This window comes from Trichosurus vulpecula, chromosome 3 (genome assembly GCF_011100635.1).
Source record: "Trichosurus vulpecula isolate mTriVul1 chromosome 3, mTriVul1.pri, whole genome shotgun sequence".
Lineage (NCBI taxonomy): Eukaryota > Metazoa > Chordata > Mammalia > Diprotodontia > Phalangeridae > Trichosurus > Trichosurus vulpecula.
Window position 1 is genome coordinate 328,764,847 of NC_050575.1, and position 72,089 is coordinate 328,836,935.

Genomic DNA, 72,089 nt, shown 5'->3' on the forward strand with positions numbered 1-72,089 from the left:
ACTGCCACATCCCTCCCCAATTAGGTCTGGGCAACGCATATGCCCGGATGGGAGCTTTGTTCTACTACCTTCCTTTGGGTGGGCAGAAGAAGGAAATTCACCCTTGGCTTCCCTGAGGACTGGGGATCTGGCACAGCTCTTTGTTATTGATATACTTTGGGACTAGTGGGTCTGATAGCCTTGGAGAGCTGCCTCTGTAGGGATAAATACGCATTGTACAGGGGCTTTCTGGTATACTCCATATGCATCTCTTTGACACCAGAACAATTGGCTGAAAGGAGGAGAGCTCAGTAAGGCTGATTATTTACAATCCCCCTCCCCCCATACAAACACATACCCCCAGACCACACATACAAAAGAAACACCTCCATGACAGTCTGTCCATATTCAACTGTTTTCACTTTACTTTGTTGAATTCAGTCAAAACTGGTTTGTGTGTATAGACACAACCTCTGAGTAAGAGAGAAGTGGTTTTTATTGCTTCTGGGAAGGGCAAGGTTTTCATTTCCTGTATTTAAAGCCTTCATTGATTCTGGATTTCCACACAGAAATAAACCTTGCTTAGGTCTACACAAATCTTTTGTGGATCCTACCATATACTCTTCCATGACTGTGTCTACAAGGGCCTACTTAATTGGTCAGTCTAGTAAAAAAAAAATTGCTCACTTAAATGAGTATCTTTACGTTTGCTACTGAATTGACCAGTTTCACTGAAGTTGCCTAACCGAGAGATTATTCTGTAGACACTGCTTTTTTCCTGACATGAATTATCTAAGTTTACTTTCTTCATGGATCACAGGATTTACAGGTGATAAAGACCTACGAGGTCATCAGATTCAATGACCTCCTTTTATATGTGAGGAAACTGAGGCCCAGAGAGGCTAAATAATCTACTCAAATTCACCAAGTTAGGAAGAAGCTAAACTGGGATTTTAAATCAAATCCTCGGACTAAATTCATTTCTTGTTCCATTACACTGCGCTGTCTTCTTCTTAAGCTGTCTCTCAGCACCTCCGTTTTTTCTCACCTTTTTTGGGGGGGCAAGTGCAGGCTAGGGGGGTGTTCTCTCGGTCTCTGCTTTTGTCTCCTCTTAGCTCTGACCATGTCTATGTGGCTCCAAAGTTACCAACCAATTCAGTAAAAAGAAGTAAATCTAGTTATTAAACTCCATGCAGACCAAGAAAATTGAATGAGTGAGTGAACTCTTCACCTCATTAATAATTTTTCTTGACATTTTGTGGACATAGTTACATGTTAGGCCTTGTCACAGTGTTCCTCAATTTTCTGTAAAGTGAACTTTTGTCACAAGATTCTTGACAAATCCTGAGAAGAAACAAAGCTCAGAGAGGGTAGATTGAAGACGCCATAGTGATGTTTTGGGATTTGGAAATATTTGAAAAGCATTTCACTCTTGGTCCTGGTAATAGATTGTAAGCTCTTTGATGGCAGAGGCTGAGTTTTTGGTTTTTTGTTCGTTTTTGTTTTTGTAGCAATTAGTCTTACCCATAGAAGCCTCTTAATAAAATCTTGGGAACGTATGATTTAAAGGCACAGAAGCAGTGTCTCAGCTTCTTGGCATGCTCTGCCAAGTAGGTGCTCTGCACATAGTAGGTGTTCCATGAATTTCTTTTTAAGGGATGGATGAAAGGAAGAATTGCTTCTTTCGGTTTCTCAGTAGAGCTCATTTGGAGCTTTTCTATTTTATGGTCTAGGTTTACTTTCTTCTGGATGCAGAATCTGTCTCTACTTCCTACCCTACATTTTCTTTGGATACAGAATGCCGCCCTACACCTGCCGCTGTCTTTTCCTGAGCCGTTCGGGTTTACCCGGGGCTTCCCCAGAGGCAGCCGGCTTTCAGCTGTGAGTAACCCAGAGCATTCGACCAAGTTGTTCGTGCAGAGTAATCATGGGGAATTCTTCAAAGCAACCTCAGGTTTGTAAAATTTGCAGTGCAAAATCATAATAATACTAGAAATAGCAGGAACGACAACAATAAACAAGATCTGCCCTGTATGCCTCCACCCAATTATTAGCTAATAATGCATAATTATGATTCATTTCCACCCTTTAAACCCAGATTCGGAATCGCAATAACCATTTATTTTATGTTTTCGCTGCATTTCCCTGCACGTACTTTGTGTCAATTACGCGTTTTCAGGCACATCTGATTGTGTTCTAGTGTGGTTTCGATGCTTTGGTAATTGTACATTAAAAAAAAATAACAACACGTGTTTAGTATAAAAATTAATTACTTCAAACATTCCCACTAATTTTGTCAGACAAAAAAAAATGGCATTCCACAAATTTTCAGCATCAAGCGGGTGGCCAGACTACTTAAAGGCTTTATTAGCTGTGGCTGGGATCCGTGAGGGAACTCAGTTAAAGCAGTTTTCTCAGAGCTGCAGACAGTATAGCACACGGCGGACATTGCCAGAGCTCTCTTCTGTTCCCTGTGTTTCCTTAGATTTGTCTCTGGCCTCCGTCTAATCAACCCCTTTTCAATAACAATAAGAATACAAAAAAACATCATTTTGAAATGTTGGTGGCCATCCAAATTGTAACAGCATCTGCCAGGGTTGTTAGAGTCAGGACTGCAATATCCCTTTTTTTATGATCAGTGCTATTGCTGGGAGGTTTCTACCTGGTGATTAAAAGAAAAAAAAAATAGCTCAGGTTTAAAAATCCCTCTAGAATGGACATGTGGGGGTTGCAGGGAGAGGCAAGAAGGGAAAAAGAGGAAAAGATAAAATGATATGTCTAATTTTCCATCTTAAATATATTCTTGGTACAATAAGAATTTCTGCTGCCCAAGATTAAACATCTCCTGCTCCTGTAACTGAAAATAGTATTCACAGTGGGGGAAAAAAGAGGAAAGGAAAGGGGGGAAAGTCTCAATTTGTTGGCTTTATTACTGAGATTTTCTTTTTTTGTTGCTGTTATTTTAAAATTTTTTATCACTCCTCCCTCCCCTTGACCCAAATGTAACTACCAACTAGCAGAAGGTGACTTTTTCCCAGAAAGGTGTTTCCTGCACAGAAAAACAGATTGTGATTATAGGTTAATGGTAATGAAACAGGGAAAGGCAGACCACCCCCCCCTTTTTTTAAAGGAAAATTTGGTATTAACAAATCAAGGCGTGGTAACATTTAGAATCACACTAGGAATTGCACTCTGGAGAACATGGCCAAGGCAGCTTTGGAGCCAGCCTGCCATACTCAAGTGATAAATTTGTTTACATCCTTTAAAAGTTCTAACTCTGTACAGACGAGCTGACGTCCTCCTTTTCACATTCATGTTCGATACACAAACATAAAGAGACTGAGCCATTAGGAAGCTTTCATTTTGGCCAGGGAAGGATGAAATGATAGTGAGAGTGGCTTTCATAGCGGAAAATAATTGTATACTTTTCTTATTATTATTTTTGGCAAGGCGCGAGCATTTCAGCTTTCCGGTGTATTACATCATTACATTGTATAATGCATCATAATGATAGAGTGAATAGAGATGAAGAAATGCCGGCGTCTGGTGCATGCATTTTCAGCTGGAGAGGCTGATGTTTAGCTGAGTCTTCCGAGATGAAACAAAGCTGCATTCCCACTTGGCATCCACATTAATTGTGGACATGCCAACCGGCCGGTTTCACTGGTGTATAAATTAGTAGAGAATTATTCCACTCATCTCTGGGACTAGAAGGATATCCATGGAATGCTCCCTGAGCTGGCTTACTTATTTGTTCCCATGGTGTGTTTTTCACCCGGTCCTTGAAAAATCCCTGGATTGGTCAGACAGGAGAAAATCCTCAGCTCCTTACCCTCACAGAGGAGTGATGTTGAGTTAGAGGAAGGATGGAGATAAACAGATAAATACATAGATTGATAAATATAGATACACAGATATAGGTACATACACATGTATATATAAACAGGGTAGATGTATTTATATATACATGTATGTAGATACACATATGCATATATGTATATCTACACACATATATGTCCATGTGTGTATATATTCAAGTGGGTGAATATATTAGTTATTGTTCAGAAGCCAATCACAAGTCAATACTTCAGATATAATGAATTTGTTCATTTCTCTATTGTACAGTGCTCAAGGTTCAACGTGGTGTTCTAAGGATAGTTAGCTATTGTAACTTCCATGGTTATTTCTGATAATGTTTGTGCAGACTGAGAGGCAATGATGTTTTAGGTGCTGAAATTAATACTGTGTCAACATGATCTAAAAATAACCAAGGGAAATGCAAAAACTTGGTCAATCTACTTATCTGTCATCATAGAAACATTAAAAAAGATACTTCATGGAATTAGACAAAAAAAACCAAAAAACAAAATGCAATCCATCAATCAACAAGTATCTGTGAAACACTTAGCAAGAGCCAGACCCAGTACTAGGTGCTGGGAACATACACATAAGAATAAAATAATGCCTGCATGGGTGGGGGGGGTGGGGAGCAGACAGGGGAAAGGGAATAAGCATTTATATATTGTTCAACAAATATTTAATCCTCACAACAACCCTGTGAGGTAGGTGCTATAATTATCCATTTTACATTTGAGGAAACTGAGGCAAACAGAAATTAAGTGACCTGCCCAGGGTCATACAGCTGGTACATTTTTGAGGTTGGATTTGAACTCAGGTCCAATGCTCTATCCAAGGCAGTTAGGTGGGGTAGTGGATAGAGCTGTCAGATATGGAATCAGGAAGACCTGAGTTCAAATCTGGCCTCAGACACTAGTTGTGTGACTCTGGGCAAGTCACTTCATCCTGTTTGCCTCAGTTTCAACATCTGTAAAATGAGCTGGGGAAGGAAATGGCAAACCACTTTAGCATCTTTGCTAAGAAAACCCCAAGAGGAGTCATGGAGAGTCAGACAGGACTGAAAAAAGGATTTAAGGTGCAGTGCTCTATCCACCACACCACCTACCTGCTTAGAGTCTGGGTGTGCAGATCCTTCCTGAGGGCTTGGGTTTTCTGAGTTCTAAGAGAACTGCAGTCTTTCAGATCCAGAGGAACCTTAGAGATCATCTAGACCTGCTCCCTTGTTTTACAGATGAGAAAATGAGTGTGAGATGGGTTAAGGGCTTTTAAGTTGTTCATGCAGTGAGTAGAGTTCCAACTGGAACCCAGGTCTGAGGGCAGGGCTCTTTCCCCTGGGGCATCGTACTAGGAAGGTAGGATAACAGAAGCCTTTGGCTCGGGGCCTTCAGCCTCCCTTCCTTCTCAGACTAACTTTACACCAATCAACGAGCCAGTTGTGACTAAGTCTTTACTCCTAGTGAGTGGAATTCCATGGAGGATCTCTTCTGGTAGTCATTCTTGTTGGGACAGTCAGTTCAAGTATGAATAAATGGTAAAAAAAAAAACAAACCATCATAACTATACTGCCTAATGCGTATACAAATAGGTCTGAAGGAAAAGGGGGAAAAACACAGTCAAACCAGTTACTTGGAATAGGAAAGAAAAAAAAAAAACCTAGTGTATTGATATATTCCCCTCCCCCCACTTTCAACAGTTCTTTGAGCGTCATGGAGATGAATAGTTCATTATAAGTTTTTTGGCCAATCTGATATTAAAATACTTTGGATTTCTCACTGACACCCAAGGCTGTATATATACAAGAAATACTGGATAAAAAATGGATAGGTAGGCAGGTGGATGGAGAGAGAGAGAGAGAAAGAGAGAGAGAGAGAGAAGGAGAACGATGGATAGACTTGAAGACTGTGATCCTGTGATTTCACCACTGAAGGAAATTCCTACTCCTGAAATTCTCTTCACAGAGGCAGATTGATAACTTTTATAGGGCAGCTAGATGGTATAGCGCATAGAGCACTAGGCCAGGAGTCAGGAAGATCTGAGTTCAAATCTGGCCTCAAACACTTACTAGCTGTGTGACCCTGAGCAGTTTATTTAACCATTAAGTGAATTGCCCAGGGTCACACAGCTAGTGAATGTTTGAGCCTTAACTCCCATTTGCCTTAGTTCCTCATCTGCAAAATTGGGACATATTGGAGAAGGAAATGGCAAACCCAGTATCTTTGCCAAGAAAACTGCAACCCAGGTCATGAAGAATCAGACTCCATCGAACATTAAAGGACAACAGGAGACTTCTAGTCTTGTAGAATTGCCCAGAGGCCCAGAGAGATCAAGTGCCTTGCCCAGGTCACACAGCTAATAAGACAAGGTAGGATTCGAATTCAGATCAAATCCCAATGGTGTAGTGTATAGAGTTCTTGACTTGGAGTCAGGAAGACCTACGTTCCAAACCTGTTATGTTATCTTGGGCTAATCACTTAATTTCTTTTAAATTCAATTTCCTCATCTGTACATTTGGGGATGATAATAACATTGTCTGATAAAGTCGCAAATATCAAATGAATTCAGAACAATCAATCAATCAACAGTTATTAGGCACCTACTCTGTACCAGGTGCAGTACTAAGAGCTGAGGATACCAAAAGAGGCAAAAGACAACCTCTGCCCTCAAGGAGCTTACTATCTAACGCCAGAGACAACATACACACACACACACACACACACACACACATATATATACACACATGTATACACACAAAAATATATACATATATGTATATGCATACATATATCTATATCTCTCTATATAAACTGGACACACAGTAAATAATTAACAGACATTGGAGAAAGCTTCCTATAAAAGGTGAGATTTTAGTTGGGACTTAAAGGAAACCAGGGAAGTCATCAGAGAAACTCTGGGTTCGGTTCCAAGCCTCTGCAATAAAGTAGAGTAATAAAGCAAGTCACATGGATTTTTTGGTTTCCTGTTGCGTATAAATGTTATGTTTGCACTATACTGTAGTCTATTAAGTGTGTAATAGTATTATGTATAAAAAATGTACATACCTTAATTAAAAATATTTTATTGTTAAAAGAAATGCTAACCATCATCTGGGCCTTCAGCAAGTTGTAATCTTTTTGCTGGTGGACAGTCTTGCCTGGATGGTGATGGCTGCTGGACTGATTAGGGTGGGGGTTGCTGAAGGTTGAGGTGACTGTGGCAATTTCTTAAAATAAGACAAGAATGAGGTTTGCCCTCTCTATTGGTTCTTCCTTCTGCCTGAATACTTAGAGGATATTGTAGGGTTATTAATTGGCTTAATTTTAATATTGTGTCTGAGGGAGTAGGGAGGCCTGAGGAGAGGGAGAGAAATAGGGAAACAGCTAGTCAGTGGAACAGTCATGACACATACAAAATTTGTCAGTTAAGTTTGCTGTCTTCTATGGGTTCAGTTTGTGGCTCCCCAAAACAATTACAAAAGTAACATCAAAGATCACTAATCACAGATCACCATAACAGATATAATAATAATGAAAAAAAGTCTGAAATCTTGCGAGAATTACCGAAATGTGACACAGAGACAAGATGTGAAAAATGGCACTCGTAGACTTGCCATAAAACTTCAATTTGTTAAGACAAAGAAACAAAACCCCACGATATCTGTGAAGCACAATAAAACAAAATGCAAAAATATGAGGGATGCCCGTAGTCAGAGCAGAGATGGTTGAGCACACCAAGCATGGGGGACAGCCAGAGAAAATGCCCAGAGGGCAGAGCATTTTGTTAATGGAACAATGGGAAGACCAGTGTCACTGGACTGAAGAGTGTATGGAGGGAAATGAGTTGTAAGAAGACTGGAAAGGTAGGAGGGGGCTAGGCTATCAAGGGATTTGAATGCTGAACAGAGCATTTTATATTTTCTCCGGGAGGCAATAGGGAGCCACTGGAATTTATTGAGTAGGAGGTGGGGGTGACATGATCAATCCTGCCATTTATGAAAATCACCTTCATGGCAGAATGGAGTAGGGGGAGACTTGGGGCAGGAAGACCCATCAGCTGGTTATTGTGATAATCCAGGGGTGAGGTGATGAGTTCCTGCTCTAGAATGCTAGCAGTGTCAGAGGAGAGAAGAGGGTGTATTTGAGAGATGTTGCAGCAGGCCTTGGTAGGATAGTGTTGCCCTCCATAGTAACGGGGAAGGTAGGAGTAAACCTTAAAAGGCTGTACAAATGCAACTATTATCATCATTGTATGTAGTCTTGTATGCTGGGTTCAAATCTCATAAAAAACTGTGACCATGGGCAAGTCACATATGTTCTTCCTGGTCATAATTTGTTTTTTTGGTGGAAGTCTCTACCTAGGGGTGGGGAACCTGTGGCCTTGAGGTCACATATGGCCCTCTAGGTCCTCAAGTGCAGCCCTTTGAGTGAATCCAAACTATGAAGGCCTCAAGGCTGCAGGTTCCCCAGCCTTGCTTACACTTACAAAATTATAGGACCTCTCCATAACATTGTCTGTCTCTCTGTCTGTTTCTTTCTGCCTCTCTCAATGTCTTTTTTTTTTGGTCCTCTTTGCCTCAATCTGTCTCTATCTCTGTCATAATTTAAAATAATCTGGAAAGCTATTTCTAGCTCCATTCAGACAGATTCATTTACGATTATTGACTCTACCCTGTGTTTTCAATTTTTAAAATTTTTAAAATTTCAATAAAAATTGCAATAAATTTAAAATTTTAAAACTTTTGTTATTCCCTTACCTTGAATGCTTTCTTCACTGTCCCCATTTTGTACTCATCTGAATCTTTCCATTCTTCTACTTCAGATCCTGGCCTGTATTCTACCTCTTCTTGGAAAACTTCCCTGGCAACAGTGACCCACAGGATGTATTGATCTCTCCTTTGATTTGCCCTCACATTTATTGTCCATGCCACATTTTTTTAAATAAAATGCCTTGTTTCTAGATACATTTTTGTGTCTATATAATCTATCTCCTTAACTAGATTGCAAGCTCTGAGGACAGGGACTGCCTTGCATTTATTTGTATCCCCATCAGTCACATACGCAATGTTTTGCACAGCAGAAGGACTCAGTCCATACCTGTTGATTGATGCAATTAACTGTTGATGACCTTCCTGAGGATTGTTCTTGGCTTGGAACGTGCAGGGCCATGTTTTAATCCCTGCCATTGTCCAGTTATTGCAAATACTTTGAGGCTAAGGAAAAGATAGTTAGGAAGGTAAACTTACTGAAGCAAAAAAAAAATCATTGAATGCAGTCTAAAAACCAAGTGGAAATGATTTTGAGATTATCCAGTATGTTGGATTATCTGATCTATCACCCCTTCCATCACTTTAAGCAGTTGGGGATCGCCAGCAACTCATATGGAAGCAGATTGTATTTGGATGTATCTCCTTGAAAGGAGCTAAGACATGTTGTAACAGGCTGTTCTCGTGTGTGTGTGTGTGTGTGTGTGTGTGTGTGTGAGAGAGAGAGAGAGTCTGCATATATACTGGAGGGGCCCAGTGGGTCCTAAGATGGCCAGTCTTTGGCCTCCTGGGCTACATATGAAAGCTTCCTAACTAACCCTGACTGCTTTGATAAACACCTTCCTTGAGAAAGGAAGGCAAATGCTGCATCTAATACAGAGAGAGCTTTAAGAAAAGCACAGAAGCCAGGAACCAGAGGATTCTGTCACACTCTGGATGTTAGGAGGCCATGCCCTCCAGCACGGGCTTCCTCCTGCCGATTGCACATTTGCTCATCATTATTCTTGCTTTTCCCTGGCATTTGTAGCCTGCACTGAGTGTTGGTATAATCTCCCCAGCGAGTGAGTGCTTGCTTGTACACATCTCTGATTTGGTGGGGGTTATGACTTCAGCACTCCCTGGCGCACAGGAGATGAAGGTGGTACATACAATGAGAGTGCTGTTGGTAGAAACTAAGGATAGATATAGCATGGTTCAAGATTTGATGGTTGGTAGTTTAGGTGGTTCAGTGGAATGAGGGCTGGACCTGGAGGTGGGAAGATTTGAGTTCAAATCCTACGGCAGACACTCACAAGGTGTCTTTGGGCAGGTCGTGGACGTTCTTAGCCTTACTTTCCTCTGCTATAAAATGAGAACAATAAAAGGATGTCACAGGTTTATGAGACTTAAAGGATACATACATGTAGATAACTAGATAGATATGCACATATGTGTGAATCTCTGTGTGTGTATATATATATATATGTATAATTTGTAAATCTTAAAGCAATGTAAGTATTTAAAAAAAAACACAACTCAGTGTTTGTGAGACATCACATGAGGCTCTTCCTCACCCCTTATAGCCAAGAAGTTGCAAAGTCTTGCCCCACTCACTCCCTTGTTTTTTGCTCTACATCATCTCTTACATCTCTACTTCATTAACCACCTGCCTGGTTCAAATGCTCAACACTTCTTTCTTGGATTTATGCAACAGTCTCCTGAGTGGAACTCTAGCTTCTAATTTCTTCCTTTTTCTCTCCACTTTTCACACAGGTGTCAAATTAATATATCTAAAGATCAGGTCTAACCATGTCGCTCCTCTGCTCTAGAAGCCTGAGTGGTTCCCTAGTGTCTCTAAGATAAAATACAAACTCTTCAGCTTGGCATTTAAAGCCCTTCACAGTTTGGCTCCAGGCTATCTTTCCAGGCTTATTTCTCCTTATTCCCTATCTGCACCCTAAATGCCAGCCAAATATTGTAACTTGATGTTTCCTTTAATTCAGCATTCCGTCACTCCTGTCTCTGGGATTTTGCAAATCCCAGAACTTGGCATAGTGCCTGGCACATAGTAGGCATTTAATAAATGTTTATTGACTGGCTGACTAAATCTGGATGCATAGAAAGAAAAAGTATGTATTGGATACTGTGTGAAAGGCTGGCAAGACAGAGATGGGGTGGGTGGGTGGGGGAGGGGAGGGCAGTCTCTGAGGCTCAAGGCGGTGGGGGAGGGAGGTACCAGACCAGGAGCAAGTCAGGGAAGTCTAGAGAGGGCAGAGGTGGGAGAGAAGTGAGCATGGATCGCCTGGACTCTTCATGATTGAGTAGTGAAATGTTGGAAATAGTGACTCAGGAAACAGTGGTTCTGGGCAAGAACTCACCAATCAGAGAAGGGGCTGCAGGGGTAAAGGCGTCCCCAATGCCTGGAATACTCTCTCTCCTGGCCCCTGCTTCCTAAATCACTTTCTTCAGCTCATGAACATGTTACTCCCTCTTCCTGTCCTTCCCTTTTTCCCCCCACTCCCTCTCTCTCTCTCTCTCTCTCTCTCTCTCTCTCTCTCTTTCCTTTCTCTCTCCCCTCCTCCTTGCCCCCCTCTGCCTCTCTTTTCTTCTCTCCCTCCCTCCCCCCTCTCAAAATCTATATCTATATTCTTCTCCCTCTTTCTCATATGTGTGTGTATGTGTGTATATAAGTAAATACTAATATCTAGATTATATATAATACAGACACATATAATATAGACACACATATACAGATACGCTATATAATATTCTTATTTATTTACATATAGTATACCCTCACCCCCAATTAGAATGTAACCTTCTTGAGGGCAGGGATTTTTTGTTTTGTTGTGTTTAGGTTTGTTTGTTTTGGTTTGTTTCTTGTCTTTGCATTACAGAGGCAAGCGTGGTGCTTTACCCGTAGTGGGCACTTAATACTGGTTGCATTGGAGTGCAAGCTTGGAAAATGTGAGTTGTCTCCTGGAGTAACCTTAGCTACACTCAGGGCTTCAGTCCCTCTTGATTGGTGGTGAGGAGGATGAATAAATCGTCATGTTCACTGCTGTCCTCTACAGTGGACAAGCTACAGGTGTGGTTAAGTGGGACTTTTTTTGCACCCTTCTCAGAGGCTGACTGCTAAAGGAATTCATCAGGGATAAGCTCCCGCACCTACTCATGGCCGGCCTCGTGATCCTGGTGGTTTGTCAAACTGGCTCCCCCTGCAGGGCCCAGCCAGGCAGTCCTGGCAAGGATACTCTTGAATGAGCGCAAGCCAACCCCCATCATTTGGCAGGTGTCTTGCCTTATTAGGAAGACTGCTTATTGGTTTGGCTGGAAATACTAGGAACATTGGGGAAGCCTGAAGTCCAGGGGGGGAAATCAGTTAATAAAAGGAAACACCTGACTCAAAGCATGTTATTTAACCAAATTGGGAAATTAGCTAATATTACAGTGCAAATTATGCTTTCCTTATGCAAAAACAGAAGAACAGACTTAACTAAGAAAGCCCTCCCCCCAGTCCCATTCAAAGCTTGCACAGACTCTTGTATTTAAAACAAAAAAGTAATCTAATATTAGAAGTGTCAAATGTAGACTAGTATTTCATTAATACAGCTTCTCTTTCTCCTATTAAACTATGTTTATCTTTTACATTGGATCAGCTGAAAATTGACTCAGACTCTAAGAACCTAGATAAATAGTATTTTTGCCTTAGTCCTCCTGAGTATTTGGATTCTTGACATCTCTTTGACCAGGGTGGAAAAGAACCCAACCCATCAAACAAATAATTGGTTCTTCTTATCTCTCTTAGTTCATTAAGTTTCTTGCGACATAGAAATTACAGGTTCAAACTTCTATGATTCTTGACCATACGTGCATTTTCTGTCTAGACAAACATATGCGCTATGATGCCAATATATGCTAATGTACCGTTCTAAAGCAGATTAGGTTGCAACCATTGACTCTGCAAAAGGATTCTTCATTCTACAAAGGTGGTTGCTTCAGGAGTCCTTTTAAATTGGCAAGTCACTCAAGATTTCTGTGACTCAGTTTCTTCCTATTATGAAGTTATTGTAGAAAATCTCTAACATACTTTCCAGCTCCAAGATTCAATGAAAAAACAAGCTCTCCTGGTATATTTCACATATGCTAAGATTTATGGAAAAAATTAACTTGCATTCTGTTTATCCACGGTTGCTTGGTCCCACCACCACTGTACAAATGTAAGTCCTCTTGAATGCCAGTCACTGCCATTACACCTATTGTCTCCAAGGGAGTACTCTAAATGGTGAAATAGTATATACCATCTGAAACCTCCAAATGGCACCTTTTTCTGTCTCATACCATATTTGCTTTCAGAAAGAGACAATTATTAGTTCAGGAGGAGATTAGACTGCTGTTGGTGGTAGCAATTCTATTTCCCCTCCTTGATTCTCCAGTCCCCTTACCCCCAACCAGAGGCACCTGAGGATGCCCAGAGTTATCATCATACATTTTCATGCTAGCCCATTCCCATTTCCCCTGGGGAGAATCTGGCCAAGTATATATTCATTGCTATTTTCCCCATTATTTATTACCTAGACAGAATAGCATGATTAATTATTGATCATAGACCAGTAACTGATTAAAGTGCAGTTCTGATCAGCAGTCAAAAGTCATTTGTTTTCAGACATTCATAGTTCCCTCATAGCAAGTGGCAGAACAATATTCTCCCTTTTCAGTGTATAAAATATATGACACCTGTAGACTGGCTTTAGTTATAAACCAGCTCTGGAACCTTCATCTATACTTTGTCTTAATAAATGTGAAATAATGATTTGCCAAAAGAGAGCAACTGTTTGGAAGATTTACATGTGGTGAAGTACTATATGAAATATAATAAGAGAATTCTAATTAGAATTATTTCACATGGATTAAGTACTTCACCAAATAGAAATTCACAGTGATAATATCTGTGCCATCTGGGAATCATATCTATTTGTCTTTTCCTTCTTTCTTTCTTTCTTCCTTCCTTTCTTTCTTTGTTTCTTTCTTTCTTTCTTTCTTTCTTTCTTTTTCTTTTTTCTTTCTCTCTTTTTTCTTTCTTCCCTCCTTCCCTCCCTCCTTCCTTCCTTCCTTCCTTCCTTCCTTCCTTCCTTCCTTCCTTCCTTCCTTCCTTCCTTCCTTCCTTCCTTCTTTCCATCCTCCTTTCCTCCCTTCATTTCTTCTGTTAAAAATTTGATAAAGAATTTTCCGTGCAATCTGCCTTTATGGCCCCATGATTCTCTTCCCATCCTTGTGTTTCTCTTCTCCTTACCCCAATTTTATACAAAGAAAATCAAAATGATAGGTACCAAGATTTAGTTTGCTGCCTTTTTAATTTTAACTCAACCAATATGTATTAAGTATCTACTATGTGCAACCTGTTGGGCTGGGTGTTTGGGAAATAAAGACAAAAATGAAACGTTTCCTGCCCTCAGGTGTTGACATTCTACTAGAATGATGTCATATGTGCCCAAGTGAGTAAACATCAAGTTCATATGAAATAGCATAATATAATTCCAAGAGCACTAATAATAGAGGATGCGAGGAATCAGGAAAGCCTACATGAAGTGTAATGTGGATGTGCTACTATCAGTAAACGTAGCTATTTTAGGAAGCGAGGGTGAGGAGGAAGTGCATTCCTGATGTGGGGGGGGGCATCTGCACAAGGTCCTAGAGATAGGAGACAGAGCACATCCCAAGCAGGGAAGAGTTAGGAGATCACTTTAGGCAGTAAGAAGAGAAGTAACACAAAATAAGTTTGGAAAAGTTTGCTATGATTTTTAAGTTAGAAATATAAAGCAAATGCATAAAGCAGATGATGTTTCACTATAACACCTCTTTGCTGTCGTTGTTCTAATTGTTAGAGGAAAGATGTTGGACGTGTAATCAGGAGACCAGGCTGTGAATCCTTCATCATCCACCATTTATTTGCTGTGTGCCCTTAGTCTTCCCTCATTCAATTTGATCTGAGGATAAGGATGATAATATTTATACTATCTATCTCATAGGGCTCTTTGGAGGAAAACCAATTTCCCCATATACTAATTTCTTTCTACATATACAATGTTATCTATAAGAACACTATAAAGTGTCCTATAAATGTGATATATCATCACCATCATCCCCATCATCGTCATCAGCATCAGCAACACCATCATCACTTCAATATTCCAAAGATCCACTGTTCCTTCTCTTTCATTGGTGTAAATAGCTCCCACCACCAAAGCACGCAGTAACTTCTCTACACTCAGATAGAAAGGCCTCATGTTGTTGTTGGCATTAAACCTGCTGGGTAGGGTGACCCTCAGAAGACATACACGAAGACCATCACTGGTCACTTGAAGCCTTCTCAACCTGGCGGTCACCTGGCAGACCTTTTTCTCCTGCGTTATGACCTTCCAGATCCTAGGGCCCCATCCAAGTCACGATGATGTATGTGTATAGGACTTTAGTGGACCATTGCTACTATGTGTTTGTACCTTTAAAGATTACAAACCACTTCTACATGCGTTCTTTGAGAACATGTGGGCAAGTTTAGCTGTTCAGCAATGAACAGAATTTAAGACGCAGGATATTAAAGCCAATGGTCCAAGAGCAATCATTCAAAATACAAGTAGGATAAGCAGAGAGACTATTACCACAAAAGTAGTACCACTAAAATGCAAAGGACCAGGGGTTCAGCAGAGAGACGGCTTGGTGTTTAACATATGATCTGGAACACGCCCCAGGGTCCTGTTAAGGCCCTTACCGAGTTATTCAAATCTGGTACACATATGGCTCTTGGTTAGCTGTGCCCTGGAGAGTGAAGTCCTGAGGTCTGTGTTGGGATCAAGAAATACTGTGTGGCTCTTTTCTGGGATCAGCACAGGGAGAAGCAAATAAAAGCGGAGAGAGTGAGAGGCACCATATGGCACATTACTGCTTAAAACCTCTCAAAGAGGGCCATGGAAAGTGGCCAGTTCAAAGTAAGATAATAGAGATTCCATGCCCTGTTGATCTTTTATACCACCACAAGGCAGTTTGAGTCCTCAAATGGCAAGATCTCCTCCCTCCCCTCCTCTAATCCCTTTTCCCCAATATTCATACATTAACTAGAAGTGTCTTGCTTCCTGGAATTCTTAAAGAAAACTACGACTCTCTGAGCAGTGATTTTCAAACACCAGCTTTATCTCTAACCCCCCACTTCATGTCCCAGGGAGACTTCTTGAGCAGATATGTTTTTCTTCCCTTCTGATATCAATGTGATTCCCAATAAGACTACTCTTCAGTATTGGACCTCCCTGTCCATCACTGAAGGTTGGCTCAAAGCCATCTTTGGTATATCAGTATTTTCTAGTAATGGGGCAGTTCCTGGGTGACTTTGAACTTGAAGAAAACAAACTCCTTTATCTCAACAAGCTGATTTATAGTCTCTGTGTTTCAGTCAACAAGCCTTACTGGGTTTAGGTGAGTTTGACTGAGAAATCAATAGATTATACAGTTTGAAGCCACTGTATTTTATTTTTGATTCAATGGATAACATCTATTAGAGGGATAGACTGTTCATTTTACCTTTAATATTAATTTGTCTCATTTTATTAGATTTTATTTAATTAATTACATAATACATTACTATATAAAATAATTATTATAATTGTATTTATTACATAAATTAATCATTTAATTTTAACTGGTTTATCTATGTTAATATCTAAACCAATATTAATATCAAATCTCTTAGTTTTAATGATTCTGTGTGATCTACAGTCTGATATAGCAGTATCTCTTGATTTATATAATGTCTTCTCTACTCACCCTGTCACCAACCTAGCTTGCCTCTTTTGTTGAATGCTATAATAGTCTCCTGACTGGTCTGGCTGTCTCCAGTCTCATCCCTCCCCAACCCATCCTTCACATAGCTGCCTGAGTAAGCTTTCTAATGTACATGCATGGCCATGTCTCTCTTTTGGTTGAAAACACTCAATAGCTCCCCATTGCCTAGGGGATATAATGTCAACACCTTACACTAGCATTTTTAGGCCCTTCTGAGTCTGCTGTCATTCTCCCTGTCCTGTTTCATATTGTTTCTTATTGTTGTACTTCACATTGTCTACATTTCTAACAAACTTTACTACGTGGGTTTTCCCAATTTCATTCTGCATTCTCATTCACCTCTGTGCATTTATTCAGGTCATCTTCCATGCCTGGATTCTTTCCCCATTTCTGCTTTTTGAAATTGATTTCCTCTTTCAAGATCCAGGTAATGTGCTACCTCCTCTGCAAAGCTCTCTTTGGCTTCCTAACCAGAAGCAATCTTTGCCTCTTCAGTTTTCTCAGAGCACTTCTTGATTTCTCCTTTGACCTTCTTACTTTATACTCTGGGTCATGTTTATTTGTACTTATGCCTTACCTCTTTTATTAGGATATTAACTCCTTGAGGTCAGAGATTTGTATCATTTTTAAATCTTTGGATCCCCAGAGCCTAGCACAGTGCCTTGTACAAAGCAAGTATGTAATAGATGTTTACTGAATTGAATTGACCAGAAATGACTAGAATTCTAGTTCAGTAGTCAAGAGATAATTAGGAAATAATCCAGACATCTACTAGTACCAAAAAAAACAAATTAATAATTGAATATGAGCTAAATTCTCCGAGAAACCTGAGTAAGCATTTAATCATAGTGTGCACGAAATAGTATATTCTAATAAAAAAAGAGATACATAGTGCTTGCTATGGATGTTAGCCACTGGAGGCTTATGAATTTTGACTTATGGAGGGTACCCAATGTCTCTAAAACCTCTAACAAGAGGCCATATGTGAGTAAAGGAAAGTTTTTCAGAGCACAATTTCTGATGGGATTATCAGTAGAGTTAGAACCCCAATTTTTGGATGTAAATGGTCCTTGGCCAATGGGAAAATCATTATTCATTCTTTTGTTTTTAAATTGTCTCAGTAGGGAAAGTTGTGTGGGATTATTTCTTGTCCCTGCAATGGAAACTTTAAGACTAATGAAGTAAGGGAAAATATGAGGAAGGAGCTTTATAAGCAGTCTCCTTCTCTTGATAGGGAAAACTTCTCCTGACACAATCCCCTTCTTTTTCTTCAGGAATAATACTTTTTAGAGAATAATCATCATATTACTGAAAAATAGAAAATAAAACCTCTTCTTTTTAAAAAACCCAATGACTTTCACAATTCTCAAATGGAAATAAGGGATTATTAATCTCCCCTCCCTCCGTAACCTTTTCTAGATATGAGTAGCCTTGAATGGGGTCCAAGCAGGGGCTGAAATAGAACAGATCCAAAATGAAAATACTGAAAAAGGAATGGGTTGGTTGGGAACTTACCTCTCAAATGCCAACCCATACAGATTCAATCTTACGCAGAACCTTTGTATTCTCCTCTTTTGGAAACTGCCCAAGCACTAGGTGAAGCAACCATTTTAAGCAACAGGTTCTATCCCACCTTAGGATCCTTTAGGTCAAGAAAAAAAGCCGGTTAGGAACAACAAGTAAAGAAAAAAAGTGGCTAATCACAAAAATCTAATATAAATAGTACAAATTTCCCATCAAATCAGAAGATAAAATAAGCACCATGTTACATTCAAGTTGAAGAAATATAACATGAAAGATATGGAAATCATTTAAACAAGGGGCAAAAAAGGATAGGGCAGCAAGCCTTAAAAGGAAAAAAAATGAAACTATGGGTCAAGCTATCTTACTTTTACTATACTCATCCCGTGTTTTCCAATAGCTCCCATTTACTATGAGAAGCAGTGGAATACAGTGGACAATATATTAGGCAAAGTCAGAAAAGGCTTGGATTAAAATCTTACGATTGACACTTAATAGTTGTCTGACCCCAGGCAATGATCTGAGTATTAGTTTCTTTATCTGAAAAATGGGGAGAATAATATTTATATTCCCCTCATGGAGTTGTGATAAGGAAATCACTTTGTAAACTTCAGCATGCTTATTAGGACACTTTAGCAATGTGAGTTGTTACAGTTTGTAAAACCTCTTCTTGACAACACTTCTCTGTGGTATGTAGGATAAGCATCATTAGTATGGTCCAGTAGGAGGAATGCTGGATTTGCAACTAGAGAATCTAGGTTCAAATCCTGGCCTTGCTGCTTATTTCCTGTGTGAAGCTTGGTAGGTGCTTAATGAATGCTTGTTGACTGAATTTTTTTTTAAATCACCCATTTCTCTGGGTTTCTGTTTTGTCATGTATATAATAAGGGGTATGGATGAGATAACCTCATAGTTCTCTTCGAGCTCAAAATCTGCTGTCCTATGGCTCTTCCTTCCCCACTCCTGCCATTTTACAAGTGAAGAAATTGTGTATTAGGCACACTGAATGATTTTCCTATGGACATCACCACCAGGACAAGTGTTTGTCTTCTAAGCCTACTTATCACACTTTCTTTTCTATTATGTCATGCTTCTCATGCTTTATCCAACCCAAGAGATTCTTCCCTTAATTTCTTGGGAAGGGAGTAGACAATTGAGCCAAATGGATTTGAGGTACAGCAATTTTTCCACTTTAAAAATTATGCATCTAATTCTAGAGTCTAATCTCTTTTGGCTCTCCAATTGAGAAACTGGAACCCCAACCACAAATGACAGTTTGTTTAAAGCTAACGAATCCAAATAAATCACTGATCAGGGTTGCCTTGGGTTAGGAAAAAGGGAGAAAGGGAGAGGGAGAGGAAGAAGGAGAACATGGGAGTATTCTGGGTAAGTCATTTAGATTACATGTCCCATGTGACTGTCTAAGAGGGAGTGGGGAGGGGCGAAAGGAGAGGTAGGGGGAAGAGAAAGGGAGGATGGGAAAAGAAAAGGAGAAAGAGGGAAGAGAAAAGGAGATGGAGGGATAAAAGGGGAGGGGGAAAGAAAGGGAAAGAAGGAGATTTCCTGATTTAACTTTATATCTTAAATATCTTTCTCTTGTCTCCCCTTGTCCCCAAATATACCCAATTAATGAAACTAGTATTATCATTATATCAATAAAACCAGAAGAATATAAGTTCCTTGAAGGTGAGTATTGTTTCAGTTCTGTCTTTTTATTCATTAAGCCTATCGCCGTGCCTCATATACCATAGCTACTTAATAAATATTTATGGAACTGCACATTGCTGAATGGCAGTTATCTGACATTTTACAAGAGGAAGGTCATTATCCATCTAAAATTTTCCTTGTCTCAGAAGTTGATGTAAAATAAAATATGCTCCACATTTAACTTCTTAATTGAAGGTAGAAGAGAGTTCTTAAAAGTACATGCTCCTCAAATGGAGAATGGCTAAACAAATTGTGGAACATGAATGTAATGGAATATTACTGTGATGTGAGAAATGATCTATCTGATGAATATAGAGAAGCATGGAAAGATTTACATGAACTGATGCAGAGTGAAGTGAACAGAGCCAAGAAAATGTACATGACTACAACAATGTAAATGGAAACGGCAACCACAGGAACACAAATTAAAAGTGAATTTTGAAAAATTATAAAGTACAAATTGGGCTTGAGAGAAGAGATATGAGAAGATACTCCCACCCCCATGCTTTGCAGAGGTAAAAGGTCTACAAGTGTTGAACGTTGCACAATATCCTCAGAATTTTTCCAGTTTATTGATCATTTATGATGCTTTTTACATATTTTTTGTCTTTAAAATACTATTTGTTATAAGGAATGACTTTCTGGGAAGGGTAGGGGAAAGGATACTAGGAGAAGCTATGATGATATAAGACATTAATAAAAGCTTGTTTTTTTAAAAGTGAGTATTTAACTAAACAACTCATAATATCTAAGTGAATCTATGCACATATAGCAGATTCTGTGACTAAATAAACATACTGAAAGTGCCTGCTACATGTAAGATGCTACAGATACAAGATTCTGCTGTCAAGGACTATATAGTCTAATATAATATAATATATAGTGTAACATACTCTAAACTCACTAGTTCAAAATCTAACCTCACACACTAAGCAAAAGAAATCTAGTCTTCCATGGGATAATCCTTAAAGTATTTAAAGATATCAATTTTCAAATGTGACTTTATTTTTGATCTAATACTAAAGTTAAATTTCCCCATTTAAGAGCAATGAGAAGATGCTAGAGGAGGAGGCCACTGTTCAGATCTAGGTCATTTTTTTTCTTCCTGGAACATCATTTAAATTCAACAACCTAACAAGAATTTACTAAGCATCTACTATGTGCACTATATTAAGCACCAGGGATACAAAGAGATTATTGAAACAGTCTCTGCCTCCAAGGAGCATACATTCTACTGCAGAGACACAATTCATGCTCAGAGAAGTGAGTATAAGATAATTTAAAGAGGGAAATCACTGACAATTGAGAGAATCAGGAAAGGTGAAGTAGCTAGCACCTGACCTTAGACTTGAAAGAGCTAGACATCCTAACATAGCTGAGGAAGGTGGACATTTAAGGCATATATCAGTCAATCCAAGAGGTAGGAGATGGAAAGTCAAGTTCAGTGAACAACTGGCTAGAATATAGATTTGTCAACAGGAATAACATGACACATCTGGAAACCAGATAATTAAGGAATTTAAATAATAGGCTGAGGTATTGAGAGTTTACCCTAGAGGCAATAGGGAGCCACTTAAGTTACTTTCCTGGAGTGGTTTATACAGGGGAAGATAACCACAGCATGTTCCTTTGTAGGGATAGAATGAGAACAGAGAGAGATCAGATTCTCCTGATTGAGGATTCATGGTGCAATGGGGAGGGGACTGGATTTGGAACTGGGGGATTTGGGCTCAAAATCCCACCTTTGTCACTTAATACTTGTGTGATGCTTGAACGAGTCTCTCAGGGCCATGTTTTTCTCCTCTATAAAATGGAGGTGGGAAGCGCACTCCAAGGTCTCTTCTACATCTAAATCGAGTTTCTATGACTATGCAGGCCAACCCCACCTTCTTGAAAATTCAATCAATCAATAAGCACCTACTATGTGTCAGGCACTGTGCTAAGCTTTGAGGATACAAAAAGAGGCAAAAGACAATCCCTGCCCTCAAGGACCTTACAATCTAATGGGGGAAAAACATGCAAACAAATATATATACAAAGCAAGCCATATGCAGAATAAATAGGAAATAACTAAAAGAGGGAAAGTAATGGCATTAAAAGGAACCGAGAAAGGCTTCCTGTAGAAGGCAGGATTTTAGTTGGAATTTAAAGGAAGTAGGGGAGGTCATTATGTGTAGCAGAGGAGGGAGAATATTCCAGGCATGGGGGACCACCAGAAAAGATGTGTGGCGTTGTTCATGAAACAACCAGGAAGCCAGTGTCACTGGATTGAAGAGTATGTGTTGAGGAATAAGGTGTAAGAAGACTGGAAAACTAAGAGGGGGCTAGGTTATAAAGGACTTTGAACACTAAACAATACATTTGTATTTTATATATCCAAACAAAGAATGGAAAATCATTCGAAGGCTAGTCCTTGATGAATAATAATTTTTACCTTTCTGTTTCATTATAAGGAATCAACTTTAAGCATAGGAATGAAGAAGTGAAAAAAAAATTAAGCACTGACTATGTGTCGGGCACTGTACTACTGTCTCAGTCTACAAATACAAGCAAGAAAGAAGGTCTGGGCCTTCAAGGAGCTTACTTTTTAATAGAAGACAGCATATGAAGGGGAATTAGATTTGGAAATGAAAGCAGGGGCTGAAATGGCCTAGAAGTGGCAGGAAGGCAGAAGCTCACCTATTAGAACCTTAGGGTTAGGGTCAGAGTTCTAGTGGGAAGAGGAAGAGGGCCAGAGTATTGGAAGCATGATTTGAAAATGGCTAAGGGCATTCTGTGGTTGCCTGTTTCCAAGCAAGATAAAGCAAAAGCCAACTTTTCAGAGCCCAGGGTCCCAGGGATACAGTCTAAATTCTAGTGGGATGAGAAAGAGGGCCAGAGTACAGGAGATGGCTGGGAAGTGAGTGAGTATGGCTATAAACCTTTTTGTATTATCAAAAGGAACCACTTCCCTCCCCCCCCCATAACAGATTTTTTCCCTGTTATTTATACATACCCAGGAGCCACTAGATTCCTGCAATTCCTTATAAAGTCCAAATATTTCAGCAAAACTTTCAAGTGCTACTTTTTTCCCCGCTAATTACTATTCACCTTCCTATCTCTTAGCTGTATCTATCTGCTTTACCTTCTTTCTGGCTATGTCCACTTATACAAAACAATCTTAAAAGAATTAATTGTATCTAGTCAAAACATTTTTTATGTGAAAAAGAACCAGTTATTTTCAAAATAACCAATTATTTGCTAAATGCAGCTGTTTTTACCTCCCTTTCGTCTTGTGTGGGGAAACTAGATAGTAGCTATAACTAATTTCTCAATTTCTCCCTCCTCTCCTCCCTCCCTCCCCCTCCTCTCTCTGTTGTCCTTCCTCTTTCCATCGGTCTATCTCTTCCTGTTTTTTTTTTTTTAATTTGAAAAACTAATAGGTAAATTTAAAAAGAAAAAAAATATACCAGGCCACCATCCCTACCCTATACCACCCCCATACCATCCCTATGTAACCAAATGAGAAACTGTCTATAAAAAGTCATGACTGAATCTGCTATTTAAGTATAAAGGCAGTCCAGGTCATCCATGTAAGTTTTAAAAGGGTATCCAAAGCCATTTATGAAACCATTAGCATCATGAAAGCGGCAGGAAAATTTACTATGTGGATTTTGAAATATCTTTTGTAAATTCTAAAATCCACAAAGCTTGTTTGTTTACCTACTTTCATAATGCAAATGTTGCATTCTGGAAAATAAATGTGTCCAGTGTGCAATTCTGAAATGAGGAGAAAGTGCCTTGAAAACACAAGATTTCTGCGAGTGAATAGAATTTTAAAATTCATGCCCAAATGAAATAATTAGTCAAAATGTATATTCTTGGTTCAGTGAGAGATCTATGTGTATATACATTTGTGTGTATACATTGAGGTGTATGTATATGTATACATGTATATGTGTGTATGTGTATAAGTATATATTCTACGAACATTCAACCCAATTCCTAACATATGCTAATCTTCATAACATATGTAATATTAAAAGAAAATTTGGTAATACTTTAAATGTCCTATCATTGTGAATTCATTTCATATTCATTGTAATAGCATTGATCAAAATGAATTCATTTGGTATTCATGTAGATGTCACATGTACTTCCATAGGTGTTTCATTGTAAATTAGCATTTCTCAGAGGACACTTAAAATAAGTGTTACTGAAAGTTCTCATTACACATATTGCTGAGATTAGTACATTAAGGATCATGTACTTACATAGTACTAATGCACTTCTGCCACTTAAAATGCTGCCTTACCCATTTCTGATATCTTGCAAATATCTAAGGCAATTTTGAGAATTACTGACATCCTCAAGGAAGTGGTACTGTTATGATTAAGTGGGTTGCCTATATTTTGCTCTGTTATTTTTTTTAAACTAGAACTCTGTTAGATTGAAGAAAAATTTAAATGATTTTGGAAGAAGACAATGCCAACATTTAAATGACCTCTGTGCCCTCAAGAACACAAAGAAATGAGACCTTGTCAGTGAGTGAAATAAGTAAATAAATATAAATCAGTGGCAGGAATTTGTGGAGCTAGACTAAGATTTGAAATGCTGATATTTAACTCTTGCTAGTTATAAGCTTACTGATGCCTAAATACACTAGTTTTTAGCTTAGTTTATTTCATCAAAAAAAAGTGTCTTCCATCTTTGCTATTTGTTTCCTGCTTCTGACTTGTCCACTAACTTTGTGTAAAATTGTTTTTATTTGTAAAGCTGTAATGTATGCAGAAAATAATGATTTTTTAACCAATAAGTTGCTTTCTAGAACTATATGAAGTAATAATAAAATTTGTTTAGAAGGAGATCAAGGAAAACAGTGAGAACAAATAAAGAAAGGAAAGGTATGGCAAACCATTTTAGAAAACTGTATAAAAAAAGTCATTTTTACTGGTTAGAAAATAAAAAAGTAGTTCATTGGAACAGACTAGACAAATTAGGCCCAGAAGCAAACAAACAGGAAAACTGGAGAGCAACTTGGTTAAAGATAAGCTTAGGCAGGCATCTTGTGCCATGTACAAAAATGTATTCCAAATCATTTAATAATATAAATATTATCATAAAAATAAAAAATTAAAGGTTGTATCTTTCATAATCATGGTTGGAGGAAAATTCATTACCTTATAAGGAATACAGAAGACTACAAAAAGCCAATATAGGTAATTATAATATAATATTAAAACTTTGCATAAATAAAGTCAATGCAGCTTGTATAAAAAGGCAGAGTATAGATTGAGGGAAAATATCTTTGTTTCATGAATCTTTGGGAAATTGACACAAATATATTACTAAAAATAGAAATTAGTCAGCACATGTTAAAAATTTCCAAAAAGATGAATTAGAGATCATCAATAGCTATATTAAAATATTCTAAATTAATAATAAAAGAAATATAAATCAGAGATATCACTTCATACCCATAAAATTAACAAAGATAGTAAAAGATGGAATTACTCAGTGTTAGAGGATTGTGACAAATAGAAACACTAATACCCTTTTGATGAAACTGAATTGATTGAATGATTCTTGAAAACAATTTGTGAGGCAAGTTATTAAACTGTTTCATGCCCTTTGAACCAGTAATCCCACCTTTGGGAATATGAGTTCGGTGTCTCATTGGATAAAGTAATGGGCCAGAATCAGGAAGATCTGAGTTCAAATCCAGCTTTAGACATTTACAAGTTGTGTGACCCTGGGCAAGTCATTTAACTTCTACTTACCAAAATTTCTTCAACTGTAAAATGAGGATAATAACAGCACCTACCTCACAGAATTGTTGTGAGGATTAAATGAGATACTATTTGTAAAATACTTGGCACAGTGCCTGGTGCTTAATGAGTGATACATAAATGCTTGTTCCCTTTCCTTCTAACAATAATAATGATAATGACTAAGAATAACAAGCTTTCACATAACGCATTGGCCCTCTGTTGTCCATTTGTCCATTTTACAGGAAATTGAGCCTGAGAGAGTTTAAATAACTCACTTAGGATCACAAATTAGTGGTCAGACTGGGATTTGAACCCAGTCCTAGAGGCCTCCAACTCAAGATCCAGTCTTCTTTCTCCTATATCATGCTATAGTTGATAATACGGTTTTACATAGTTTTGCCAAACTGGCTTCTGTTTATTGTTGTCACTGCTATGAGGGAGGATCCTATGGCAGAGGATTATTCAAAAGTGATATAAAAAACAAAATATATCAACAAACTTTTTTTTTAAGTTGAGTTTGCAAAGAAGATACATGCAAATGGTAGCAACTAAAAGAATGAAGCGTGAATAATGTAAGATGAGCATGGGTGAGATAAGCTTAGAAAGTCTGGATGAGCGGTGAGCAAAGACAAATAAGATTGATGCAGCATCCCAGGAACACGTGGAGATGTCTCTAGCCCGACACTAATTAGAAAAGAAGTGTGGCATTTCCTAATGCAAATGTGTCATTCTAACTGGACTTGCATTTGCTGATGAGTCAAATGCTCTCCAAAGCAAGACATATATCCAGAAAATGTTCTCAGATGTTCTAATTATAGGTACTTCCCAAACCTTTTTTCCCCTGGGGGAGAGCTGGCTGTGCTCCTCTGTTAGGAATCCCTTGCAAATCAAGGAGAGAAAGGTTTGGTAAAGAAGAAAGTATTCCACAAGGGATGGCATCCGGTTTCAAGATATATCAGGTGAGAATTTGAGATCTACTTTGGATTTAGTAGATCTCAGTCTACTGTTCAGGGACCCTTGCCTCACTTGCATCCATTTTTAGAAAAATAATACTAGCTACATTTAATGATGAGATTTTCTCTTGGAGAATTATTGCATAAAAGGTGTAGGGTCACAAATCCAAAAGGTCTTGGTGTTGGTAGGCTTTCCTACAGAATAAGAACAAGAACTAGCACTTATATAGTGCTTTAAAGTTTGCAAATTGCTTTACATATGGACCTGAGTCCAAAAGTCCAAGGATATGGGACTCTACTCACTGGTGGAGATCAATGGCCTGTGCCTCTGTGAGAGGTAGGGTAGAGTTGATAAGAGTAAGAGATAGGGGAGCTCCATTCTTTTCAGACTAACTTCTAGTTTTTCAATCTGCCTTTAGGCTCTGAAATCATTTTAGGTCTTTCTGGCTTCTTGAGGGGGAAGAGAAGAGAAGAGAAGAGAAGAGAAGAGAAGAGAAGAGAGAGAGAGAGAGAGAGAGAGAGAGAGAGAGAGAGAGAGAGAGAGAGAGAGAGGGAGAGGAGGGAGAGACAGAGACAGAGACAGAGAGACAGAGACAGAGAGAGACAGAGAAAGACAGAGAGAGAGACATAGCGAGAATAGAGAAGACAGATGATGCTAACGCCATTTCAAGCTGCCAAAAGGAGAATCAGACCAAGCATGAGAAGAGCTAGTAGTTTCTGTCACATTGCTATCCCTAGCTTGCTAGACTAGAGACTTCCAGGAATTTCCCCTGGGGTGAGATCTGAGACTTTCTCTTGATTGAGCTCAGTTGAACTTGGTTGAGTTCCTTCACTTTGTATTGTCTAGTATATATTTTCCTATGCATCAATTTTCTGATTTCTGTATTGCTAGCAACTTGGATAAACTGGTTTCTTTTCTTTTTGCTGTGTTAGTTGTGAAACTGGTTTTTGGTGGGAATCGAGTCAAGCTTTGGATATAGAATTTGAGCTCCTCCTTTCCTCATTAATGAAAAGTAATCAAAAGATTAACCTGAACCTAAAGACTACATCCCCTACTCTAACATGATTGAATTCTAGCCTGGTGCCTCTGCCTCTTGAGGATAGCAGAGTAGTCAAGCTACTGGCACCAACCTCCTTCTTCCCCTCCTGGCAGGGGAAGAGTTGGGGGGAGGAGAGGCTATAGATATCTATTCTGGCCTCCCTTCATGCCATGCAATGACACCATTTTATGCTTCGTGTGGGAGGTGACTTCATTACATATTATGTCATTTATCTCCCCATTTTGCAGAGGAGGAAACTGACGCTTAGATAGGTCAAGTGATTTTCCCAAAACAAGACCAGCCATCGTCTTGTGCCACAGAAGTGCTTTTCCTCTTTAAATGGAAGCTCCTTAAGGGAACTCACTTTCATTTTTAGCTTTATATCTCTAAACTTAATCTATTTTTATCAGCCTCTCTTTGCAGAGAGTGTCTTTTTCCTGTCTGTTTTTACACCTGTTACTACACTGGAACTCCATCCCTGAGATGGACCTTCTTTCCTCTATCCTCATCATCAGGAGGTGACACCTAATTTGGAGCTGACACAATCAGAGCCAAGTTTCCTGCAGGCCACCAGACTCACACCTGCAGAATTTGCCGGCACATCCGTTTTGAAAACACACAAAATGGGTAATTGGGCACACAAATGCCTATTTGCATTGCAATTTGGCAATTGTATACACAATGATGGATTTTTTCATGTGCAAATGTGGGGTCTGCATGTGCAAAATGGATATGTCTTCAAGTGGGGAGGACTATGCCTTTTAGAAACCTGCTCAAAATTTGATAAATGCTGCAAAATAGGTAATGTACGCAAATGTAGTTCTGTTGTTCATCTTGCTCAGGTAAGGGCTATGTGATAACACGTATGTAGTTTCAGTTTATGGAAGATTCTTCTTGGCTCTTCAGAGAGAAACCAGATTTCTTCTGGTGTGTAAGTAGAGTCAAAGAAAAGGCAGATCCAACTAAGGCATAACCTTAGCTATTGATGAGAGAAACAAATGTCGAACGCTTCATTATTTATCACATCTAACAAGTGTGATGCTCTCATTATGTTTAAGTAAACAGCATCATAAAATTGATTCCATGTTACCTAGTTTCTGTTTCACATACTAGGTGCTTAATAAATGTTTATTGATGACTGACCATATAGCTCGGCATTTTGGTGTAATATTGCAAGCATTCTGACAAGATTAGCACGGCCCCTAGATAGCACACAGATTGTCAAGATGTTCCATATCTCCTGATGCTTTTTTTTGTCTCTTCTTTTATCTGTATTTCCCCTCCCCCCCATTCAACAAACATCTCAACACCTCCTCCATTAGACTGTGAGCTCTCAAAGAGCAGAGACTGTCTTTTACCTTTTTTTGCATTCCTGGAGGTTAGCACAGTACCTGGCACATAGTAGGTGCTTCATAAAGGTTTATTGACTGATACCTTCTGCGTGGAGGGCATTGTACTAGTTTCTGGAGAGACAAAGATAAAAATAAGATAATCATTTTTTTCAAAGAGATTTTCTTCTGTCACTTATATTTGTGCCACATGTACACAAATAAGCATAGCGGCGAATGAATTCTATTTTCAGCACATTGAGTTTGTGATCCCTTCAGGTCATCCAAGAAAGGCATCCAGCAGGTAGTCTCCTGTTCAGGAGAGAGATTAGTGTTGGCTCCATAGATTTGAGAGTCAACTGTGTAGAGCTGAGACTTGAACGCATGGGAGATAATGAAATCTTTGAGAAAGTGTTATGAAGAAAGGGAAAGAGGACAGTGCTTTGGGGACACTCTAAGAGGAGTCTCCCCACCACCTCTGTACATATCCTGTTCACTGCTGCCTTTATGCCTTTGCTCATAATTCTCCTCCAAAATAATGTCTGTCTTTCTTCTTATCCAGATCTCACCCATACTTCTGATCACCCTCCAAAGTCTCACCCAAATCCTTCTTGGCTACTTCTAGTCTGCAACACATTTCCTCTTCTCTAAACTAGTACAGCGATGGAAGACTGGAGCACACAATCGAGCATGTGTCTGCACACTGCCTTGTGCTGGTCTCTACTTGCTTCATATACATCTTATTTCCCACGAGGCTGTAAGCTCAAGAAAAGGTTACAACTTCCACATCAAACACAATGCTAGGCACACAGTTACTCTTCAACAACACCAAGGACGATAAAAAAATAAAACTTGTCAACTTGGTTTGGCATCTCAGAGAGCTGAAACTCATCAGCAGAAAGTTTAAGAGCTGAAAGTGTTGCCAATGACATTGAGCTCCATTAGATGTTATATATTTACAATGCTACAAGAGCACCGGGTTATTATTATTGTTTTTTATTTAAACTCCAGTTCCTCCCCTTTCCTCCTCCTCCTTCCGTATAACAAGGCCCTAATGGGCTTCATGTCCAAGTGCTTATTTTTATTAAAGACAAGTGTAATCTTTTGTAGTCCAAATGTCCCTATCATAAATGCTAACGGAGAAAAATATTAGGACTCATTTATTTATGAACCTGTTAATAATGAGGTTCAGTTACGAAAAAGGCTTCCTCAGCAAAAGCCTGCTGAACAAACAATGCTCGCTAGGGAAAAAAAAAGAGCTAGTTAGCCTTCCTGACTTAGATAAAGCTATGGAGAAATGACAAGTGCCAGTAATTAGCGAAGCCTCTTCAACAAGATAACCCTATACATCTTTGTCTATTTCAATCACCAAAGACTCCGATTCAGTGTAAAATTAAACCTTGGATGCCATCAATTTCTGTTAACCTCTTTATATTGTTCTGTGTTCATGCCCATGTGATAGATAGGCTTTGTCATTATATTAAATGGTGACATCTCTGCAGACACGTGACCCCCAAACTGTTTGCTCCTTAGCAAAGTATTCTTAATCAGCTCCTGGTGACTTTCACAATCAGGCTTGGGGGGTTTGTAGGGCAGATTTCAGAGCAGGTCCCCATGGCGGACTTCTCGGGGAGCAGTAGCTCAGCCATTTTGCTGGGTTAAGAAGCCTTGGCATTTTGTCTGGGCCCCTGGCTAGTTGGAATTCAACGTCCAAATCTAGACTCGGTGTCTAATGTCTATTCTTTTCATCCCAGGGTTTGGCAGATGGTGTCTGAGTGTTTGGAGCCATTTATTATATTCCCAGGGACATTGAGATGTTTGTGAATTCCTTAGAGGTTTGTCTTTCCTTGACTATTTCCTAGTGCCTCTCCCAAACCTTCATCTTGCTTTAAAGGACCCTGATCACTCACGTCTTGGGCTGTTATTCTTAATCGGGGCTCTTTTTAAATTTTACTGCTAAATGTCCTTTGCTGAAGATAGGCTTTTATTAATTTATTCATTCATTATTGCAGGGAGCAATAATAAAGGATATTATCCAAATTGAGAAATAATTGGAAATAATAAGAAATCACTGTTCATCTGTCAGTACAAAGTTTCTCTTGAGTAAATGCTGTGTGTGAAGCCAGGGTGCTTGAGCCAACAAGCACATCTGAGCAAATAAACAATGGCTCTGGAAAACCCTCACTTTGAACTCTGACTTTGGTTGGTCCTTTGCTCCTGTTTCAAAGAAAGCCTATAAGCAAGTATCATCATGGAGTCCAAGAGAACTTCACCTACAGAACCAATGTCCAGGGAAAGGTCTGTTAGAGAGATGTTTCAAATGCGCTCCTTTCCTTTTTGCTCATTCCATAATCAGTTACCTGGATATTCCTACTTTCGTTTTCTTTCTGTGTTAGCAATCTCTCTAGCTTCTCCCCACTCACCTCCCTCAAGCATTGACTTGCCCCACCCAAGTTAAGTCTTCACCCCTAAACTCATTCTTTTTTTTTCATTTTGGGGGATGAAGAGATGCAGTACTTAGTTATTGCATTGGGGAGGAATTCTCCTTTACAAAATTCACCTTCTGTAAATTCCTTCTCACTTTAAGCCTATGGTAATAGGTCTCTGGGAAATTTTTACAGTCTACAATGTAAATATGTATTTACACAATATTTTAAGATGCACATTATCTAGTCAATAGAGCATAACAGCTCACCATTACTGCCTATTGAATAAAATGTATTTAAACAATGTTTAAAAGCACAGGTTACTTATGTGATGAATTGTGACAGCATCTGAGACAGGTGCTGTTTATCATGGGGACAGCTATATTTGGACTACTTTTAGGGTTTTTGATGTGTTTGCTTTTCATGGAATGAGGTTCAGCCCCATGACATATGTCATAAAAGACCAGGGGAAAAAGAAGTCACCATTAGCTACGAGACTTCAGTTCTTCTGAGTTTGAGTGAGTTGTTAGAAGAAGACCTTTCAGATCCTAAAAGATGATAGAGATCCAAAAATGAATGAAAATGGGTATGGTCTATGAGCTTTAATTATTCATTTTGATTTTCAAAATTGGAGGAGCAAAATCCTTTGGAAAATATTTGACAAAATGCATTCCTTGTCTTTGGCTATCAAAAAGCTATGTTAGCCAGTCTCATTCCAGTTATGGGCTCTTTATTTAAGGAGCACCTACAAGACTTATAACCAAAATCCTGTCTCACTAAAATATGAAGCATCAAAAAAGAAAGGAATATAATATGGAGAGTCCCTCCAAAAGAAATATAGACAGTAAATCTAAGCTAAAGCAGTTTTCAAAAAAAATCTCATAAATTGGGAATCTAATAGTGCCAGGCTGCTAGCCATTGGTACACATTCCAGAATTAGCTAAAAGTTTTCTTTGGGTCAATCCTGACCCTTCTCCATGTTCTGTTCCTTTCCTCTGTTGGCTGTTGAAAAGAAGCTGTCAGAGGACCTGCTAGGCTTCTAAGACCTCATTCGCATTTCTCAATTATCTTCCTCCCCTCTCTGATATAGTCATTTTACTGTCTTACCCACCACATCAGAGCCAAAGGCTCAACTTTCTTCCCCAGAAATTTTCCAACTTTTCAGGTGTGTTCTGAAGTGCCCCTTTATGTTTAAAAATAGCTTATTTGGTTTAATTTTCATTATTTTTAGGTGTTAAATTTTAGATCAGCCCACTATGTCTTAAGCCACAGTATTAGAATGCTGCTTGACTCACTTCCAAATTGAAGACCTTTTAAAAAAAATTGAAGCAGTCCAATAATTTTAAATCACTCTACACTGTGCATTGCAATTTAAAATTATTGGAGTGCTTCAAATTTTTATAAGCCCTTGAATTTGGAAGTGATCAAGGTTCTAGGCATACTCAGTGTAGAGCAATTTAAAATTATAAGAGCTGTCAAATTTTTATATAAGCACTTCAGTTAGAAAAGGGATTTGGGTTCTGGGCATGTGCAGAGAAGAGCTATTTAAATTATTAAAAGTACTTCAATTTTTTCCCCAAGCACCTGATTTTGGAAGGGTTTTGGTTTGTGCAGTGTAAAGTGACAACTTCCTTTGAGAGCTTCTTTATAAAGAGACTTTCAATCTTATAAACAGGGCCAGTAATGTGGGCAGATGAAGTAAACAGCTGGTTACTCATTTAATTTGGAGGGTACCAGAAAGGGCCTATGCTTTTCCCTCTCCTCATCACTCCCCCTAAAATAAAAAAAATCCCCTTCTCAACTGCCTGATAATCTAAGATTTGAGGCCTTTCTTTTGGGTTAAGACATTATTTCTGGAAGGCCAGGTTAAAATGCTAATCTCTTACCTAGGAGGTTTAACACATTAAACCATTAACACATTAGCATGGATTAATTTTTCAGCAGAAAGTAGTCTCTAGAGGGAGCAAGGCACAGGGTATGTACATTTTGGTGGGAAAAGTAGGCAGGTAGAGAGAGGGAGGGATAGGATGCTGGGTGATCATCCTTGGGTGGGGGGAGGAGGACATAGGGCACAGATGAACTTCAAAATGTAGCAGTGCAGCCCTCCCCAGATTTTCACAGAGAGTGGTTCTGCACCTCTGCATTACTAAGGGTGTGGTGTTATAAGAAGTTCATTCAGGAGTGCTGAAGATCAACTATTCCCAATTTTGCCAAAGACAGGCCCTGCATACAAACTAAAATAATCACTTAAAACAGGTGGATTTTCTGATACTTCTTTTGTTTATTTGACTTGTGCCATGTCCAGAGTATGAGCTTTCTCTTCTCTTGAAAGTAAAATATTATTCAGTTAAAAACATGTTCTGGGGCAAATTGATCCTAGGGCAAAATCAATAGATTCAGCTTTTAAAACTCTTACTTTCAGGAGTTTAAAAGAAAAAGGAAAGGAGATTTTATTTCATTTCATTTCATTTAAAATAAAAAAGAAGCATTTTTCTCCCCAAAGTTTCTTTCCTCCATAAAAGTTTCTGTCCTGCTATGATGTGGGGAGGTAACCCTGAACTTTTGAAGGGCTATGCCAATGCATTGTAATCTCAGAAGAGGCCAACCAAGCTGGGAAGGACTCAAGGAGGGACCCAGGATCAGACTGTTTATGTCTGTCATCTCTGATCTATAGCCCAGTGGACAGAAAAGTTCATCTTTGCTGAAAACTGGCCACCAGGTGTGGACTTGTTTTGGTCATAACAACTCATGAAGTTGACTAATGGAGGAATGGAGGAAGCTGTGGTCTGTGTCAGTCAGTACTCACACAGATGAAATCTCAGATCCTTGAAGTAAGAAAAGGGAAAAAAAAATGTTTACATTTCTAAAACAGAAATGAAAGGTTGGATGGAAGATGTGAAGCAGACACTTTGAAAGTATTATCTATATTAATTTCTTGGTCTAGCCAAGTCATGGGTACATTTTGAAACATTTCCTTTGGAAGCCGTGTAAAAACTATATCCCGATCTTGGAGTGACTGTGTCATTTTACAGAGGGGCCTTCTCCTAAAGTGGAGGATTGTACTGCGTTTGGAAACCAGAGAACTCAAAGTGAACCACTTTGAACTTCAGAGGGATTGTGGCTTCCTTTTAACAGTTGTGTTGCTGACTCTGAAAAATTCCGATGATCCCAACAGTTCACCAAGGTGATGGTGTGAAGCTTCCCTGTGGACTTAGCATGTTTGCTATTTTCTCTCCTAGATGAACAAAAGCCTTAGTCTCCTTAGAAAACAGTAAAAAGACTATGGAGATGTCAGGAAGTCTTGAAACCCTTGAAGTCTTGAGGTGGATCAAGAGAAGTGGTACTTTTGAACTGAGAGGCATTTTGGACCATTAGGGTCAGGGATTAAAGCTACCTCCAAAGTTCCACCTCAACACCCGTCTAGACATTGACCATTCTACTTCAAGAGATGTGTCATTCTCATCTCCTGTACAGTGAAAACCCTCTTGCCCAAACTAGTCTAGGTATATAGAAGTGAGTTGTTTTTATTTTTAAAAATTGAAATGACAAGTTGGTTCATACCCCTGTCACTGTATGAAACAACAAACATATTTCTGATCTTCTGGGGACTGGTTCATATTTGGCACATGTCTTAAAGATAGAATACACATCCAGCATGGTGGCGATATTGATTTGTTTCGTCTTCACTGAAGGACAGTCATTTACTTGGTGTCAGTAATAGCAAAAAAGACCTAATTCCTTTATTCTATATTTAGTTCAACAGATGCTTATTGAACACCTACTACATGGCATTAATTTATATTTATATAGCACTTTTCATACATTTGATCCTCACAATAGCCCTGAGGTAGGTGCCAGGGGCATGATCATTTCCATTTTATGGGTGAAGAAACTGAAGCTTAGAAAGGTTAAGCAAATGACTTTTCCTTGCTTACCAACCTAGCAAGGTTCTGAGGCTGAATTTGAAACCAGGTCTGCCCTGTCTCTAAGTGTTTTTCCCATTACACTATACTGCCTCATACAAAACATGACTTTTGTGTAGAGTAAAAATAATGAGATGTTGTGCTTGCCTAATTAATCAAACTTTCTGGCTTTTTTTGTCAACTTGGTCTAGAAATTGTGAATTATTCATTCATTTGTAGTCACAGAATTTTAAACCTGGAAAAGAATTTAGAGGTGATTCATTTAGTTCAAAACCCTCACTTGACAGAAGAGGAAACTGAGATTTACAAAAAAAAAATAATGGATTATACAAGGTTATGCTGTGAGTGAACTAGTTTGAACTAAAACCGAGATAACTCAATTTCTAGTTTAGCACTCTTTTCATTATGCCAGACATCATTCCTCTGTTGCTAAGATTATGTTAAAGAATACATGCTAATTCTGTATTTTTTGATTGATATATATCTATAAATGCATATATAGACATATACATATTCGCATATATGATACATATACATGTATGCGATATGATATGTATATGCATGTATATACACATGTATATATATGAACATACGCACATACATGCTTACCTATGCAATATGAATGAACAATGAGTTGCAAAAGGACATTACAGCAACTGCTGATTCAGGGTTGTTCTGTCATTCAGAATGTGCCATTCACTAGTTTTCACTTAGGGCATAAGGAGGCCATTTACAGTTCTCACACCTTCCTTAAAATGAAAGTTTTGAATAAAAGCCAGTCATAGAATTAAGTCAGGGCAAAGTAATGTCAGGGGGTGAAATTCAAAAGACAATACGTAATAATTGGTTTTAAAACAGGAGCCAGATGAATCATAAGGTCAACAATGAAAGGAAAAAGCTTTTCAAGAAGACTTTGGGGCCAATGCTGCAAAACTAAGCAACCACGATGTCTGGGGAATCTCTAATGTGGGACCTTCTCTCAATGAACAGCTGACCATTTTTCAAGATGTTTGAAGAAAGGGGCTGTACATTAAAGCCTAAGAGAAAATGACCTATCCTTGATTGATTCATTCCAACTCCTTTTGGTCGTTGAAGAGAATAACTATGTGGCTCAAGTCATATCATAGACATTTTAGATATACTAAACCTAGACTAGTTGTCCAAACCTCTACATTTAGAGATCAGAAAAGTGAGACAGAAGTGAAGTAATTCACTCTAAGTCATATATTTGGCTTGTCTCAGAGGTATAATCAGAACCTAGTTTTCCTGACTCATAGTTCAAACTGCTGCAAGAGAGGGGAAAAATAAAGCTAGAGTTCCTTTGTTCAGGTTAGATGGCCTATGTTTGTCTTAGCTTCCCTGACCTCTATTTGGAACATCACTATGGCCCAGAGTAGGCAGGAGTCTTTTGGTGATAAACTTTCTCTCTCAAAAGGGAAAGGAAACTTTCTCTTTCGGGGTGAGGGATCCCATCTTATGAGTTGCCAGGTTCCTGATCTTTCTATTATTCCCTGCTGCCTCTTTATACAGAGAGATACCCCACCACTATGCTATGTATGTAATGAACTCTGTCTACAGAGTCTGCAGACCCTTAGTGAGTGAATTAAGGAAATGAGGAAGATAGGAAGAAAAATGAGAGATATAAAGAAATAGAAATCATGGTCCCTGAACTCAAAGAACCCACATTTTAGTTAGAAGATAGGACTAAACACATGAAGCAGGGAGCATTTGAGACCATGAATGATTAAGTGGCAAAGGAAGAAGATTGGAGAAATAAAATATTAATAAATTTGGTGAAATTATCCCCCCCCATGTGGTAGTATATTGTTCCATGCACACCTGTCTTCTGAGCTGGGTCAGGACTTATTTCTTTTAGAAATGTTTGAGTACACAGTGCCTTAGACAGGATTTTTCCAAAATGATTCCTTCATTCCCTGCTGGTAGTGGTGGTGTCTCTGTTCATGGATTTCAGTCTATATGTCCATGTAAATATAATCTCCCCAAGTCATGAACAACTATTTTTGGAGCCTGCCCCCATTTCCTGCTTGGAAAGATGATTTGAGAAAAAAAATAACATCAAAACTAAAACAAGATCATACAGACTTTCATAAAGCGGATGGTACCACCTGTTTCATTAACCTTTTGTGTCTCATCTCCTCCTTGTATAGTTTACCTCATCAACTCCCTGTGATGCTCCAGTATATAGAGGTCTCCAGCATCCCACTCCATTATTCTTGCCCCCTGCCCCCGCCTTACCCAGCCCTACCACCACCCTCTCCACACTGAGTCTCAATGCATTGGTACCTTCTTTACTTTCCAAGTTGCCATTCCTTCTCCTGACTTATCAGGTTTCTTGTGCACTGTCTTCCCCTGCTCCTCATAAAAGTATGCAGGTACCTCTCTAGTCTCACTACCGAATGCCTAGTGTAATTCCTTTAATACTTTAACTCTCTTTCCTCCGATTTATTCATCATAGAACTGCCAGACCTATTTCTCTTTGCATCCATTTGATGATTCACTCCTTGGCTCAATAATCTTCAGAGACTGTCTATTGCCTAATACATAAAATGCAGATGCCTTTGCCTAGAGTTCAAGTGTCTCCACAATCTAATGTTTCCCACCACTCTAGCTTTTCATCTTATACTACTCCCATCCACATAATCTATATGACAACTAAAAACTCTCTGGCCTCCAAATGTATGAATTCCCCAGCCTCCACATCTTTACTCTCTCCCTGTGGTGAAAATGTTTTCCTCTCTCCTCATTCTTGAATTCCTCCCCATTAGTTTAAAACTACAACTCAGATATCATCTCTTTGATGAAGCTTTTCCAGATTCCTTCAGTTTGCAATAACTTTTGTCTCAGACCCTACAAAGAACTTCATTTTATATTTCTATATTTAGCATATATTAGTCTGTCCTGGAATCTTCTTTGCGTGATACTCCTTACAAAATTGAGAACTCTGTGAGGCAGGGGCAATGTCCTGTCTAGCTTTGTATTTTCCCCAGCACCTAGCATAGTGGAAGTCATAGGAGTAGATGAAATCACCAAGAGGAAAGCAGAGAGAGAGAGAGAGAGAGGAGAAAGGTAGAAAAGGACTAGACCTTAGATAGCTCCCTCTTTATAAGTTCAAGAGAACAAGGAGACAGTAGAGGCAGAAAAGTAGTTAGAGAGATGGGGGAGAAGGAGGGCACGATCCCTAAGTCAAGGGAGAAGAGAATATCCAGCAGAAGGAGATCAGTACTATCAAATGTTGGAGAGAATGCAAAGAGGAGGAAGAACGGGGTGTGGGTAGGAGTGAGTGTGGTGGTAAAAAAAACCATTAGATTTGATCATTCAGAGGTGATTGGTGACCTTTAAGAGACTTATTTCAGTAGACTGTCAGAAAGGGAGCCAGATCGCAAGGGTTTGAGGAAAGCAGGTGGTAAGAAAGTGGGGACATTAGCTTTAGCCAATTTCTATTCCTCCCTTCCATGTCTCTAGGAGTTTGGTAGTGAAATGGATGAGATAATAAAGTAGGGAGCTGAATGAGGAAGGCATATTTATAGTGAACATCGGCTGCCCATGTTCATTTGTCTGGTCTACTTCCCTCTGTCTTTTTGTTTGGAGTCATGATACTAATCGTGGAATCAACATGAGGTAGCAATATGATCGGAGAGAGGAAGAAATCAGAGATAACACCAATGTTTCATGGGCAAGGAGTTGGCTGGCCAAAGCTATCCTTTGGCATTCTCAGAATGCTGTTTCTCCATCCCTCAGTTTTCCATAGGAGCCCTTGACTAGAATTGCTCTCTTAAAGTTGCTCACCTTATCATATTATGAAAAAATCTCTCTTGCCCCTAAAAGACACTCTAAAATCAAGAAGCCTTTATTTGCTGTCTGGACCCCAAACCAGGAGTCCAGATACCAGATACCGAGCCTGTTTGTCTTTTACCTCACTTAGAGATCTTCTTGCTCTGGTCCTTTTGGAAACTGCCTCAGCTCTCTGGAATTTCTGTTTTATCTAGTTCACTCAGTATAAGCTAAACTTTTTCTCTGGTTCAGCCCTTAATGAAAAAAATGTCTCTTCCATCTTTATCAGATCAGCTCTTGACTTGTAGGAGGGTCAATATGAGAGGCCTCCTAAATCTATCAATAATTCAGGGGTACTTTACCTTTTTATATGTCACAGATACCTTGGGAAGCTTTTGAACTTCTCAGGATAATGCTTTAAATGTATAAAATAAAATGCATAGGATTGCAAAGGAATCCAATTATGAACAGAAAACAATAAAAAAAAAGTCCATGGACCCTAGGTAAAGAATCCCTGCTACATCCCGAATCCCTGCCTGTCTGCCTGCCCTCAGTTATCTTTCTTTCTGGTTCTGAATCCATGTTCCCAGATGGGTCATCTGCGAGCTCCTTACCATTTGCTAAGCTAAACTGACAGATTCAACTCAGGGCCAATGGAAAACAGGCAGTTTTCTCTTGCCCTCAGCTTGCAACCCATTCACATCCTTACCTCAAGAAGTCTCTGGCTTTTTGGGGCAACATCTGGCAGTTTGTGGGTGTGGGGAAAGGTGAAGTGGGTGAGACAATGTGTCAGTCCAGGAAAACATTTCAGTCATGATTTATAAACAAAATCCATAAGAATAGGAAATACCAACATCGTCTCATGTTTCTCCTCTGGCTCCCACCCCCAGTTAATTGTCATTTTCACCCTGCCTCCCAGATGCTCCGGCACATAAACACATATACAATGTCCTATGGAAGGGATGTCTGACTTGCTTTTAAAAATCCTATTCCTAGCATGGCACACACAATGCGAGCAAGCCTCCACCAGCCCCCACCTCTGTTGACATGTTTCAGAGACACACCTACAGCCACCAGGCTGCTCTTTTTTTTTTTTTAGAAACTTCTCATCTCGCTGATTTCACTTAAGACTCTGCTTTCTCCAAACCTTGCCTTCAGTAGATTCATGCTAATGTTGACAGTTCTCCCCCCTCCCCCCTTTGTTACATTGTGGAAGCCAAATACAGTATGAGGTGAGCTTGTCTGAGGAGATGAAAGATGGCAAGAAATGGGTGTTCAGGGACTAGTTTCTTGGTGACATCGACTGTGCATTCTTTCCTCTCGGTATCTCTCTGTGTCTCTCTTTCTCTCGCTCCCCCTCTCCCTCTCATTCTCTCTGAAATGGTCTGTGCCTCTGGTAATTTACATAATACTCTTCTGACACCTTTACTTTAGTCATCAATCACGGTACCTTCTCTCAGTCTATCTTTTGTCTGAGCATGTCTCTTCTTTATCAGGCCATGCACAAAAGATTAATTTCACAGTTTTTCTCCCTTCTTTCTTTCCTTGCAAGATACAAAGCTCATGAAATGACAGAAGCAAGATAATGAAAACAACAATGCAAGTATTTTTTTTTTGTTCTTGCAGGTTGGATCTCAAGATACTTTTTTTAACCTCATTGTGTGCCATCTGTCTCAGAAAAGGTCTGCTCGGTATTTTTTTTTAATACTGTTCTGATGCTGCTCACTAGACTACCTGGGGGAAAAAATTACATATTTAAATCAGGTCAGAGGCTTTGATTTTCAAACTCTTGCTGAACAATTAAAGTAAGGGGGCCATTTCTAATGGTGGCATGGACTACTGCACAGTGCCCACACCCCAATTAATATTAATGAGATCTTATGCATAGCCAATTTATGGCATTTGATTGACTCACCCAACTACCCTTCAACCTGTCTGGTAAAGTGAAATATATGGGTGCTGGGGTCTAATTTGCATATGCATATGTTCTTAATATTAATTAGGCTAATGGATCTAAGGACTTGAAGATAATTTGGGCTCTGGCAAAGGGAAGAAAAAAAAAACACCCACCACCTAAGCAGCACAAAAGTGGTCCTTGTCCTGGCCCTGTTCTTGTGAGCAGAAAGAGTGACCTGGAATCCAAAAATATCTAGCTTTAATCCTTCCTTCCCCTTCCACATAGCAAAGGACTCACCAAATTGAAATTTTTGCCACATACATTAGGATTAATTATTTTGGCTCTGACCCCTCTGATTTTTCTATCTGAAATATTCAATCTGTCAAATAAATTATGGAATGATCCAACCTAAAAACAAGTGGCAGAGTTTAAGTATTTGCCTATGCGTGTAGGGAAGGCTTTCTAGACTGATTGCCCTCCTTGATGAGTCTGGTACTACGACCTTGGGACAGCTCTATCACTCATGAGACAGAAGGCAGGATCCCCAGGAAAGTATATTTTTGCGCACCATTTATGTAATTTAAACTGGCAGTGGAAGACCCTTTTGCTAATCATATGTAAATTAGGGGGTTGGCAAAGAGATATTTAAATTTCCCTATCCCTGCAGCTGGGGATGAAGGTGGACCTGTCCCTCATCCTTTAGACCACAAGCGTCGAACTCAGACTGCAAAACTCCCAAGTATGGCCATTTTCGAAGTCAATATGAAGCCCACAGGGATCCATTTCTATTTGATTTTGACACCACTGCTTCAGGCTAATGTTGGCAGTGGTCAGAGGCCTAAATGATCTTTGGCTTTCAGTGAAGGAAATGGTACTCTCCCAGAATTCCTAGTATGTCAAATGGGAATTAAGACAGGTTACACTGAGGGGCTCAGGCATACTCAAAGAGATATAACCTGACTGGACCCTATATCTTATGGTGCTTTTCAAGGGAAATGGAAGGCTGGAATTACTCTTCTCTAGGACCATTTAATAGCTTAACTGTTCCTATAATGAACAGTAAAAATTAAACTCTCTCTTTATTGAAGATAGATTCATAGCAAGGGGAGAAAATATGATTTCCATTTAGGTACTCAGTGACATGGCTATCTCATGATGCCCTAATAAGCAATTGAAAATTGATAGTGAAAATGGTTGTTTGTGGTCAAAATATATTTTTAAAAAATCAACTGGTTATTTGAATTCAATTGGTGTTTTAAAAACATAATTGATTCAAACCTCTTTGGGGAAATATATCAGGGATCTGTGTAGTAATTTTGTACTAATGGGGTCTGTTAGAAATAGATACAAGGCACACAGTAATATAGAGTTAGGAGACCACTCTATATTTACACCAATTTCATTGGCTGTTCAGTGATGGTTTTAACGGATTGTTAATACAATCCCTGGCTAGCCTGCTGCTGACTGGCAGCTCAGTCACCCTATGAAAGGGGCAGATTTATACTGGATATATCTTCTTCAACTTTTCTTCCACTGATATAACAAAAGAAGCAAAATGACCGCTATTGCAAAAGAAGTAATGGACATTATCAAATTCTCAAACCACTGTGGATGTCTTGCCAGCATGAAAGTTATGGAGCAAGACTTCTAGCTGAATTCCTTCCTTCTTTCTTTCCTCTCTTCCTCTCTCTTTCTTTTCCTTTCTCTGTTTCTGCCTCTCAGTCTCCTTGTCTCATCTCTGCTCTCTGTTTCTGTCTCTCTCTGTGTCTGTCTGTGTCTGTATCTGTCTCTCTGTCTCTCTTTGTCTCTCTGTCTGTCTCTCTGTCTCTCTCTGTCTCTGTCTCTCTGTCTCTGTCTCTCTCTGGCTCTGTCTCTCATTTGTAATTTTATGCCAAGCTTCTAGCACAGTGCCTGGCTTGTGTGATAAGTGCTTAACAAATGCCTGTTTACTCACTAAATGGAGATGAGAGATATAGTGTGTGTTCACCTTCTCCATCATGTTATAGGGAGATCCCCACTTCATTGCATGTGGTTGATCACAACTGGTTTATGAATCCTAGGTACTGGGAGTGGGGGGGTGTTATATGCTAAGCAGACCACTTCAAGATGGATAGCTGATAGAGATGATCAGAGATAAAGATGATAGAGATCAACAGACATTCCAGTACCACCATCCTTCTTGTTAGCGTTTCCATGTGGAATGGGAAGGGAAGAGGGGTCCAGACTCTGCCAAGCCAAGACTCTGCTTCGCTTAAATCCAATTCACCTCAATCCAAGTCAAGACACCACCTTCGCAATGCCATTGGTCCTCTTCAAGGATGAAGGACAAACAACAAACCAAAGGGGCAGATTCTATTCCCACAGTGACCTTGTATTCACCAGGAGTCCAGGAACTAAATGGAAAAGCAAGGAGAATTTTTCCGATGAACCAATTATTCTGTCAGTGATGGAATGGATAGAAAATAAGAATTGTAATAGGAAAGATCTGAGTTCAAATACTACTCTAGATACTTACTAGCTATGAGACCCGGGCTAGTCATTTTACTGCTCTTGGTCTTTCTTACCCTAAGCTGTGAGCATCTGGGCCTCATTTTCCTCATCTGTGAAATGGGAGGGGAGGGAGGGAGGTTGAACTCAGTGGCCTCTAGAGTTTCTTTCAGTCTTGAATCTATAATGCTATGATTTATTGTAGCTTATATTTCATTTTCTTCCATTTTTAACTTTTCCTTTGTTTCTTTTATTTTTTAAATCCTGCTGCTGAGAATGCTTTGACTATGTTGTAAAGATGTGACAGGTAGTGAAAGAATGTGGATGAAGCAGTCATGCAACTGAAATGCTTTCTCTTCTTCTCACATTAAATATATGTTCATTAAACAGGGACTTGTTTGTGGAGAGACATAGAGAGGGAGAAAGGAAGAAGGGAGGAAAGAAGGAAGAGAAAAAGACAGACAGAGAGACGGAGAGAGACAGGCTTTTCAGCTCGAAGCTTGCCTGCTGCATGCTACTGATAGCAGGTGAGTAAGGACAGGATACACAAAACAAAAGACTTGGCCAAAAATAAATGATGAAATGAGAAAATTTCTGGAGGTCGCAAGAATGGATAACCAATGTCAGGAAGTTTTCTCCTCAACTTTTGGTTTTTTTAGACTGATGTTTCACTGGTGTTCATTTCTTTCTTATATCACTGGCCCTTCCCAATCAACCAATTAATCAATAAGCATTTATACACCAGGCACTGTGCTAGGCACTGGGGATACAAATAAAACAAATGAAACAGTTCCTCTTTATAAGAGCTTACATTCTAATAAAGAACACAAGTTGATATAGAAATGCATATAACTATTTGACATGAGTTTGGAAGAAAGGGAGTCTCTGGGGTGGAGGCTAGGAGGGAGTGCGTTCCAGGCAGAAGGAGATGGCCAGGGGTGGCTTGTGTGAAGAACAGAGAAAAAACCATGGAGCGTGGGAAAGGTGGGACAGAGAGTAATATTCAGTAGGGCTGGAATGATGGGGAGTGGAGGGGTTAGAGTTTGTGAAGGGCTTTGAAAACTAAACCATATTTATATTTTATCTTAAAGGCAATAATGAGTTTCTATAGTGCCTTCCTTTACCCTCTACCATCAAACCTTCCCTTCTAGCAAAGAAATTCTACTAAACAAAACAAAACAACACACTGGGCATTTCTGATAACATGTGTCTTATTTTGCAATAGTAACCCATTGACTCTTTGCTGTCGGTCCTATGGTGCCCTTGGGATCACCAGTTCATAGGTACAGAGCTATAAGGCATCTTCAAGACCATCTATTCCATTCCTCTCGTTATCTACATTAGATAACTGAGCCCCAGCATGTGACCTCTGAGCCTGGGTCACGCAATTATTAAGTAGCAGCAGGATTTGAACCCGGTGTTTTTTCCACTGTACCAAGATTCATCACTGCATTAATAAAAGTTCTGTCCTCTTTCAATGCTGTTTTCTTTTCTATTATGTGTAGATTTTTCTCCTGGCTCTTACTTCTCTGTGAATTAGTTCATATACATCTTTCCAGATTTCTTTGAATTCTTCATATTTGTAATTTGTTATGAAGCAATACTATTCTATTGCATCAATATACAGAGTTTTTTTTAACCTTTCCTCAATTAATCAGTACTCACTTTCTTTCCTGGTTCTTTGTTAGTACAAAAAAGTGATGTCATAAATACTTTAGTGTCCCTTCTCTTTTCATAGAGAAGGTACCTGGTGCCACCACCACCTCCCAGCTTTGGACCATATCACTCCACTGTGTGGGTTAGAAATGCTTTAAACTGAGACCACCATGGCCCAAAGCAAAATTCACACATCCATTACAAACTCATAGTCCATCTAGCCATCCAACAATGACCTTGCCTGCTGCTGACGCCCTGATGCTGCTCCCTACCTAGACGAGCACCCTCCACAATGGGCCTTCAGAATCTGTGCACCCAGTATCTTGGGGAAAAGTGAATCTACTCATTCTGCGTTGTCATGCAGCCCCTCAGATCAGTGGAAACAGCACTGGCGTTGGAGTCAGGAAGAGCTGAGTTCAAATGTGGCCTCGGATTGGTGGGTTGGTTGGTACAGAGTAGGCAGTTAATAATTGCTGTTTCCTTCCTGACTTCCATTTTATTATTTACCTTCTGCTTTGGGTGTATTCCATATTCCCACCCTTATCCTACTACTTTCCACCTTTTTCTTTGTGCACAATAACCACATCAATAATATACCATTGTTTCTTGAAAGGAAATTTCAACTGACTGCCCTATATATCAACTCCCTATGATTTCCCAGAATAAAACTTCCTTCCCAGAAATGCATCTGTTGTCTTTCCCTACAAGAATGTAGGCTCCTGGAGGCTAGGGGCTCTCTCTCTCTCTCTCTCTGTCTCTCTGTCTCTGTGCCTCTGTCTCTGTGTCTCTCTCTCTCTCCTCTTTCTCCTCTCTCTCTTTCTGTATTTTTATTCCTATTACTTAGTGTAGTATCCTGCACACAGTACATGCTTAATACATTTTTAAAAATTAATTATTCTCTGGACCCCAGTTTCCTCATGTGTAGAAATGTGGATTTGGATTATGTGACCTTCTCGTATCCCTTCCAGTTATAAGATTTTAAGTATCACTGCAGCTAGGTGGTGCAGTAGATAGAGTGCAGGGCCTGCAGTCAGGAAACTCATATTCCTGGCCTCAGACACTTACTGTGCGACCGAGGGCAAGTCACTTAACCCTGTTTGCCTCAGTTTCCTCATCTGCAAAATGAGCTGCAGAAGGAAATAACAAACTACTTTAATATCTTTGCTAAGAAAACTTAAATGGGGTCACAAAGATTTGGGCACAACAAGTCATTGTTTAGAAGCTATTTTTAATAGGAGACCTCAGCAATCAAGAGGCAGCGTGATGTCAAACATGTAATTGAGCGTTGAACTGAGAAGGACTCAGACCAGCCGTGAGGCACTATTCTGGCTTTGTCACCCTGCCTCAGTTGCCTTCTCCCTCCACCCCTGAGGGTCCTTTCATCCATTGGGGAGTTCCTCCTGAAACCTCCATTTTGAAGAGGGTCCAGACAAGTCACGCTTCCTCCTCCAGATTGCATCCCCAAGCCACCATGTGGGTACCTTCTCCTCCTCCCTTTCAGCTCCCTGTTATGTACTGTCTTCCCACGTTTCAATCTAAGATCCTCCGTCTATATTTTTGCTTATGTTTGTATCCCTAGAGCTTAGCATGGCACATGGGATGTGCCCGTTGACTTGACTTGCTCACTTGCCTTCCCAACTCTTTCACTGACTAGCTGGGTGACTTTGAACAAGTCACTTTATCCTCAATTCTAAGTTTTCTGGTCCTTAAAACAGATTCAATAGAATCCACGTTTGTATCTTTATATCTACGTCACCTGGACTAATAACTAGTACATAGCGAGCGCTCAATGAATTATTGCTAATTGTCAATTGATTCATATGGAGGATTAAGGCTACTTGATTTCTAAGTTCCTCGTTCGAATTTCCTTTAATTGGAATTTCTTTCATCATGCTAGCAGTGCCTAGTACTGTGCTGGACAAATAATATTTAGTGGCTGACCTTGGCATTAAAAGCTACCTCAAACAAAAACCACAGAATCTTAAATATAGTAAGAGATTATCTATCTCCGATTTAGAGATGAGAAGCCAAGGCCTAGCAGCATTTTATTGAGTCTTAGTTACTATTTTTTCTCTGCTCCAAAGAGAGGGTTTTCTAGCTTGGTGGCTTCACATTTCCTTGACAAAAGATTCTGTTTTCACATCCTTAGGGATCCTAACTGTGCTTGGAGTTCCCTGGTCATGATTCCAGCGCATCTGGTGCCCTTTGCCAGGCCACAGCTGCAGAGCTGATGTTGGAATGGGGAAGTGTTGGGTTGAGTCAGAGGCATATCGCATAGCTATATTCACAACTGACTTTCAGGCTGCTGGAGTCCCTGGGCATTAAGGATGCCATTCTCAGCCACATTTGGATAACAGGACACTTATGGAATCCATTTTGGGTTTGGCAACTAGAACAAAGAATCTGGGCTGGAACCAGTCAAAGAGGCGTAAATGTAGCCCAGATCCGGGGGTTCTCTGGTGGCTCGTGGATGACCCCCAAGTGCTAGGGGAGGAGAAAGAAGACTGTGTATGGGAAGGGGCGATCTTCAAAGGTCCCTCAGCAAGCGAAATTGAGGGGAAAAACATGGCAGACACAGAGAGGGAAGAATTCCAGAGAAGATGGATTGAATGACTGGTTTCAGAGATTAGCAGATGTCGGAGCACTCTCTCTAGGAGAGCCTTGTACTCTGTGATAGAGCGTTATACCAGATGGAAGTGCATATTGAATGCACACAGTAGCCTCTAATAACAATCCATGTCACTGAGTGGGAGGTCAGCAAGGCAGCCTGGTATAATCTAAGGAGTGACCCATGTGGAGCCACAAGATTTGGGTACAAATCTTGGCTCTGATGCTTTCTAACTGTGTCATTTAACCTCCCTGAGACTCAGTTTCCTCATCTGTGAAAGAAGGCGTGGGGTGGGGCAGGGAGGGTGAATAATGCTTGTACTTCCTTCCTCACAGGATCGTTGCAAAGGAAGGTGCTTTGTAATCCTTCAAATGTTACAAGAAAGGGCATGTTACTGTCCCAAGTATGGGGAAAACAAAACAGTCTTGGGGGAGGGGGGCATACTGTAGTCCTTCCAGACTTTGAACCCACTTTTTGTGCCTCCAAGTATCATATCCCCAAATTATTCTCATCATGTTTAACCACCCCCATCCCCCAAATAAACACCCTGGTGTACCCTGTTATGCTTGAAAACACTCTAAAATGTTCCCTGTCCTTCCTAGATGGGGGGAAAAATCCTTTAGGCATTAGATGCTGCAGTAATTACCGTATAATGGAGTAAATACTATACTATAATAATTAACTTGTAAACCTTGAAATAACATTTACTGTAATTTAGACCAAATATGAACTGTGAGTAATGAAGCCCAATCCTACATAAAATCATTCACAGTGCGCTTTAAACATATGCCTGGAAAACAGAGAGCGGCAGTTTCACATCGTTACCAAAATGGGCCCAAATGGTGCCCTCCCATAGCATAAGTGCATACAGCTGCCATTATTTTCAAATATCTTGTTAGCATTTTTTTTCTTGCTCATTTTAATAAATCCCCTTCCTCTTCTCTCCTTCTAAATTTTCCTTTCAGACTGTTGATAGGAATCTCATGCATTTTGGTTTTAATCTGTTTTAAAATAGATCCTTGAATTGTGCTCTGGGTCCCACCAACATTTGCACCCTGGGCAAGGGGTTTGGGATGGACAATGGGACCTGGCCCATGAAAGATTATTCCTCCTTCACTGGGAAGAAAATAGAAGAAGATGGACATTGACAGCAAGGGAGGGAGGCTGTAGAACAATACTAGTTTTTGGGGGGAGGGTGTAGAAGTAATGAATTAGGTTGTTGGTACCCCGCCCCAGGAAGACTGGTTATTTAATGAACAAACCAATGAATATAAAATAGACATAGATAGGGGCAAGGCATTGTACTAGATATTGAGAATACAAAGAAAATAGGAAAATCATTCCTGCCCTTGAGGAAATAAAATTATATTATGGCATGCAATATGGATATGTTGTTCAGTCATTTTATGTCATGGTGGATTCTTTCATGACCCCATTTGGGGTTTTCTTGGCAAAGATACTGGAGTGGTTTGCCATTTTCTTCTCCAGATCATTTTTTCAGGTGAAGCAACTGAGGCAGAGTTACGTGACTTACCCAGGGTCACACAACTAGTAAGTGTCTGAGGCTGGATTTGAACTCAGGTCTTTCTGACTTGTGGTCCAGTGCTCTAGCCACTGTGCCACCTAGCTGCCCACGGTATGTATATATTTTGTACATATATAGTGACGTACAAAATGAATGAAAGGTAGCTTTAAAGGCAAAGGAAATAGCAGGTAAAGAGATCAAAAAAAGCACCATGGAACAAGTGGCCCTTGAGCTATGATTGGTAGGAAACTGAGGCTGTTTCTCTCCGTGGTAGTATTAGAAGCTCCCAACCTAAAACAGTGGCCTTACTTTGAGCACCGACCTCCTTGTTATACTCAGGCAGTCTGCAGGCAGTGTAAAAAGACTCGAGAAAGACTCTGAACCTCTGAGGCTGTGTTAGATTGGGCCATTAGGCTGTTGAATTATGTGTGTAGGTAGGAGAGAAGGCAAGGGAGCCCTGAGATCTCTTTAGAGTAGACCTGTACAGCTCTAAGAAATCTGGTTACTAGGGTGACTTTATGTATTGGTATTTTTGAGCCCATATGTTTTATGTGTCTATGGGGGGAAATCTTGTGTTGTGTCTTGTGGTGTCAACTGCCTGAGGTCTTAGGCATGGAACACACCAAAGAGCTGGGCGTTAACAACCCTTTGTCACAAGGTCAGTACTAGTTATGTCCTTGAAAACATCTTCTGAGCCCTGCTCTGCTTTTCTCGACAGGCCTGTTTTAAGAGTCTTGTTGTTCAGTTGTTTCAGTTGTGTCTGACTCTTCACGACCCCTTTTGGGGTTTCCTTGGTAAAGCTATTGGAATGGTTTGCCTTTTCCGTCTCTGTTTAGGAATCTTGAAATCGTTGGTTTCAGAATCTTGATAAGAAGCTGTAATTGCACTCTGCATAAAAGGTTTTTGACTAATCTATTAGAAAAGTATATAATCCTTTCGGAATATGATTTTATTCCATAACCATCCGGTACTGACGTTTTAAAATTCAATTGAACGAGTATCTATTTAGTGCTTACTATACTAGACTCTAGAGATAGACAAAGAAATGCAACACTACCTTCAAAGTCCTTACATTTTACTGGAAGAAACAGTTTCTACCCAAAGCAGTAAATAGAACATATACACAAGGTATGTATGTTCAATACAACATATATACAAATTCAGTTTTAGAGGACTACAGAAGGCATTGGCAGTTGGGTGATCAGGAGAAGCCTCAGGGTGGTGGTAGCGCTTGGGTTAAGCCTTCAAGGAAGCTATGGAGTTGTAACAGGCAGAGGGGGAAAACATGTCTACAGAAACAATTTTTTTTTAGGAAGGAATCTAAAGTGAAACTCAGTTGTATAATCTTGTTCAACTCCACCCATTTTTCTTCAACCAGTCAGTTGGTACATGGAGATACAGCGATGGGGTAAGTAGCCTGGACTAGGTGTCAGAAGATGTGTGTTTGGTTTCTGTTGTACCAGTTTACTAGCTGTATGACTTGGGGTGGGGATGAGGGGAATTCACTTCCCCTCTGTGGATCTCAGTTTCTTCATCTGGGAGACAGGTTTAGACCAGATGATCTCTAAAGTTCCTCCCAACTCACATTCTGTGGTACTAAGCCATTCAGCTCATTGTGGTTAAACAAAATAAAATTACCTCTCTCCATGCATTAATGAGCACCTTAGGAACCTGAGAAAGTTTGTACCCCTCCTATATCTCAGCTGTGGTTGGCTGTGAGCATTACCAACATTTCTTCACTCCAACATTGCAGACCCCTGGCTTCTGGGTGAGCTGGTACTCAGCCCAATAGCATTAAAATCTCACTTATTGTTTTCTTTTCTAGGGGAGGATCACAGATGAGACGTGGATGCTTTCAAGTATCCCTTCCCAGCCACAAAGGGTTATGTATTTCAAATTCCAGCTATTACTAGTCCAGAGTTTAAACTCTAGAGCCTGCTTAGTGCTTCCACAACCCATCCCTCCTGGAAGCTGCTAAGTTAATGCATGGGAAGATGCACCTCTGAAACAGACTCAGAGTCAACACACGCAATTTCTTAGCACAACACTGGTTAATGTGCCCTGACGTTTTTTTGTTTTTTTTTTTAGTAGAAGGTCCGGGATTGATATTTGGTGCCTGAAATTTATTTTTTTGAATGTTCGGATTTCTCCGATGACAGTTACATCAGGCATCTTGCTTCTTTTGCTGTTTTCCAGCTTGTGCATACCAGCCTAGTTGCCCTGCTTCTCCACCCGCTCCCCAACCCCACTGTGTAGACAGAGTACAGATGCCAGAGAGAACACCTCACAAGGCTACCCTTGCAAGAACACTGGTTTTGAAGTCAGAGCGTCTCAGCTCTCCCATTCACTCCCCACATGACCTTAGTCAAGTCACTTAACCCCTGTGGGCTTCAGTTTTATCTATAAAATGAAGGAAGCTAGGTTTCTGGTTTAATTAGCTCGAGGTTCCCTTCTGTGAGTGAGTAGTCTGTAAACCATATATACACAAGGGGTACAGGCAGGCAGAAGACACAGCTTCTGTACTCAAGTGACTTATGATTTGTTTGGGGTGATAGGAGAGAAAAATGCGGCAATACTGGTGATAGTACAAAGTAGTAAATCAGCTCTAGCCCAACCATCTGCTAGATGCCTCTACCTGAACATCCCAAGGGCAGCTCATACTTAGACTAAAAGAGAACTCTACCTAAAGGAGAACTTTTCATTTTTCTCTACTCCCTTACTCACTTCTGGCTTCCTTGTTTTTATTGAGGATACTACCCCTCTGCCATTCATACAAGCTCACGCTCTAGGGAACATCTCTGACTCATCACTCGCATTTGATGATTCCCCCTGCCCCCATATACAGCCCAGTCACCAAGTTTTGTGATTTCTGCTTCTTCAATATTCCTCTGATTTAGCCCCTTCTCTCCACTCACACCATAGCCACCCTAGATCAGGCCACACCACCTCTCTTATAATATTACAATAGTCTTTTAATTGCTTTCCTTGCATCTGCCCCTCTCCCCTTTCCAACCCATCCTCCACACAGATGCTAAATAGGTATTATGAGTGTGACTGTGAAATGTCACTCCCCTGCTCAAGAAGCTTCAATGTCTCCCTGTTGCCTCCAGGATAAAATAGACCCTCCTCTGCTAGGCTTATAAAGCTCTTTGAAATCAGGCTCCGTCAAAACTTTCTAAGCTTGCTATCCCTTGTCAAGTATCCTAAATTTCAGTCAAACTCTATTACTTTCTGTTCCTTATATATGACATCCTGTCCTCTACTACTGGCTTCTACCCCCGCATTTGGAATGGTTTCCATCATCACCTCCCTCTCTCGGGGTGCCGAGCCCCGCTCAAGTCTCAGATCCAAGGCCGCCGCCGCCTTAGGGAAGCCTTTCCTGATGCCCTCAGTTGTTGACGCTGCCCCCTCACTGCCAATCACTTTATTTACTTTGTCTATCTTCTGCATTTACTGATTTGTGAATATGTTCATAGGGTCATAGATCTAGAGCTGGAAGGGACTTTAGAGACCATTTAGTCTGACCCCTTCATTTTACCAATAAGGAAACTGAGGACCAGTGAGATTGAGTGACTTACCCACCAAAGTCACATGGGTTTGAGCTTCGGAGTCAATGCTTTTTCCAATCCTCTCTCCCCTCCATAGAATGCAGGCTCTCTGACACCACTGATTGAGTTTGATATTTGTATTCCTAGCACTTAGAGGCAGCCAGGCAGTGCAGTGGGTAAAGTGCTAAGCCCAGAATCAGGAAGACTCTGCAAATCCAGTCTCTGTCACTTACCGCGTGACCCTGGGTGAGTCCCTCAATCTCTGTTTGCTTCAGGTTCCTCAGGGTCCTCACAGGGTTGTTGGATCAAAGGAGATGATATTTGTAAAGCTCTTAACACAGTGCCCGGCACATGGTAGATGCCATAGAAAAATACTTATTCCCTCCCCATTTAGAGCGTGGCACATAGTAGGCCTTTAATAAATCCCTGTAACTTGTTTGTTTTTTTTTTTTTTAATGAGTCAAGGTGTGGTGGCACATGCTTGTAAACCCTACCACTATATTACAAAAGCTGAGGCTGGTGGATTGCTGGAGCTGAGGAATTCTGAGTTGGAGCCAGGCTAAAACCAATAGGCAGTCTTCACTGTTTCCAGCAGGCTGTCTAAAAATGGGAGAACTGTCCCCGGTCATAAACAGAGCAGTTCAAAGCTTCTCTGCTGATCAACAGTGATCAGACCTGTGAGTAGGCACTGCATTTCCTGGTTGAACAAGATAAGGGAAACCTAGTAATAAGGAAGGAAGGAATAAAAGAAAGAAGGAAGAAGGGAAGGAAAGAAGGAATAAAAAGAAGGAAGGAAGGAAAGAAGGAAGGAAGGAAGGAAAGAAGGAAGGAAGGAAAGGAAAGGAAATGAAAGGAAGGAAGAAAGGAAAGGAAATGAAAGGAAGGAATGAAGGAAGGAAGGAAAGAAGGAATAGAAAGAGGGAAGGAAGGAAAAAAGAAAGAAAGGAAGAAGGAAGGAAGGAAAGGAAAGGAAAGGAAGGAAGGAAGGGAGGGAGAGAGGAAGGGAGGGAAGGAGATAGGGAGAGAAGAAGGAAGGAAGGAAGGAAAAGGGGAAGAGAGAGGGGAGGGAAGAAGGTAGGTAGATTTGTGGCCTAGATGTGTTCAGAAAATAAAGACATCATTGTATGCTAAGGTGATCAGAGAAGGTTTCACAGAGGAGATGGGGCTTGAGTTAAGCTTAAAAGGTAAATAAGATTTATCTAAAACTCAGAAGGGAAAGCTTTCTAGGTAAGGGGCACAGCATCTACAAATGCATAGAGGTAAGTTGGAATGAGCAAGCTATGTTCAGGAGACAATAAGTAGAAAAATCAAATCAGAGCAGAGAATTTATTTAAGAGACTATCTGAAGTTCTCCCCTGCTTACAGTTACCGAGGCAGCTGACTTCACATACTCCAAGTGCTGGCTCTGGCCTGAAGCTGGGCGTTGTAACCCCTGGTGCTATATCTCCCTCCCACCCCTGCCTCTCCCCTTACCATGTTGACTACTCTCTATAATGCCTTACACATAGTAGGTACATCACAGATTTTTCACGTTTGATTCGAAAAAGGTTGTGTTTGCTCTGAAGATCCCAGAGGAGAATCTGCACCCTAAATAAATATTCCAAGTGTTGCACACCATATGTCCATAGCTTAAAAAAATAATTTTAAAGGGCAGGAAATGAGCACATATGTGTGCATCTGTAGACAGCGGTCTGCTGAAATCAACATGTATGATATATTTATCACCAAGGCAAACATAGTTTTGTGTGTGTGTGTGTGTGTGTGTGTGTGGCTATTTCTGAACACCCAAAAAGAAAAAGCAAGAGAAGCCAAATTCCAATGGCATCATGTGTTTGTCATTTTGGAAGAAGGTTGTATGTGGGGAGAGCTTCTTTTATGCCTGGAAAACTTTAAGTGGTGGTGGGGGGGAGAATGATGTATTTAAAGGTATTTTAATGATCATGAAAGATGCTGGATTAATAGGGCAGGAAACTGAGGTTCTCTTTTTAGTCCCAGAAGAAAAATGAAAGAGCTGTAGTTCAGCTTTCCCTGAAGTGTCATAAACTGGATGGAGAGAGGCAGCCCCTAGAGATGCCCATTCTTAGTCTCTGTGCTCCACTTAACTGCTGGTCTGTCTGCCCAAGTTTCCAGTGTACTTATTAATTAAGGATAACTGTATGGTGCTTCAGTAGCAGGAACCTCTGAGTGCTTCCACAAAGAGACTTTCTCCTCACAGGCTTGCATATGCAAGAATATTATGGAAACTGTTTTGTCTAGTCCAGAATTCTCAGCTTGGCTCTCAAGGCCCTCAACAATTTAGTTCTGGTCTGCTTAACCCATATTACTTCTTATGGCTCCTACATTCAAAGCCTATACTCTAGCAGTGCCAGGTACTTCATTATTCCTAACAAATTATGTACTCATTCTAGCCATAGGACCTTTGTTCATACCATTTTCTCCTCTGCAATGTACTCTCTTTGCCCTCTACAAATCTATGTTTTACCCATCTCTGGATACCCAACTCAAATACCACTTCATCCAGGAAGCCTCTCCTGATTTTGATCAATCCCTACTGATCTCTCTTCTATAAATACTGACAGTGTCCATAATCTACAATTATCCCATTCACATTGCCAAGGTTAGGGGTGTGGCGCCCCCAAGGCATAAGAATTTTTGGCCCTCCATACCAGAGAAGAAGTCTGAATTTTTTTCTTTTTCTATTATGGGCTATTTATAGCACCTTATTATAAAATTTGAGTTAAATATTTGGTCATATGTGTCATCTTCTGGCTTTCACGTGTTGTCTGCAGTTTCTGTAAATCTCTCCCTCCAAAAAATTCGCATTTATTTTTCTTATGCCAAACCACAATATATCAAAACTGAGATGCGGAAAGTCACGATGTGGAAGGGATAACTGTATGATAAAAGTCCTGACACTGGTTATAAAGGACTTTGTGTTATGCTCTAATGGTATCTGCTGCATGGGTATCATTTTGCTATTGTCATGGCTTTGGAGCTTTCTATTTTGTTTTGATTTTAGCTATATTGGGGAAAAGAAAAGGAGAAAAAAGGGGGGAATTGCTATGAATGGATTCGATGCTTATAAACTATGGGGAGAAGGCAGAGCTATACAAAGTTTATGTTGTTTTTGCCATCTTTGTCAAAAAAAACCTCATGTTTGGATTAGAAAGGACAGAACAAACATGGTTAATAGGGATTTCATCCCTAAGATAAGTGAGAACATGGCAAGAGAACACCCACTTACCTTGATGAGTTGGAACAAACTCATCCAAATGAACTCTATCTCAGGGTCCTAAAACATCTAGCAGACTTGATTGCTGAACCATTGTCAGTGATCTTTAAAAGAGAATAGAAGAGGCCCTGCAGGATTACAGAGGCAACTTTCCAAAAAAAAAGAAAAAAAACCAAAAGAATAGATTTTGCAAAGTATAGGCTAAAAAACTTGATTTTGATTCCTGACAAAATTCTCGAGAATCTACAATTAAAGGGATGCTTAGGGAACATTTAGAAAAAGTAACAGTAACGACAAAGGGCCAGGCTAGCTTTGTCAAAAAGTCATACCAAACCAAGTTCATTTCTTTTCTTTTTCTTAAACAAGGTTAGAAAATGGAAGATTAAGGGAATGCTGTAGATATAATTTCCCTGGTTTTAGCAAAGGTCTTAACAAAGTTTCTCTTGCTGTTCTTGTGACCAAGATGGAAAGATGTAGGCTATGGTTTCATGTCATTAAGTAGTTGAATGATAAAACTCAAATAATAGTCATTCATAGTTTAAAATCAACTATTGGAATGCGGTCCCCAGTGGAGTGCCCTGGGGATGTGCATTTGACCCTTAGCTGATTAATGTTTTTATCAGTGACTGGGATAAAGGCATAGATGGCATGCTTATTAAATTAGCAAATAAGACAATGCTAAGAAGCATTGCTAACAGGTGGAATGATAGAGATCCAGGATGCAAACAGAACTTGACAGCCTAGGCTATTGAGCCAAATCTAATATGATGAAATTTAATAGAGGTCTTAGTCTTGGGTTAAAAAAATTAATTTCTCTATCAGTCAGCAAGCATTTGGTAGACACTGGGAACTTGAAGACAAAAATGAAACAATTCTTGCCCTCCAAGAGCTTAGATTCTATCAGGAGAAAAATACATGCCTATAAATAAGTACAACACACACACACACACACACACACACACACACACATGCACACACACACACACATAGAGTAATTTCTGGGGTTTGAGTAGTTAGGAAAGGACTCATATAAAAGAAGGCACTTGAGCTTTGGATAGGTAGCTATGAATTCTAATAAATTAATCAACAAGCATTTATTAAGCATCTATGTGCCAGACACACTAAGATTAGGACAGGGTGGCATTGATGTACTGCAAGTTCATTATGAGTCAAAAGTATGTCATGCCAGCTAAAAACGTTTATACAATTTTAGGCTGTATTAGGCAAAGAGGCACCAATTCCATTGTGCCCTGGCTCAGGACACAGCTGAAATAAAATGTAGACAAACCCTTCTCAGGTATGCTGGAATGGGGACTCTTTATCAGGTGTGGGTTCCACTAGATGGCCTCTAAACCACCTCCAACTTGGAGGTTCTGTGGTTGAGAGTTAGCTTGCCTGGTTCAATTCAGATAGACTTGTCTGGGTTGTACATTACTTTCTTTGCTCCCTCTGGCATTCAACTCAAATGCCATCTTCTTTCTGATCTCTCCCATCTGCCAGTGCCTCTCCACCTAAATTATCTTGTATCTATTTACTTTGGCGTTTATTTTACACACACACACACACACACACACACACACACACACACACACACTGCCTCCTTTACATGTTGTAAGCTCCTTGAGGGGAGGGATGATTTCATTTTTGTCCTTGTATTTCCCATCCGTTGAGACTAGGACAATGCCTGGCATACAGTTGGTACTATTTAAATGCTTGTTGATTGATTGATTCCTCCATTTCTGATGAAATCTGTGTTTATTGTAGAGCAGTATAAACTTGTATGCTATAGTGATGACAACAACACCACACACATATACCTGTGAATAAGAGCCCTCTCCCCCCCACTCACCACGGTGATGACAGACGGGGTAAAAACCTGAGACCTATGTCCAGGGACATGGTGGTTACACTGTTTTCCCCAGATTCACCTGGTCCTTCTGCCTGATGAAATTCACTGCATTCTCTGCCATATCCTTGAAGCACCCTCCTCATTCCCACTGTCCGACTCCGCTAATTACCTAGCAGAGGTGCCAGTGTGGTTGGACTCCACCGGATTCAGTTGTTCCTTATAACACTGGCACCACAAGTGCTTCTCTTGCAAGCCACACAGGCCAGTGCCTACACCTTGCAGCACTCTATTGTACTTCCTACATCAACAATAACTGGGCTTCTGCATTTCTGACTTCAATTCATGTCTGGTGCATTTGTTTTTCCCCAAATCATGCTTTCCATATTCCTGACCTCTGCCTCCTAATGTGACCCCACATCCTGCTTGCTCCCTTTGTTTGATGGTAAAATATCATCATCTAATTATTTGGGGTGTTTCACCCTGAACCATACCCTGACTCTGATTAAGTTCACCATAGCAGCTGAACAGGAAGAGCCTAAACCTTTTTCTCTTGACATTTTTCACTCTGGGCCAAGTTTGAACCACCCTTCAAAAGGGCTGTGTGTATATTCACCAGCTCCTAAAATATCTAGTCCCAATGGAATGACTCTTTCTATTAAATAAAAACCATATATTTGAGCTGCTGTGATGCCCTTAGGCCAGCTTGTTAAGGATACGTGTTATGGACACACATCATGTGGGGGTCATCAATAGGGAATGAACCTGAACCTCATTATCCCAGAGTTCCAGTCAGCCATCTCTATGGCCAATCTACCAAGGGGTTTTTGAGAGTGAGAGAGAGAATCTGACTTTTAATAGTATGAGTTCCAACTCAAAAAGCTCAGGTGTAGAATGCCAGGGCTAGTTTATAGAAACAATCAGACACCTCAAAGGAACTAGTGCTCAGAATGAAAAAATAAGAGAGTATTTAGTGGAGGACACCCTCCAAGGAACAAAAGCAACCATTAATGTAGTGATAGTTTACCTGAACTCTTTTAGCAGAATTTGTGGTCCAGGTTTTTAATAATTCTGTGCAGGAAGCATGTGGTAGTTTCTCAGGTAATTTTTTGAGGGGTGAGCTGATGTATTATGGTGTCTGTGGCTTAATCCTATTTGAGTTTTAGCTTCACTAGATCTAGTGTGTTTCCATGTCATCTTATCTTCCCATACACCCCACAAATCTGACCGCAGGCTGGAATGCCCCCTGAAGTCAGCCATCAGCAAACTCCCTTCAAAGCTGTGGGAAGTAGATTCTCTCCAATGCGACCTCAGGTAGTGGTTGGTTTGGAGGGGAATGGAGCAGGGTGTTTTCCTTCAATTTGAGAGAAACTTCTTCACTAGAGATGCTTTTTTTGTGTCGCATGGGAGGGAATCTCAAAAAGACAGCACAAAACATGAAAAAGCCCACTCCACAAATGATAGTTTCCTCTCAGGAAAGCCCGAAGGATTGTTCCTCTTCATAAGAAATCCATGCTTGAAGTGCTTAGTTGACAGGAAGGTCCTGTGACTTGGCTCAACTTATGCAGTGATTCTGTGATAGAGCAGGGAACAGAACCCAGGTGTCCCAACTTGAAGTCACATGCACTGATAAGATATACTTGTGGGCTTCATATGATATAGTAGCATTGACTAAACTGCTTATGTTAGTAAAGGTTGCTCTTTACATTAAAAAGTGCAATAATTCTTCAAACACACACACACACACACACACACACACCCCTTGCGTTATCCACAGATAAATTTGATATAAGGCTTCTTAGAAAACTTGCAAGGGTCCATCTAGGAAGGGTCATATAATAATCTACCAGTTTAACTGGACCCTGTGGTTGGTACAAAGGAAACATCACTGGTTCTGGAGTTGGAGAACCTGATGTCCAATTCTACCTGTGACACTACCTGTTTGACCTTGACTTTAACCTAACTGGGCCCCAGTTTCTTCTTCTGCAAAATAAAGAGGTTAGACTAGATGGCCTCTCAAATCCCTTCCTGCTCGGTATCTAAGAGCCTACCATGGTGCATAACTGCAATTATGGAGACATGGCAAATTAAACAAGAAATCATCAGCATGTTTAGTGCCTCTTTGCCAAAGCCAAGTGTAGAAGGGTTAACGTAACTGGATTATAGCATACGCATATTTTAAGGTATATTATGATAAATACGGTTCTGTGCAGCAGAAAACCTTTTCTCTGACAAAGTGCTTGCCACCTCCCACTTCCCCCCTGGCCTCTGTTTTCTTAACTTTACACCGAAGGCTCAGCATGCCAGGATACATCCATCTCTTCCCTTCTCTTTGGCTGCCTCTCTCAAAGGAAATGAGCGCTCCCTCCTTCCTTACTGCAGGTGATATGGAAAAGGGAGGGAGTACACAACCTGATTTATCTCAGCCTGTCAGTTGTTTTGAGGACATCAACTACTGAGGGTGCCTGCTCCTCCTTGATTGTTGGCTGGATCTAAAGAAGACCGCCATTCTTCATTAAAGGAGCACTGGGTGGCACTTGAAAGTGACCTTCACGCCCATTCTCCTCTTACCAATGCAGCCGCAGTCTTGTAGGCTCTGTTTCAAAGAGGTAAAATCTCTGGGCTTGAGTGGAGGGGGCTGGCTTTAAAAAAAAATCCATCTCCTCGGGAATGGTACTTGATGGTGTTGGTACCATCCTGGAAAGTTTCATTTGCGGTATAAACGAGAGGCGATCATTGCAGGTGACAGTTATAGCAAATCAGCGTGCTGTGGACGGCTTCAACCTTTATTCGCATTATGTATCATAATAAATGTCTCTCCAGGAAAGACAGTGTGTTGAGAGTCAGACTCAATATCCCACTATGCCTCTCAGCGAATGAATATGAGAAATCACAGTTGTAAGAGCAGGGTGCCACCTGAGGATGAATCAACATCTCCACCTGCATTTTAAAAGTTATTTTCTTTTCCCCATTTCTCCAGGAAACATTGAACATTGGGCTTCCCTGGATCAATAACTTCTGGAGTCTCTTGCTGAATAACATTGAGGCAAAGTCGGGTATTTCTTTGTGCCGGTATTTGATTTGGGTGCAGTGGTTGGTGAGAGATATGCAGTACCTCAAATTGCTTATAGCTTCTTTTTTTTTTCTTTTGATGAGCAGTGTAAAGCTGTTTACATGCATTGCTGTCTCCCATCTCCCACCAACTCTGGGAGGCAGGGAGGAGGACGATGCTCTGATTGGTATTTTAGAAGTGTGGAAGCTAAGCACAGAGGTTAACTGATGCTCCTGCAGCTGGGGAAAGACAACAGTAGGCTCCATACCCAGTTCTCTCACTTCTTCCTGGGTCAGTTTGCACTAGGAATGGTTGTGCTTTTCACTAGTGTGGATCATACTGGGCAACAACATGCAACCCCTTGGTAACCTGAGAATGCAAGGCAGGCAACATCTGCCCCTCCCTGCCTGTGCCTAAACTGCCTGGATTGAAAATAGGGGCACCGACTGGACAGTCTAGACCAGGGCTTTTTCAACTTTTTCCACTCAAGACCACTTTTTATGTTTTTTGCAGAGTTTGTTGGCATTGTGTGGGCTGAGGGCATGCACAGTACAAAGTGTGCATGTTTTGTGTTCAGAACCGAGGCTGCAGTGAAGCTGACACTGGCAAGAGCTGCCAGAAACACCTCGGATTCATTACACATTTGATTTTTAATTAATTTTTGATCATTGTGTGTTCAGAAATCTTTTACTGTTGCCAAATTTTTGCGACCAACAGTTTAAGAAGCTCTGGTCTAGACCATCAAAGCCTAGGCCCACTGCCCCCTCTCTGGTGGGTGTGATGTCATCAGTGGCGTCTCCACTTTCTCCTTTGCACGGCTCACTTCAGGGTGAGAAATGATCATTTTTCTTAACTCTCCAAAGCCTGTACCCAAACTCTAATCCCCATGAAGGCAGGGACTGAGGCTTACATCTCATCTTCCCCCAAACACCAAGAACATTACTATGCTTCTGAAGAACTTCCAAGATTAAGGGGTCAGTGGTGAGCACTAAGAGACGAAACAAGGCAGCTGGGTGGCCCGGTGGATAGAGCTCTGGGCCTAGAGTCAGGAAGACCTGAGTTCAAATCCAGCCTCAGGCACTTACTAGCTGTGTGACCCTGGGCAAGTCGCTTAACCCTGTTTGCCTCAGTTTCCTCATCTGTAAAATGGAGACCAAATAGTATATGCCTTGCAGGGTTGGTATGAAGATCAAATGAGATATTTGTAATGCATAGAAGGCACTTAATAAATGTTAACTCCCTTTCCTTTGCCCCTTCCCATGGCAGTGGCTCAGTTGCCTAATTGCTTTTAGCACATGAAGTAATCAAGCTTAGGCCAAAATGAGTTACCTAGCCACTGACATTGAAAGGCAGTGTCAAATGAAGAATGATGAGTTAGGCAGAAAACTGTGCCTTGAATGGGGAAGACCCAGGTTCAAATCCTGCTTCAAACACTAGCTATATAACCTTCACCAAGTCACTTAGCCACTCTCTGCCTCAGTTTCCTTATTTGTAAAGGGAGAGGGGCTGTGCTTAGTGGTCTCTATAGTCCCTCTGACCCTCTAACCTATAATCTTATGAATCCCATGAAAGCATATTTCTCATCAAATTTAGCAAAGATTTCAGTATGTGGTTCCTTTGATCCACAAGTCAACATTATTTCTGAAAAATGTTTCTTTTGGCCATCAGATGTCTTTAGTTGTATTGCTGCCAAGTTTAGGAGAATTTGGCCACCAGAGAAACCTCTCAACACCACAGACAAAAGATTTACGATGCAGTAATAGTAATGATGTCTGAACTTAGGAGGCTCCATTTCTCCAAAGAACACCAAGTTTTTTCCCAATTGATATTAGGAAAAAAAATAATTAATTGTATTTAATTAATTAAATTAATCCAAAGAACCTCTAGGAGTAGAGAGTCAGTGGTGGGCACTAGAGATGAAGTAAGGCCACTAGGTGGTGCAGCGGGTAAGAGGACTTGTGCTCAAATACTAGATGGGTGAATCAGTTTCCTTATCTGTAAAGTGGGCATAATAATAGAACCTACCTTCCGGGATTGCTATGAGGATCAAAGGAGGTAATATTTGTGAAGTACTTGGCAAATCTTAAATTTCTATTTAAATGCTACTTAGGATAATGGTGATGAGTGTATATTTAGGATGGGCTAATGAATTTTACCTTCCCTGCCCTGTGGCTTAAATGCCAGAAGCAGTGATATTGGGCAGGTCACAATATTAGTAGCCTGGGCCCATATAGACTGCTTAAGAGGACCTCCCTAAGCTGATAGGGTGAAGTCATGGCAGATCAGTATGGTCCCACTAGAGAGAGCTTTGATTGCTTCAGGGAAGGAGATTCTAGGACTTCTTGATGCTGTTGTTCTGTTGGTCAATCAATAGACACTGATTCAGTGTCTTCTGTATGTGGGCACTGGTTTAGGCACTGAGGATACAAAAACAAGACTGAACTCCTGAAGAACCTTATATTCTACTGAGCAAAATAATTGAAGGATATGCAAATAAGCACAAAAACCAAGGTGTCCCAAAAGTCTTGGTGTACCACTAAGCTTTACTACCTTAAAGATACCCCAAGACTTTTGACACAACGTATAGGAGGTGAATATAATGAAATTTTAAGGTGAGGGAGGTACAATCACCTGAGGGATGCCTTCCTGGAGAGTTTGTATGAAGATCAGCGGAGCTATACAGGGGTAGCGATGAATAAAATCGTTACTATTCCCAAGAGGAGGAAGAGAATGGATCCTGAAAAAGAATAGTCTAGTTGTATGTTTCCTATCCCCACCCCCCTGCCAAGTCTCTTGCCAAGAGGTGGCACACCAGTGGGATGGCTTCCTGACATGGACCCATGCAATGGATTCTGCAGTCCATTCAAAGGCACAGAGCGCCTCAGGAGCCAAACTTATATGGACTTTTGGACAAAGAACCACCTGGTATCAATAGAAGCTGCCTTGTCTTCCAAAGGGGAAGATGGTAGTATAGTAAGGACCAATAAAATGAAGATGTTTTCTAAATTGTCTAATAAAGAGTGAGAAATGAGTGGAAAAGGCTTAGGGAGCATAACTCTTAATGGTGTCAATCCAGCAAAAGGCCTCCAAGAAGCTGTAGCATGTGCAGTGGCCACAGTAGATGGGCTTGCCCAGGTTGAGGGTAACTGATAGGCCTCATACCCATTGGTGAGTTAGGGGGATGTCTACCCCAAGCAAGTGAAGACTTTCCCCAGTGGAATGGGCAGATAGATCAATTTATGCCACTTGTCATGAAGGTGGCTGAAGCAGGTGCTGTGGAGCACTGAGAGCTTGGTCAGACTTTGAAGATACCAAGGTCATCTGCTGCATCCTGGGCCATCACCAGCTGCCCTGACTTTTGTCTTTCCACTGCACTTGGATGACTTTGTGCAACTCTGCCGCACTCAAATCCATTTCACTTGCAAGTCAAGACATCACCCCATGATGCCATTGGTCCTCTTCAAAAGGATGAAGAAGAACAACAGCAGGCGGTGCATTTCCGTATCAATAGGATTTAAGAGACAGAAATGGGGTGGTTTGGAAAGCCAAACTTCCACTGTTGAATTAGAAACCCAGAAAAAACATGGGGCCATTTAATTCTCCCAAGCCTTTTGTGGGAGATCCTCTTAACCATAAGGAGATGACTGGAAGTGGGAGGAGGGTATGAGATCTTCAGGAGGAGATGAGATACCCTGACAATGCCCTTTATGACTAAGTTGATTCAACCTGTTGTTCTGTTTATAGATCCATGGGATATACTTTATTTATTAGCTTAATTAGGGGCAGGGTTGGGAAAAGCCCAAATTCCAAAGGCAAACTTTGAACACTGTGCATTCAGACTCAACGCCAGCATGGGTGGGGGTCTCTCAGTCTCTCTTCTAAGCGGGCTCATGGAAGAGGCCTAGGAACTTGGGATGGGAGAAAGAGATAGTTGTTTCTTTTGTTGTTTCTTCTCCAGGGACCCTCCATTAATAAAATCATCATCAGGGAAGTGTACTCTTTTGGAGAGGGGACGTATTGATTTTTTCAAGGAAAAACAAAAATATCCCTGGTTTCATCTTGGTTACCCGGAAGCCCACAGAGATTCCAACCGGAGGCTGGACTCAATTCAAGTTCTCTTTCATGGGATACATATCTGTAAAGAAATTCATGTCAGTATGTATATATGCGAAGTATACATGTATACACACAAATACATGGAAAATCAGAATATTCCTACCTGAAGCTCAGAAATGCATGCACAAACATGGACACAGAGAAGCCCAGGTAGATCTGAGCACAACCCTTCCCAGTTCCCACCCACAGCTCTTCCTGAACCCCCAGCCTGACACACATGTACATATTCAAGTATTAGTATGGTACATATGGCTCTACTCACAAGTTGTGAATTCTATCTCACTCTTTAAAACACCAGATGTGTTTAAACAGCTCTACTGGAGAGAGCTTTCCCCTCCCTATCACCCTTCCTTATTAGAAGGAAATGAGCAAGGAATGAAACAGGAAAGGCCTATGTAAGAACGTTTCCTAACATGAAGAGTGACCTTCACTTTTCTTTTTACCTGTGTTGTATACAGGGGTGAAGAGCAAAGAAGTTGGAGGAAAGTAGGGAAAGGTTCAGGGTGGGGGATTTTTTTTTGTAATGGGGCCGGACTTCGAGACTGGCACCAGAACCCAAGCCTAGAGGGTTCCCCACATTGTATCATTTTTGCAATGAGATGATTGTGGCAAGCAGAAGGTTCCAAAATGCTGATTTCATTATTAAACTACATTTCACAGTTTATTCATAGGAAAAAAGTACATCTTGCCACAAGATTGCACAGATAGCTATGGCCAGCCTTGTGGATGAGCTCGCCTGGGCAAGGTTGGAGCATACACTGGGGAGCTGTGGAATACATCTTCAGAATTCAGGGCCTTTTTCCAAATTCTGGGAGACCACTGGAAATTAGTGGTGAGAGGATAAGCCCTTGAAGGGTATCTGGCAGAAGTACTATGATGCCCATTTAGATTTATTTCCCTCCTGAAAGTCAGTCGATCAGTCAGTCAACAAGCATTTATTATGTGCCAGGGATTTGTGGGGTATTCAGGGAAGACTAGCACCTCTGGAGTGAGGGCTGCGCATCCACCTTTGGCATCTACCTGGCACTCAACTCTCACCTGTGGCTCCTAGAAGCTGTAGCATGTGCAGCAGCCACACCCTGGTGAACCATCTCAGCAGACAGGCTAAAACAGGTTTAGGGAAACTGACAGGCCTTGAACCCGTCGGTGAGTTGGGGGGTGTCTACCCCAAGCATGTAAAGACTTCTTCTGGCAAAACGGGCAGATGAGAACAATGTGTTCCAACGGCCAGGAAGATGGCTGAAGCAGGTGCTGTGGAGTGCTTAGAACTTGGCCAGACATCTAAGATGCCAAGGTCATCCACTGCATCCTGAGTCATTGCCGGTCATCCTGACTTTTGTCCTGCCACCGGACTTTGATGACTCTGGAAAAGAGAGTGAGGCTGAGGACTTTGCTCAGCACTGCCTCACCCACCAATCAAGACATCACCTGTGATGTCATTGGCACTCTTTGAAAATGAAGGAAAAGCAACAAAGTGTCAGACACTGTTCTTTGTATTGGAGATAAAAAGAAAGGCAAAAACAATCTCTGCCCGAGAGGAGTTCACATTTTTTGGAGGAGCTAACATACAAACAGCTCTGTACATGCTACACGCACATGTGTACACATGTGTGTATATATCTAAACAAACACACACACACTATGGGGCAGTTAGGTGGTGTAGTGCATAGAATGCCAGACCTGGAGTCGGGAAGACTCATCTTCCTGAGTCCAAATCTAGCCTCGAACACTTAATAGCTGTGTGACTCTGGGCAAGTCACTTAACCCTCTTTGCCTCAGTTTCCTCATCTGTAAAATGAGCTGGAGAAGGAAATGGCGAACCACTCCATTACCCAAATTGGGTCATGAAAGTCATGAAACAAAGGAAAAACATATATAAAAAAGGCAAAGGTGAAGGAGAACGTTCCAGGTACTGAGGGGATGGTTGCAAGATGGAACGGAGGAGCAGCAAACCGGCCTGTGTCACTGAATGAATGGTAGAATATATAGAGGAGAGTAAAATGTAAGAAACCTGGAAATGTAGGAAGGAGCCCAATGGGAAGGGCTTTAATAACCAAATGGAGGGTTCTATATTTTATTCTGGAGGTAACACACACACACACACACACACACACACACGCTATATTTCTTGAATGGATCCCAGCAACTCAACAACTAAAAGAACCTCATGTTGACTGAAGATTTCTCCCTTTGAACTGGTGGAACATTGCCTCAGTGATCTCATTATCTACTCTATGAAAGAAAGCATATGGTTAATAATTAGTGAGCAGACAGACCTTCCATAGAATCTCACAAGTAGTTCTCTGGGACCTTGGCAGAATAGGAGAGTGAACTTGCTAGCTTCCTACAGTGTGGGTGGCTGGACACACAGTTTTCTTCCATCCCAAGAACCAATATGCTATACTAGAATGCCAAATGGAAAGGGTGGGGGCCAGAAAGGAGAAGGCTTTTGAGGAGAGGATCAGGCTTCAGCAGCATACCAGTATTAGAATAGGAGGTAGAGATGCTGAGGTGATCGTCTGGCTTTCTCATTCTTGTGGACGGAAATGGGTTTTGTTAAAATGGCAAAGTAGGCAAAGCTTGGTCTTCACCTTGTTTCCTTTTCAGTGCCTTGCTGTTTTCTTCTCCCCTCCCTTCCCCTCTCCTCCCTAGCAAGTTCCCCCTTCTTAGAGGCAGCTGGTGAATAGGTCTCCCTTACCAGCTGTGTGATCCTGGGCAAATCACTTAAACTGCCTCATTTTCCTCAACTGTAAAATGGGGATTATAATAGTACCTACTTCCCAGAGTTGGTTGTAAGGATCAAGTGAGATCATATTTATAAAGCGTTTTGCACGGTGCCTAGCAGATAATAGGCACTTAAAGGCTTCTCTCTCCCTGTATCTCTCTCTTTCTCTGACTCTCTCTGTCTCTCTCTCCCTCCCCCCCCCCTCTCTCAATCTCTCTCTCTCTCCCCCCCTCCCTCCCTTTCTCTCCTGGCACTTACTAGGCGCTACATAAATCTTTCCTTTCCTTTCCTTTCCCTTTCCCTTTCCCTTTCCCTTTCCCTTTCCCTTTCCCTTTCCCTTTCCCTTTCCCTTTCCCTTTCCCTTTCCCTTTCCCTTTCCCTTTCCCTTTCCCTTTCCCTCTTCCTCTCTCCTTCCCTTCCTCCACCACCATTAGGTCATAGACCTTCTATACTCTTTCCTTACCTCCTCTGTCAATACCTGTTCTCTAGTAGTAGTCATTGCCAATGATCTGACAGTCTTACTTATATTAAGATAAAAGTGAGTGATAATGACTTCCCAAGGTGCCCCCTCCTGAGTTTATTTCAAGAAGTCAACAAATAAATATTAATCAAACTCTTGCATTCTACAAGGCAATTTTGCTTGGGGAAGTGAAAAATTCCTAAAAGTATAAAACAGGTCCCTGCTGTCAGTGAGCTGACTGTTTATGGAAGCTTTAGCAGCTTAAAACTGTACTAAGACTTTTGGGATGGCCTATAACATACATGAAACTTCAATAAGAGAGTTTTTTAGGTCTATTAGTTCAGAGAACGGAGTTCTCTACTCGTTGGGAATCAGAAAAGGCTTCATGAAGAAGCCTGCTTTTTATCTAGGTCAAACTTACCATATGAAAGTTAAGTCTCTTAACCCCAAAGAGCTGACATTTATATAACAGGGCTTTATGCTTTGTACTTGATTGTACCTGATCCTCACAACAGGCCTGTGAGGCTGGTTCTGCAGACCCTATTATCCTCCTTTCATTGATGACTTGAGTATGGTCACATAAGTAGGGTCAGAGATAGAATTCAAATCAATATCCTTCCCAACTCCCGTATCCAAGTTTCCATCCATTACACCAGACTCCCTATCAGGATGGGGCTTCAATGGTAGATTTTGAGCTGGGGAAGACACCTTTGGATGGGGTCTTCAATGCCCTTTAAGTCCTCACATTGATTGTCGATTCTGCCGATGGAGATGGTTGCCCTTGGTCCTCAGAGGGGCTCATTCCCCTAGCACAACCTGATGAAGGCAAAGTTGAAGCCAGGCACCTGTTTGAGTCAACTGAAGGAGCCAACAATTGGCCAATGAACATCTTCATCATTTTTATAGGAAAAATTATTATTATTTTAAAACTTTTATTGATGTAGTTTTGTTTTTACATTCCAGACATTTACAGAGTATTCCTACTTTATGAGAGGTCTCTTGTAACAAAGTAAAATAATAAAGTAAAATTAATAATAGTGACCTCGTCTGAAAGTACATTCAACATTTCGCATCTGCAATGCCCTGTCCCCTTCTCCCCCCACACGTAAAAATTAAACAGAAATCTATTCTCTTTCCCTCTCAAGTAGTTTAGAGAAACTTTCTGGGCTTTTGTTCTGAGATCCTGGGCTCTTCTTCCCACTGAGGCCAGGCCCCTGACATACAGGTTGCCAACCAACCTGCACATGGATTTCAAAACCAAGCTCAGAGCCGGAGATTGTAAATGAATGTGTCTTTACAGAGTAGCACACATCTCCTCCTTTGATGACCTTCCTGCCTGTGGCTGGCTCCCTTGTCGACTGGCCTGCCAGCTCTCGGCTGCCTGAGTAATCTCACAATGACATGTTCCTTGCTGACTGCCAGAGTTACTACCCCCAGACCTCATAGAATTGCTGTTTGGAATGCCAGGCAAAAGCCTGAAGCCCAGCTTGGCCCACAGGCCACCCCTTTAGAGGCTCAGCCAGAACAAAATCCTTTTTTTTTCTCATTGCAAACCCACTGTGACACAATGCAAATTTTTTCCTCCTAAAATTTTCATTTATTAAAAAAGTCTAAAGATCAGTGATGGAAAAAAATGAATACCGGTTCAGGACATATTGTTATTGGAAGGGAAGTTAAAGGTTAGTGTTTAGTTTAAAAATTCCCAGTGGAGACATGAAAAATCACTGAACTGAGAGGCAGGAGAACTGCATTCAAATTCTGTCTCTTCTATTCATTAGCTGTGTGACTTTGGAAAATCACTTTTCTTGTGGGGTCTCAGTTTCTTTACCTGAAAATGAGGCTATTTGACTAAATGATCATTATAGTCCCTCTGGCCCTATAAACCATCATATATGAATATAATGAATATTCATTTAATTTCTCCTGAATAAAGCATTTCACTAGAGACCAGATGATACAAAATTCAGACAGGACATGATATCTGCTCCCAAAAAGTTTTGGGGGCATAAGACCCCAACAGCCAGGGGTATGCTGGAACCAGCTGCAACCAGCCCACACGAGCCAATTATTACAGTTTCAGTATGAACATTTACACCTAGGAAATCAGCAACTGCTACAAATAAAGGCTTGATTTATTGCTTTGTTGATTTTCTAAAATTAAGAAAGTGGTATCATGTATACATATCCTCCCCCTCATCTGGTTGTTAAACATTTGCCAGCACCCCTCTGCCAATAGCTGATATGCAATAAGAAATCAGAGAGCTACAAAATAAAGGTCTGTGGGAGGACTGAGAAGGAAAAGTTGCTACTGTAGAGTGGAATTTGGGAAGGCTTCCTGAAGGTAGCGGTGAAATATGGGTTCTAAAAAATTACAAAAGATTCTGCACAAATAAAAACAAATGTAGCAGAACTTAGGAAAAATATAGATTGGAGGGAAAACCCTTTAAACTAAACATATCTGGTAAAAATCTGACATGTAAAATTTACAAAAATTCGACAAAAAATTTAGGATTAAAAGCCTTTTCCTAACAGACAAATGGTCAAAGCATATGAGAAAATACTCCTTAAAAGAAGAAAATATAAGCCATCAATAATCATGTGAAAAATATTTTAAAGCAATCATAATTTAAGGACTTCGAATTAAAACACCCCTAAGGTATTTCTTCATGGCTATCAAGCTAGCAAAGATGTTATAAAAATGGGAAAACCCATTGTTCAAGAGTCTATGGGAAGATACGTGTACTTATCCCCTGATGGTACAAGATGGAACATAAGCTATGAATTGGTTCAGCAATTTTTGGAAAATGAGATTTATGTAAGAAAAGTTACTAAATTGTTTGTACATTTTAACCTGGATATTCCACTAACTCTATGTCCCAAAGAAGTTACTGACACTAAAGAAAGGGCTATAGCTATAAAACTGTTCATTGAATCATTGTTTCTGATACCAAAGCACTGTAAACCAAATGGGTACCCAACAACTGGGGAACAGGTGGACAAATTGTGATATATGAATATGAATAAAGTGTTACTATATTTTAAGGCATAACAAATAATAAAGTTTTCAGAGGAAAATGGGAAGACATATAAAGTGATACTGAATGAATAAATCAGAGCCCTAAAAGAACAACATATGTAATGACTAGAACAATGTAATTAAAATCAATACTCAAAGGCATCAAGACTCTAGCCAAATACAATGGCCAACATTGGAACCATTCGGTCAGAGTTAAAGGGCACAATTTTCTGGTATAAGTTGATAAACTTACTGTTTTACAGGTAATACAGTTTTAGAGTTTGTTCGTTTTAGAGGGCTATTGGGACATGTCTGTTCTGTCCAAACAAAATCCTCCAGTAAACTTTTGAAAAAAAAAAACGTTTGATTTCAATAGTCTAAAATGAGGAGGGATGATATTCCAGGTATAGAGGAACAAGGGAAACAAAATCACATTGGCATGAAAGCAAGAACCAACCAATTCTGGGTGGGGGAGGGAAGATAAGTAAATGTGACACCCTTTTAAGTTCAATCTTTATTATATTTTCTCCATCACTCTCTTAAGTTTAGGTAATCAACAAAATAAGTCAATAAATCAAGCCCTGATTGGTAGCATTTGCTGATTTCTCAGGTATAAATGCTACAGTTGTTTGAGTTGACTCCAGCTTTGCTGTTTGTTGTTCATCCTTAGTTCTCAAAGAGGACCAATGGCATTGCAAGAGTGATGTCTTGACTCGCGTGTGAATTAGTTTTGAGGGAGGCAGAGCAAAGTCATCAGCCTCGCTCCCTCCTCCAGTCATTGGAGTCCAGTGACAACACAAAACTCAAGACAGCTGGCCTGACTCTCCAGCACACTCCTACATAAAAGCATTGTGTAGAGTGTGTGTGTGTGTGTGTGTGTGTGTTAGGGCATAAAATAGTTCAGCTCCTTGAGGGCAGGGACTGTCCTTTGCCTCTTTCTGTATCTCAGTGCTTAATACAGTGCCTGGCACATAGTAAGTGCTTAATAAATGTTTATTTGCTTACTGACTGGTATTTGAGCTGGGAACTGATCAAAACAGATATTGTAAAAGAAATATTATTCTGAAAGTGCT